This window comes from Boleophthalmus pectinirostris, unplaced genomic scaffold (genome assembly GCF_026225935.1).
Source record: "Boleophthalmus pectinirostris isolate CB_2022bp ecotype Guang Dong unplaced genomic scaffold, ASM2622593v1 HiC_scaffold_19, whole genome shotgun sequence".
NCBI classification, from domain to species: Eukaryota; Metazoa; Chordata; class Actinopteri; order Gobiiformes; family Gobiidae; genus Boleophthalmus; species Boleophthalmus pectinirostris.
Genome location: NW_026571140.1, coordinates 39,676,299 through 39,731,704, shown reverse-complemented (window position 1 = coordinate 39,731,704; position 55,406 = coordinate 39,676,299). Strand labels below are relative to the sequence as shown.

Sequence of the window (55,406 nt, the reverse complement as noted above, 5' to 3'; positions counted from 1 at the left end):
ATTGATAAAAACTAAAAATAATTTGGTGTTACTGCAGTTATTATCTGTGAGCTTAAAGGTGCACTGTGTAACTTTTCTCATATGGGATCCACCACAGATTTGTTTCTATGGAGATATTATTGCTTTGCCTAAACTCATCTATGTTATCATTTATTAACTTCAAGGTGTTTACTGCTTAATGTATTATATTTTTTATAGTGATAAAAATTCACGATTATATTTTTTATTTTTTATAGAGGTGGAGAAAAATCACGTTGTTGTGCGTGATTTTTCTCCATGTTCTTGGGCTGCTCCCTCTCCGCCAACTCACCTGTCTCAAGTAATTGATGTGCGAAATTCTCATTCTTTTATATTTTTTATAGTGGTAAAAATCCATTATTATATTTTTTATGTTTTATAGTTGTAAAAATTCATTATTATATGTTTCATTTTTTATAGACCATATAAATAAATAAATATAAACCATAGTGGTAAAAATCTGTTATTATACTTTTTTATTTTTATAGTGGGAAAAATCCATTATTATATTTTAAAAATTTTTATAGTGGGAAAAAATCAACAATAATATTTTTTTATTTTTTATAGTGGTAAGAATCCATTATTATATGTTGTATTTTTTATAGTGGTAAAAATCCACGATTATATTTTTTATTTTTTATAGTGGTAAAAATCCATAGTTATATTTTTTATTTTTTATACTGGTAATACAACGGAGTATAAGGGTCAGATAAAAAAAAAAAAAAAAAAAAACATGCTAGTGCTACGAGAATAAAGTCGTAACATTTCGACATTAAAGTCGTAATATTATGAGAATAAAGTCGAAGCCAGAAAAAGTTGTAATTTTACAGGAATAAAGTCATAATTTTACAAGAATAAAGTCATAAGTTTACAGGAATAAAGTTGTAATTTTACAAGAATAAAGTCGAAGTTAAAATAAAGTCGTAATATTATGAGAATAAAGTTATAATATTACGAGAATGAAGTCGTAATAACATTTAAAGTCACGGAAATGCCATTTCCCATTTCTGTGACTTAAACCAGGACTAAACTAGGACTAAACCGTTTTCAGTCCTGGTCTGGCCCCGGCCTCAGTCCTGGTCTGGTCCCGGTCTCAATCCTGGTCTTTCTGGTTTGGTTCCGTACCTTATTTAGTCCTGATTCAGTCCTTGTTCAGTCGAATGAACGAATGATACACGGATTCTTCTCCTTTACAAAATGCTCCAAATTCTCCATTCTCCACTCGTTCAGACTTTCCGAGCAGCCGATATTCTCATAATATTACGACTTTATTTTGATTACGACTTTATTCTCATAAAATTACGACTTTATTCTCGTAAAAATATGACTTTATTCTCATAAAATTACAACTTTTTCTGGCTTCGACTTTATTCTCATAATATTACAACTTTAATGTTGAAATGTTACGACTTTCTCGTAGCGTCAGCTTTTTTTTTTTTTTTTATCTGACCCTTATACTCCGTCATACTCCGTCGTATGGTAAAAATCCACGATTACATTTTTTATTTTATTGTTTACAGTTGTAAAAATCCATTATTATTATTTTTTTTTTATAGTGGTAAAAATCCATTATTGTATTTTCCACACCTGTAAAATATAATATGTGACCGTGGGGTGGCGCAGTTGAGTTTATTCCAGTGACCGCGCTCCCCAGCCTCAGACGAAGAAGAAGAGTGCGGAAGTGCAGCTGATCCAAACTCCAAACAGGATCCGTGTGGAAGCTCCGCTCCGCCTCGAGTCAAACACAAACAAACTGTGGCTTTGGGACGAACATCCGCGCGAAACCACGATGGGAACTAGAGACGACGAGTACGATTACCTCTTCAAAGGTACAGTGCGCTTTCAGAGTCACTTTGTAACGCAGAGTTCGCAGATTGTGTTGAAAAAAAAAAAAAAAAAAAAGGCCAGCTGCTTCTGACAGGCTAATGCTAACGGGATTTTACAAAGCCTGGGCATCTCGCTCGGGGCTGCTCCGATGCCTTGCGTCACTCGTTAATTTTTTTTTTTACTAATAACGCAGAATAATCACGATTAAACAATTACAAACCAGAAAATACAACTTACTTAATGTTAAAATAATGCTAAATAAAAGGTTTGATCCGTTTTTGTGTTATCAGATAAGCAATCGGTCAAAATTATGTCATTTTATACGCTACTTTCACTATTTTATTTAATAATTAGCTTTAAATAAACTAATCAGTAGTCGATTCCTTTTCTTAACGATTATAATTAGACGGTTCTGTAGTGTAATATTGATCTCGAATCGATTAATCTGTATTTCAAACCGCGAGACGTAATGAACCAGTGGCCCACTCGGGCGAAACGCCTGGGATTTATGTCGAGTCCCCCCCTATGCTAAGGAGATGTACCACCACCTTTGTGCTTCGGACGTGTTTACAAGGCTTTTAACAAACTGTCAGCTGTTATTATTAAAAGCATCCGACACAAGGCGATGCAGCTCGTAAATCTGAACATAAATACCAGTGTGATTAATCCAGATTTGTGACGATAAAGATGATATTTATAGTGTTTTAGGTTAGCAGTGGGGCTAGCCGGGGGTAGCTTGTTGTCATAAAGCTGGACACACCTAATGCACACTCACCGCTACGGAGCCTTTTGTTTTTTGTTATTTTTTTCTGAGCCCCTGGAGTGAAGACGACACGGACTATAAACTCATTATTAACACTATTTCAACACTAAATGATCTCATCTCACAATAGTTTAAATCTGGTAAAATTCGTATTAGATTTGGACAGAACAGTGCCAGGGATTTTTCAATATTTCTGATCATTTTTGTGTTTCTAAAATGTTGTGAGCAGGTTTTCAGAATTAGGAACTTGGACTTCCCCGGTTTGTGTTGGTTGGTATTAATAAAATTGTGGAATGAGAGCGTAATTAAAGAAAATTGTTCTGCTCTTTGCCCATTCAAGATTAACACTTGAGTCAGTATAGTCACGTTTTTTTTTTAAATTTTGGTGATTTTTAAGCAGCTTTTTTGGATTTTACCTAAACAAATAACAGTGTATGTCTCTTTTTACTGTTGGCAGGTGTCAGATTTGTTAAAATTAGGGACATCTGGGGGCATTTCTTGTATAAAACCGGGACAAATTGATGGGTTTGGATAAATTTGGTGGTACAGGGGACACAGGACTCAAAATTGCAACTAAATGTTTTAAAATCCTGTCACCAGAATGTTCAAAATTCAATAATAGAGACAAAAGGAAGCAGACATAACATACTTTGAGTGATTAACAGATGGAAATGTGAATGGTTTTATGACAATTATGAGTATTTACAAAAAATAAACAACAATTTTGAATTTCTGTGGTACAAATATTACATCAAAATTACAGTTGAGCTTCACAAATTATAATTTATGACGAAATGTGTACCATAATATATCTGTAAATTAAGTGAAAAACTATAGTGGACTCAACTTTAAAATTCTACGTCACCTGAATGTTTAAAATTCTGTAATGGAGACAAGAGGAAGTACACATAAAATACTTTCACAGACGGAAATGCAAATAGTTTTACGACATTATACCAGGCTGTAAAATTAAATTTTGACAAGGTTTTCAAAATTAAAAACTTGGACTTCCCCGGTTTGTGTTGGTTGGTATTAATAAAATTGTGCAACTAAATCTTTTAAAATCCTGTCATCAGAAGGCTTAAAATTCTCTAATAGAGTCAAAAGGAAGCAGACATAAAATACTTTCACTGATTAACAGATGGAAATGCGAATGGCTTTATGACGATTATGAGTATTTACAAAAAAATAAACAACAATTTTGAATTTCTATGGTACAAATATTATGTCAAAATGAGTCAGTATAGTCACATTTTTTTAAATTTTGGTGATTTTTAAGCAGTTTTCCTGTATTTTAAAGTAAACAAATGACAATGTATGCCTATTTTTATTGTTGGCAGGTGTCAGATTGGTCGAAAATAGGGACATGTGGGAAATTTTTTGTATAAAACCGGGACAAATCAATGGTTTTGGATAAATTTGGTGGTACAGGGGACACAGGACTCAAAACTGCAACTAGATCTTTTAAAATCCTGTCATCAAAATGTTTAAAATTCTCTAATAGAGGCAAAAGGAAGCAGACATAACATACTTTGAGTGATTAACAGGTGGAACTGCGAATGGTTTTATGATGATTATGATTATTAACAAAAAACATTTGAGCTTCACAAATTATAATTTATGACGAAATGTGTACTGTAATATATCAGTAAATTAAGTGAAAAACTATAGTGGGCTCAACTTTAAAATTCTATGTCACCTGAATGTTTAAAATTCTGTAATGGAGACAAGAGGAAGTACACATAAAATACTTTCACAGACGGAAATGCAAATAGTTTTACGACATTATGACAAACAATAAACAACAATTTAGAATTTCCTTGGTACAAGTATTAGTTAATTTGCTTCTTTGTCAACAAGGATGGAAAAATACATTTTTTTAACCTCAAAATTACATTTGAGCTTCACTAAAAAGTCTAATTTATGGTTCAATGTCTAATATATATTATGTAAATTTAGTGAGGCAAAAGGAAGCAGACATAAAATGCTTTCAGTGATTAACAAATGCAAACGGTTTTATGACATTATGACAAAAAATAAACAAAAAAAAATTTAGAATGTCCATGGTGCACATATTAGTTAATTTGCTTCTCTGTTAAGAAGAATGGAAGAATACAGTTTTCTAACCTTAAAATTGTATTTGAACTTCACAAAAAGTCTTAATTTATGGTAGGGGTGGTGCGATATCTCGATATTTTTAATATATCGAGATTTTTTAAAAACTCGATATGAATTCTGACATATCGTATATATCGAGATAATGCTTATATTCAATTTTGATTTCGCCGCTTCGCTTGTTTTTCTTCTCTGTCGTCGCCCGCGCGCCTCCGCCTCCCTGATTTTGTTCGCTCGTGTCTCATTCACTCCTCACTATCGGCGTGAACGCTGAAAGTTGCTGCCAGTGAAAAGCTTCTACCATACCAAAACCTTTCCACCATTTACAGACAAGACCATCAGCAGCACATCCTCATATTCCACCGAGTCCTGTCCTTTAGTCCAAAAGAAGTTGAACCGCAAGAGCGGCACGTGGAGTGCTCTGTTTATGCAAATTAGCCATGCGCTTTTTAAGTTTCGTTTCTGTAAAACGTAAACAAGTCTGCGCAAAGCTGCAAAAAATAAAATAAAATAAAATAATTAACACTATAATCTCAAATGGGCTGATGTGGCTCTTGAGTCATTATGCTATATATCTTGTAAAGTTTAGTAATGTAAATTCTATTTATGCAGAAGATTTGAATTAATAATCTGCTGCAGTTTCACTTGTACAAAAGTGTTTGGAAACGTTGGGTTTGATCTGCAGTGGATTGTGGGAAACCTCAGAGCTCCTCACTGCTGGATAAGAACATGGATCTGTTAAAATAAGGAACATCCTGAGCTTCTTCTGTTAAAAGAGTTCATGGTTATGATTATGGTCTGGATAACGGAGTTAATGCAAAGATGAACTTTTGTTGAGTTGTTGAGTTGTTTTATTTATGAATGAAAAGAAGGAAATATGTTTTATTTCTTTTATTTGACAGTTAAATTATTATTTATGTAATTAGGGTTTTTTGTAATCTTAAATGTTCCTATATGAATTGCTGACCTCTTACACTTTAATTTTTTTAAAAAGGACCCTGTGGAATTTGGCATATTTGTTTTTGCAGTTTTCCGTTTTAGGGGGTTATTTTTTCTTGAACATATATCGAGATATTTATCGTATATCGAGATATAGCAAAATATATTGAGATATATTTTTGATCCATATCGCCCAGCCCTAATTTATGGTGAAATGTGTAAATATAGATGTAAACTAAGTGAAAAACTGTAAGGGGCTCAACTTCAAAATTCTACGTCAACAGAATGTTTAAAATTGTGCAATGGAGGCAAAAGGAAGCAGACAGCATAAAATACTTTCACTGATTAACAGATAACAGATTAACAGATATGCAAACGGTTTTATGACATTATAACAAAAATAAACAACAATTTAGAATTTCCGTGGTACAAATATGAGTTAATTTGCTTCTCTGTTAAGAAGGATGGAAAAAATTCTTATTTCTAACCTCAGAATTATACTTGAGCTTCACAAAAAGGTCTTAATTTATGGTGAAATGTGTAAATATAGATGTAAACTTAAGTGAAAAACTGTGGTGGGCTCAACTTTAAAATCCTATGTCATCAGAATGTTTAAAATTATGTAAAGGAAGCAAAAGGAAGTAGACAAAAAATACTTACAATGATTAATGGGTGGAAATGCAAACGGTTTTACGAACATTGTAACAAAAAATAAAAATAAGGATGCAAAAAATTCAGTTTTTCTAACCTCAAAATTATATTTGAGCTTCACAAAAAAGTCTTAATTTATGGTGAAATGTGTAATATATCTGTAAATTAAGTGAAAAACTCTATTAGGCTCAACTTTTCCATAAGGATTTGTCCAGTAAAATCTAAAAAGATGCATTTTTCTTTTCTCAGAAATGCAAAGTTGCTTACGTTGAACACAACTGTAAATGTTTTTAACCTGGGATCTGATATCACTCACATGTATCCAAGTGGTTTTCATTGCCAAATTTCTTTTGTATTTTCACTTTTTGTTATATTCTCTGATGAATCCAGGTTTTCCCCATTGAAATCACTTTATGTTCCACTTCGCTTTCGCTTCCAGTTGCCTCCATTATGAAATTTAGAATGTTTCTGTTTTTTAGACAATTCTCTTTATTGAATTTTTCTATTAATACATTTAGATTATTCAATATAACACAGACTATAAAATAAAACAAGAGAATTCATCATGATCTTTTTCTTGTTTACACATTTTAAAGGGTCCCTAGACTACATTATGTTTTATGTTATTTAAAATAGTTATTAGTTTAGAGCGAATAATCTCTTAAGTATAACAAATGTACGTCTCATTTGTTTATATTTGGGGCATTGTGGCTTTCAAACCGCTGACACACAAAATCCTAATTGCTTTTGTCTGTGGGTTTCAGCTTCCTCTTGCTTACAGCACGTCGAGGTTTAGAGGTTTGTCGCTCTCAGAAGCTGTGAAGATACGTTTAATAGTTAATCGCTATGGCAACGGTCATGCCTCTTCATCATTCAGAAACCCGTGAATAGAAAAAAATCATTTTAAAGGGCCCGTACTTCACCGTTTTCTGATCTGTGTTTGAAATTAATGCTGTTTTCTCGTCACAAACAGACCCGGAGTTGTGTTTTATTTTTTGTTTCATTCACACAAACTCTGCATATTTATTCTGAGCTCGTCTCTCAGTCAGAAAACACTCCTTGTGACGTCGTGCAGACAGTCTAATAATAAATGATTACTCAAGCATGGATGACTGAATCAGAACTCCTGGCATGTTTTCTGATGAGGTAACGGCATTCCAACGTGGCTCAAAGCTCACACGAGGCAATTTGTGCGTATTATCGGATCTTTAAACCAATAAAAAGTATATATTTACAGTAAAATCGCTGGTCTGGCCTCAGTGAAGTTGCGCTCTGTTGATGCGTTTTAATGCTGTGATAAAGAAGCCCCTGTTATATTACTTACGCAGCCATCCTCCTGAAATTATGAGCTTGCCTTGAACAAACTCGCCGTGACATTGCTACAAGTTCTTATCTTTAAAAGTCCGTACTCTGGGTCAAGTGATACCTAATCTGTGTTCGGTACGGCTGGCATTTTGGTTCAAATAAAACACAAGTCCTTGGAGATTATCTGAGGGTTTTACTGCGTTTATTTAATTACAATGTTGTCTTTAGTTTGTTGGAAGTTAGGAAGTTGCAGACGTTATTTAGGAAAAGAAAAGAACTGCTCGTTTATTTTTTCCTGATACAATTCGTAGAACTTATTTCAATATATAGTTGAGTGGAAAATGTCAAAATAAAGGTACAGTTGGGTAACTTTCTGAAGGTCGGCAGGTCTCACACATGTTTCCGTGGAAATACTAAGTTAAATCCATACTTCGGAACGTTCTGCATGGATATAGATGTGTTTTGTGCCGTACTGTGGAACATTATAGTCAAAAGGAACAATATTTCTATAAAAACCCAGCCTGATTCATCAGCAGGTTTCACTTCGTGGAAACAGTCTGACCTCGCGGTGTTAGGATTCGTTCGCTTGACAGTAGGCGGGTACTTTTTTTTATTTAACCAGTCGCTGTTATTTGGTCGTGACGTATGTAATGCACCAAATCCCGTAGGAAGAAGGACAATAACGTCTTTCCCCTTGATAAAATTCACCAAACATTCTCTTTGTTCTGGCTTTAAATCCTCGATCTCGGGAATCGTTGCCAACACAGAATGTCTGTCTTTTCGCTGATTGACTGGTGCCCGAACTCGCACTTCCGGGGTTCTTGCAAACCGTCTAGTGTAGGGATGGGCATGATTAATCGATTAATCGATAATTGATCATTAAGAATTTCATCGATTACGTTAATTTTAATCGACAAACTGAATGTAGGTTGCTGTGTGTAGCGTGACAAAACAGGGGTCTGTACATGTGTCTCTGCACTCAGAAGGAGCGAGACACAAACAGTTGGTCAGTCTGCAACGTACCAAAGTGCATATGCGTATTTAACGATGATTTGTACAAGAAATTCCACACTTTCCGTTGCGTTCGGGACAAGTGAGAGTCACGCAATGTCGATGACGAGTCCCCACCTCCCTCCCCCCGTACGGTGTCCTGGTTTTGACAAACGCAAATATGTTCACACTAACCTGTATTCACCTGAGTCATGTCTTTTAATCCGACAGAAATTGAACCACATCAGCGACACAAGAGCTGTAGTTTTATCTTCGCTTAGTTTATACAAATTAGCGATGGGGTTTTAAGTTTCGTTTCTGTGAGAGATGCACAAAACTGAATTAAACAGTCGTTACGGTTTCGTCGTAAAGTTGAATTTATTTATGCAGATTAGTAGTGCAGATAGTAATAATAATGATGATCATTTTAATATAAAAACATTAATGATTAATCGATAATCGATCGTTAATTCTTCCGACGATCGATTAAGAAAATTTCATCGAATGCCCATCCCTAGTCTAGTGTATTCCGATTCCTGATCTAGTAGGTCTAATAAAAACGAGCAGGAGGAGGCCAAATAAGGTTTATGGAGATGCAAGCCCGTTCACAGTAAGTGTGAAGAATCCCTCAGTCGTCCAGGTAGAATCCACGGCGAGGAGAAAATTCAGTTTGTCGACTGGACAAAAGTTAGTTTGGTTGAGCTGCTGAAAAACTGAAGAAGCAACTTGGATGAGCTGCAAAACGTATTCAAGCAAACTAACTTTTGTCCAGTCGACAAACAGAATTTTCTCCTCACCCGTTCACAGTAAGAGTGCAAGATTTCAGAGCAACGAACACAAGAAAAATGAAAAGAACAAACAAACCATTCATTTTATTTTAGCTGTTTTTGGCTAAAAGTTACAAATTGTGGCTTTAACTTAAGTCTGTCGTGCCTAGAGACCCACGAGAACAGGACAAGATGATATCGTTTTTAATAAATAAACTTCATTTCAGTTCATAATTTTGGCTTTTAATTGTTTTATTTATTGAATTTTATAGTTTTCCGGTCATTGCAGTGTTGCTTTTTGGTTTTTCGGTTTCTCAACAGGAATTAGTCAGCCAAGTTAACCTTTTTTATCCAAGGCAAATGTAAAAATGTGAGAAAAAAAAAATCTCATGAGATAATTTTCCTCATGTGCGCTCGAGATCTTGTCTCATCTCTAACAGTGCCTCATTGTTTCTGGGTTGATTTATAGGCAAGGTTAATAGGTAATATTTAAAACATGCCTGGCTGCGTGTTTTATACATATGGGAAGTTCTGTTACTGAGATAAACAAATGTTCTACCTCATGCTGTAAATCTTTAACCTTTTGTCCCTCAGTGGTCCTGATCGGAGACTCTGGAGTGGGGAAGAGTAACCTGCTGTCTCGATTCACCAGAAATGAGTTTAACCTGGAGAGCAAGAGCACCATCGGAGTAGAGTTCGCCACACGGAGCATCCAGGTCGACGGGAAAACGGTCAAAGCACAGATCTGGGACACGGCCGGACAGGAACGCTACAGAGCCATCACCTCAGCGTAAGTACAGCTCTGTGCTCCTGCTTCTCCAGGCCAAGAGAAGACTGAATTTAAAAAGACATATTGTGTTTGCTATATACTTCATATAATTGTGTTTTTTTTTTTTTTTTAATCGATTCATTTATAAAGCGCCTTTCAAGACACTCAAACCACTTTACAGAGCAGAAGTTATTCCACACTCAGAGGTGACAATAAGTGAATCACCACGGTACTAAGAAGCCCACTGCAATCACAGCACGAGACCAACGTGACCTGACCCAGAGTCCTGCACGGGTCCATTTTTAGAGACACGCACCTGCCCAGACCGTTAATGTTCCAAACTTTACCACTCGTGCCCGGACTGACCCAGGACTGACCCAGGACTGACCCAGGACTAAGGTGCGTCCACATACCGTATTTTCCGCGCTATAAGGCGCACTGTCATTAAATGGTCTATTTTCGAACTTTTTTCACAAATAAACCGCACTGGACTTTAAAGGAAACACAACAGTTGTGATGGGTGAGTGGTTTTGTTTGTTTGTGTCGTTCACGGTGACTCTGGGCTTTGTTCAGTTGTGGCGTGTAGGGAGGGTGCTGTCTGGGACCAACGGATTGTCGGCGTGTTCGCAGTGACTCAGTTGTTCAGTTGTGTTTAGAAGCGGCACGTTGCGCTCGCTTTTTCGGTTCGTTCCTCCGTTCCGTTCCTCGTCGGCGAGTGATGAGTGTGTCTGTGGGTGTGTTTCGCCGTGCGGTCGCTGTCTGCTCCGTGTGTGTTTGCGTGTTCTGCGGGTCGTGCGGCTTTGTAGTTTACTGAAGTCGTGCTGGGACACCCGAGTGGATTCGTGTATAGGGCGCTCTGGATTGTGGGGCGTGCAGTTGTTTTTTGATGGGGTTAGAGGTTTAAGAGCGCGTCTAATAGCCCAGAAAATACGGTAGATCATCGGGTGACCACAGGCGAAAGGGCCGCCGCTGAGGTCCACGCCGCATGGAGTTAAGTGCGCCCGTCGCCCGACAACCTGCTCGGCATTCTGCTGCAACCTGCTCGGAGTTCTTTCTCTCTTAAGTCCGCGAGTACCTGACCTGGTGCAGGACTCTGACCCGACCTGGTGCAGGACTCTGACCCGACCTGCCACAGTGAGACTTGGAGAGATGCAGCGGCACTTGTTCCAGAAGCCAAATGTTACTTCTTCATCCACATGACAACCAGGTACATCTGTGCAACAAGCGCATCATCGGAGCGAGTTTTCAGAGCCGCTGGAAATATTGTAACTCCAGTGAGCCGCTATACCGCACCGCAGGAGAAATTCCTTAACCGCCACAGCTGCCCTGGGACAGACAGACTGACAAAAGCGAGGCTGCCAATCTGCACCATCAGCCCCTCTGGACCAACATCACACACACACACACACACACGCACGCACACACACGCACACACACACACACACGCGCACGCACACACACACACACACACACACACATACACACACACTACTTTCATGAATAATGACCTTTATTGACAATTTCTTCACATGTATTGGACATACGAAGGAATCGAGATTGGACCTGTCACCCCGTCTGTACATTACAATATGACATGGACCAGGAGACGGGTAGTAAACAGGAATAAACAATGGAGCATAACATTAGGACAGGGGGAGGAGAATTTAAAAAAATAGTATCATAGCCATGATTTAGACATTTTTCTAACTGAACTGTATCGATTTGATTTGAAATATATCGCATTGAATCAAAAGTGCACTGTATCGAAATTGTGTTGGCAACTTCTTAATGACACCCAGCCCTATTACACATCGTAAAGTTCATGTCATCATAAACACATAAAACTTGACAATACTTGCCTTGGCATCCTTACTCCTGAGTCCTTCACCTCCCATGATTCTTTGCCCCTGACTCTGTGGGCGCAGTTGGTTCCAGATGAGACTATTTCGGGTTGAGGCCACACCCGCTCCTTTTGTGCGGAGACACTCCCTCGGCAGCAGAGCCTGTTGGTCACGCCGTACCACCTCCACAAGCGCTGATGACACACACGGCTCCACTTAAACGAGACAAGAGCAATTAGCCGAGGGAAAATAGATTAATCCTTTAGTCGGGATGCAACAATAGTATAATGTATTCAATTGTTCACGTTACAGCGCACGTATGGCTCACTGCACTGACTCATGCCGCTACTTCTGTCCATGAATGGAGATAAAAAGGGGTGGGACGAGACTAAATTTTCACGAGACGAGACACACCACGCGATTAGAGAACGAGACAAGATGAGATTTTGACATAATTTGTAATAAAGTCTTTGTATTAAAGTAGTGCTATCCATTTCACAATTTTGGCTTCATTATTTTTGTTTATTTTGTGTAATTGTTTATTTAGCAGTCATTATACTACAGCTTTGTGGAACTACAGCTTCTCAAATTGTATAAGTCACCAGCTCTTAACTCTCTTAACTTTTTTTTTTTTTTTTAAGTCCCAGACAAAGGTAAATTCAGGGGGAAAAAAGTCTCACAAGATAATTTTTCTCACATGTGCACGATCTCGTGGCAATTTTAACTCACGAGATCTTGTCCCATCCCTAAAGATAACGCCTCTACAGGTTTGTCAGAGCCTCCCTAAGCCCTACACTTTGTCATTATTCATTCTCTCCACTGTAAAATACTATTGTAGCCATAGCTGCCCTGGGACAGACTGACAGAAGCGAGGCTGCCAATCAGTGCCATCAGCCCCCATGTTGTTTATCATGATAAAATCTGAATTGAATTTGAAATTATTTGTTTGGAGGATAAGCCCCTTGAGATGTCTCGCCATTAGGGGTGTGCAAAAATATCATTTAATGTGATGATACAGTATTGATATCGAGGGCTGCTGTTTCGATATATCACCAAGAGTATTTTTTGGTATATTTTACTAAATCATTTTGTTACAGCTACAGTTTTGTTGCTTGTTTACAGGAAGGAAACTCGTTTATGCGACACTTTTGACATATTTACTGTTATGAACTTTGCACAAGAAGTGGTTTAACAAAGACTTTTAGTATCACAGACATGATTTAGCCTTTATATTTTATTGAACTGTATTGAATGGATTTGAAATATATTGTATTGAATCGAAAATGCACTGTATCGAGATATGTATCGTATCGGCAGCTTCTTAATGATACCCAGCCCTACTCACCATCTCTTTTTCGAGGGGGTCCTCATAGTCACAACAACAGAAGACAGATGCAGTCGGGCAGACAGGAGGATACATAAATTCAAATAAACAGAGAAAAAAACAAAACAGCAAAATCAACACAACCAAACACAAACACACACCACACACACTCACTCACACAAGACTGTTAGACACAGAATAAGTCAAATTTGAACAAAAACTGTTAATATGCGACTTTTTCCTTTTTAAAATGCCTTGACAAGACTTAATCCAAAAAACTAAGACTTAAAAGTGATAGAACTGTTATTTCTTCTTGTAGTCTGCACTGAAATGGAGCAAAGGATCATGGTCTATGTAGTTCCCTCTGTGTTTTTTTTTTAGCTATTGCTGCACCATAACTCTTCATTTAAGCAAAGAGACTTGTGATTCGATATATTGTGATGGTTCACGATGTTATTGTAAGAACTTTGACGATACGATATCATGATATTTCGGTTATTGTTACATCCCTAACAAAAACTAAAACAGAGTTCCAAATATAGTCTTAAAAGTAAAGTAAAAGTAAAAAGATTAAACAGGCAATAATCGTTGGTGTACATTTGATAGAATCGTGAGAATCGCCAACAAATATAATAAAAATAATAAATTTTTATCACCAGAATGTGCAGATTAAAGCTTGATGTTCTCTTCTAAATCATAAGATTGTACTTTGTTATCAGTGAAAACAATAATAACAGTGTTTTAGATATGGAACCTATTCATATTAACATTAAAATAACACTTATTCATATCTATGACATTTTAAAACTGTCAACAACTTTAATCATTATTGTAATATAATTTGTTAATCCGAGTTATTTTGGTCATGAAAGTAGTGACGGCAAATTTCAGTATTGTCTAATGTCCACTCTGAACACAAACACACACACCACGTTCACTCTAAAGCAGGGGTGTCAAACTCATTTTGGTCCGGGGGCCGTATCCAGCCGACTTTGATCCCAAAAGGGCCGGATCAGAAAACTCATGACATATAAACCTCCAAAATAACAATAAGTTCAAATATTTGTGCAGAGAAATGCAAATCTATTACAGAAATCTTTTAATAAATGATGAACTTTTTTTTTACAAAATATTATAATATTATGAACAACCTGAAACTTTAAGAAAAATGTGATTTCAACACAATGTTTTAACATGAACTTGTATGCAAATAGGAATAAGTTAATTTTTCTTGGAAAATCCTGCACTTGGCTCCACTTTTCTCATGTTTGACATTTTGTTGATGAGGGTGTCACGGTCAACAGTCAAAACGATCGTCCTTTAAGAGCGTTTGGAAAGAGACAAGTCTTCATTTGTGCTGCTCTGGTGGGAGGGGCCACGTACAGAGACGCTGGAGACGCTGCTATGCTGAGCACCGCAGAAAATTATCAATATTTTAATAGAAAATATAATTAAAATATTTTAGTAGAAAACCAGCCAAGGGCCAGTTAAAGTCCTTGGAGGGCCGGATCCATGCTTTCCGATCCTCCTTCCCCGCTGCAGCCCCCACCCTCGGAAACTCCCTCTGCAAACACATCAGAGACTCATCCACACTCTTTATCTTCAAAAAAACTCATCTTCAAATCAGCCTTCAAATAACTGTATCCTTTTTTATCTGTTTCTTTTGTTTGTGTTTTGTCTTGAACTGTGTGAAGTGTCATGAAAAGTGCTCTACAAGTGTTACATATTTTTTTTATTATTAAAAATTCCCATTATTTGCCTGAACATCTCCTAATCTTTTATATCTACCGTCTGTTCCTTCTGTCTGCAGTTACTACCGCGGGGCAGTGGGGGCGCTGCTGGTGTACGACATTGCCAAACACTTGACGTATGAGAACGTGGAGCGGTGGCTGAAGGAGCTGAGGGACCACGCGGACTCGAACATCGTCATCATGCTGGTGGGGAACAAGAGCGACCTGCGCCACCTACGGGCAGTGCCCACAGACGAGGCCCGGGCATTCGCAGGTGAGACGCGGAGAAACTAAAGTCAATTTACTGCTTTAGTTTTTAAAGTTTGTGCTGTATAGGGTCAAAAGTCTTGAAAATCAGATATTAAAGCCAGATAGTAATTTGAGCAGGTAACTATACTAAAAAAGTAACATTCACAGGACAGAAATGACCCTTTCCTGAAGAGTTTTAGAATGATCTTGAGCTGTGTCAGAACAAGTATAAGAGCACATAGACTTGTATACGCCCATAGAACACTGAGGGATTATTGTATTAAGTCATTCTAGTGTATAAGCCACACCAGCCAAAAAATGTGTAATGAAGAAGAAAAAAACAATAGCACTTTTAGGAGGAAATTTATTTTATGAAATCAGAAACCAGGAACCGACATTTCCTGTGTAAAGTCAAGTTGTAGTAAAAACAATAGAAGAGAGAACAACAGACTGTTAACATCACATATGAACAGTTCTTCAGATAAATATAACATAAACAACAGAACAGGTTGAACAAACTCTCCATCTCACTCCAAATCACTATATCCATTCAATTCTTCATCCTCGGTGTCACTTCTGAGCAACTCGGCCTCGACCTCCGGAGGTAAACAGAGCGCCGCTTCCTCTTCTGTGTCGCTGTCGTCAGACTCAGCATCAGATCCAGTTAGAATTATTCGGGTCTTTTTGAATCCCGACAGGATGGTTTCGGTGTCACTGAAGTCCAGACTTTGTCCGTCCATCCAGTGACTTCAGGAAAGTTTCATGGTGCATCCTCCCAGTGTCACAAGTTTCTCTCACTCCAAACTTTCTTTCTGCTGCTCGATTACCGTTTTCAGCTGTAGATTTTAGGGCTGGGTATCATTCAGAAGTTCCCGATACGATACATATCTCTATACACAGGCCACGATACGATACATATACCGATACAGTGCATTTTCGATTCGATTTGATATAATTCAAATCGATTCGATACAATTCAATAAAAAATAAAGGCTAAATCATGGCTGTGACAAAAAGTCTTTGTTAAACCACTTCTTGTGCAAAGTTCATATGAAACACAAACATTTTAATCCTCAAAATGTCAAATGTGTTGCATAAATGAGTTTCCTTTCACTCCACAAGCAACAAAACTGTAGCGCTGTAACAAAATAATTTAGTAAAACACACCTAAAAATACTCTTGGTGAAATATCAATACAGTAGCCCACGATATCAATACTGTATCATCACATTAAATGATACGATATATCGATATTCCGATATTTTTGCACACCCCTAGTAGATTTCACTATTTGCAGTTTGTAATCTGCAAAATGTTATTTTCTTTTTGGGGGCATTTGTGTTCAGTCTTCTCAGTCGTCTTTATAAGTTTGTTTAAATGTTAAATTGTTCAGTGGTGCAGAAGTAACGGTGCGATCGACTGACATGATACAGACAGGACAGAGGCTCTTTCTGCAGGAGACATGCGCAGTAGAGTGAAGTGACAGTGGTACAGGAGGAACAGGAGCAGCAGATACTCACACACAAGACTAGAGCCTCTCATGGCTGGCAGAGTGAAAATTTTAATACATAAGAAGCACTGGAATATAAGGACCATCCAAACCATGAAAAAGAAGTGCGATTTATAGTAAAAAAAATACGGTACACAGATAAAAGACCACATGGGAATATAAAAGTACTATGGGCCTGAACCCTCCCTTGAAAAGCTCCTGTTAAAAGTCGGCCGTGTACCAGCAGATTTGAATGTTCCTCTAGTTTGAATACTAAATATTATCTTTTCATTCTGTATTCATTTTCATCCACATCATATTCCTTTGTTGTTACGAGTGACCTGTACCTCTTCAGGTGATTTATTTGCATTTCAAAATACTGAGAGTAAAATCAAATTAAACCCTGAGCCACATGGGAACAGAACAGCACTATTATTTAATGTCGAAAATTACATTCTATTTTCTAAACAAAGAGGGTTTTTATTATCATTGTGGTATCAGAATTGGTATTGAGTATCGAGTCTGTTCCTTAGAATTGAAATCGAGTTTGAAATGTTAGTATTGTGACAAGACTAAATGTAATAAATTGTGAACTTACAGAGGAAAAAGATGATCTCTTGAAGACAATATGACTAAAAATCTAAATTATGATCTGGTTTTAAGAAAATCCTGATATATGGATCGCCCACCCTGTACTTTTTTTTTGTTTATAGTTAACTACTAATTAACATCAACATTCTGGAGGTTCTGAGCTTTCACACGAGCCACGGCCTGTTCATATTCTGACTAATTTGCCCCTCTGCTTCATTCCCTCCTGTTCACAGCCGAGTTTGTCATTTACTGGCGTCTCGTCGGTCGTCTCTGGGACCCTCTCCGCTCCAGGATTACTCAGTTGTTTTGAATAATTTAAAAATCCGTGTGTCTGACTCAGATCTGTGACTAATGACTGTGCCGCTTTTGAACAAACAAAACCAGTGAGGCTGGGGGAGTGCAAAAATATTAAAATAGTGATATATCGTATAGTTTAATTTGATGATACATTATTGATATCATAGGCTGCTGTATTGATATATTGTATTTTTAGGTACATTTTACTGAATTATTTTGCGTAAGAGCTACAATTGTGTTGATATTTTCACAGTTTTGAGTAAAGTGGGTGTTTTTCATATTCACTTTGCACAGATTTAATGGACTTGGTAGACATTTAGTATCAAAGCCATGATTTTTTAGCCTTTGTTTTTCACTGAACTGTACTGAATCAGTTTGAAATATATCGTATCGAACCGTATTGAATAAAAAGTGCACTGTTTCAAAAAAACATATCTTATCATGGCGTGTGTGTCGAGATATGTATCGTATCTGCAATTTAATGATACCCAGCTTTGTAGTGATCTATAACTGGATTAAAAGGCAGAATTAAGTTATTTAGACTTAATTGATTTAGCATAAACTCTGTTCTTCTGAAGTGTAAGTATGGAAAAGGCCAGCAGAGGGCGCAGTGATTCCTCCTGCTCTTGCTGTTAAAATGAGGCTGTTATATATTATAAATGTGTATTGATTATTTCAGGGGAGTGTTTTTGGTCTTTAAAACTCTTAAATATTCAGGTTCTGTATGTGTCTCTGTGTGTGTGTCTATGTGTGTGTGTCTATGTGTGTGTGTCCTGGGAGTGTCTGTGTGTGTCTCTTGTTTCTTTCTGATTGTGTCTGTGTGTCTCACTCTGTGTGTGTCTCTCTGTCTGTCTGCGTGAGTGTGTCTCTGTCTTTCTATGTGTCTTGTTGTGTATGTCTCTGTGTGTCTTTCTTTGTCTGTGTGTGTCTGTCTGTCTCTCTCTGTGTATTTCTTGTCTCTGTGTCTCTCTCTCTGTGTGTATCTCTTGTGTATTTGTGTGTCTCTTGTGTCTCTGTGTGTCTCTCTCTGTGTGTCTCACTCTGTGTCTCTCTGTGTGTTCTCTGTGTCTCTTGTGTGTCTCTTGTGTCTCTGTGTGTCTCTCTCTGTGTGTCTCACTCTGTGTCTCTGTGTGTATCTCTTGTGTCTCTGTGTGTGTCTCTGTGTGTGTCTCTTGTGTCTCTGTGTGTCTCTGTGTCTCTGTGTGTGTCTGTGTGTCTCTGTGTGTGTCTCTCTGTGTGTCTCTGTGTGTCTCTTGTGTCTCTGTGTGTGTCTCTTGTGTCTCTGTGTGTGTCTCTGTGTGTATCTCTGTGTGTGTCTCTTGTGTCTCTGTGTGTGTCTCTGTGTGTGTCTCTGTGTGTGTCTGTGTGTGTGTGTCTCTGTGTGTATCTCTGTGTGTCTCTCTGTGTGTCTCTGTGTGTGTCTCTGTGTGTCTCTGTGTGTCTCTCTGTGTCTGTGTGTGTCTCTTGTGTCTCTGTGTGTCTCTCTGTGTCTGTGTGTGTGTCTGTGTGTGTCTCTGTGTGTCTCTGTGTGTGTCTCTGTGTGTCTCTGTGTGTCTCTGTGTGTGTCTCTGTGTGTGTCTCTTGTGTGCTCTGTGTGTGTCTCGTGTGTGTCTCTTGTGTCTGTGTGTGTGTCTCTGTGTGTGTCTCTGTGTGTGTATCTCTGTGTGTGTGTGTCTCTCTCTGTGTGTCTCTCTGTGTGTGTCTCTGTGTGTGTGTGTGTCTCTGTGTGTGTCTCTTTCTTTGTGTGTCTCTTGTGTCTCTGTGTCTCTCTCTGTGTGTATCTCTTGTGTCTCTGTGTGTCTCTCTGTGTGTATCTCTGTGTGTATCTCTGTGTCTCTGTGTGTGTCTCTGTGTGTCTCTGTGTGTCTCTTGTGTGTCTCTGTGTGTGTCTCTGTGTGTGTGTATCTCTGTGTTCTCTTGTGTCTCTGTGTGTCTCTGTGTCTCTGTGTGTCTCTCTGTGTGTGTGTCTCTGTGTGTCTCTGTGTGTGTCTCTGTGTGTGTCTCTGTGTGTGTCTCTGTGTGTGTGTATCTCTTGTGTGTCTCTGTGTGTATCTCTGTGTCTCTATGGTGTCTCTGTGTCTCTGTGTGTGTCTCTGTGTGTCTCTGTGTGTATCTCTTGTGTCTCTGTGTGTGTCTCTGTGTGTGTCTCTCTGTGTGTCTCTTGTGTCTCTGTGTGTATCTCTGTGTGTGTCTCTTGTGTGTGTCTCTGTGTGTCTATCTCTGTGTGTCTCTGTGTGTGTGTATCTCTTGTGTCTCTGTGTGTATCTCTGTGTCTCTCTCTCTGTGTCTCTGTGTGTCTCTCTGTGTGTGTCTGTGTGTGTCTTGTGTCTCTGTGTGTGTGTCTCTTGTGTCTCTGTGTGTCTCTGTGTGTCTCTTGTGTCTCTGTGTGTCTCTGTGTGTCTCTGTGTCTGTGTGTCTGTGTGTGTCTCTGTGTGTATCTCGTGTGTGTCTCTTGTGTGTGTCTCTGTGTGTGTCTCTGTGTCTCTTGTGTCTCTGTGTGATCTCTGTGTGTATCTCTGTGTGTATCTGTGTGTCTCTGTGTGTCTCTGTGTGTATCTCTGTGTGTATCTCTTGTGTCTCTGTGTGTCTCTGTGTGTGTCTCTGTGTCTCTTGTGTGTGTGTCTCTGTGTGTCTCTGTGTGTCTCTCTGTGTGTGTCTCTGTGTGTCTGTGTGTCTCTGTGTGTCTTGTGTGTGTATCTCTGTGTGTCTCTGTGTGTGTCTCTGTCTCTTGTGTCTCTGTGTGTGTGTCTTGTGTCTCTGTGTGTCTCTCTGTGTCTCTGTGTGTCTCTGTGTGTATCTGTGTGTGTCTCTGTGTGTCTCTTGTGTGTCTGTGTGTGTCTCTGTGTGTGTGTCTCTGTGTCTCTGTGTGTCTCTATGTGTCTCTTGTGTGTGTGTCTCTGTGTGTGTGTCTGTGTTCTGTGTGTCTCTTGTGTGTGTCTCTTGTGTCTCTGTGTGTCTCTGTGTGTCTGTGTGTCTCTGTGTGTCTCTTGTGTGTGTGTCTCTGTGTGTGTCTCTCTATGTGTGTCTCTGTGTGTCTCTGTGTGTGTGTTTGTGTGTCTCTGTGTGTCTCTGTGTCTATGTCTCTCTCGGTATGTGTGTGTTTTTCTGTGTGTATCTGTGTGTGTCTTTCTCGGTGTGTGTGTGTCTCTCTCTCTCTCTGTGTCTCTGTGTGTGTCTATCTGTGTGTGTGTCTCTGTGTGTGTGTCTGTGTATCTGTGCATCTCTGTGTGTGTCTCTGTGTGTGTGTGTCTCTGTGTGTGTGTATCTGTGCATCTCTGTGTGTGTGTCTGTGTGTGTGTGTATCTGTGGAATGCCTGTATCTGATAAGAGTCTAACATGAGTCAAACATGTGCTGCCGTTTCTTTTCCTTCAGAGAAAAACGGATTATCTTTCCTGGAGACGTCTGCGCTCGACTCCACCAACGTCGAGACGGCCTTCCAGACCATCCTCACAGGTGAACAACACTTTATTTTATTTCTCCACCGGGGAAATGAATCTGATAAGAGTCGCATGTTATCGTCTCTCACTGAAAGAGATCGGGAAACGCAGATACAAACCCAAATCCACTTTATTTCTATGGCACAGTTTACAAACAAAGCAGTTTCCAAAGTGCTGCACAGAGAACATAAAATGAAGACAGCGAAAAAGGTAAATTGCTAAAAATCTGATCATACCAGCCCTAAAACAATAAAAAACAGTCAAAATCAAATAAAAGCAAAACCATAAAAGTCATAAAATAGCAATAAATAAGTAAAATAAATGAAAGAAACAGAGGACCACGCAACTCACATGGTGTTAAAAGCCAGAACGTAAGGGCCTGTTTACATGAGAACACTTGCGGGTAAAAACAAGAAAATATTTTATTGGAAGTGCTTTTTCATTTAGACCAGGGGTGTCAAACTCATTTTGGTCCGGGGGTCGTATCCAACCTACTTTGATCTCAAAGGGGCCGGATCAGAAAACTCATGGCATATAAACCCCAAAAATAACAATAAGTTCAAATATTTGTGCAGAGAAACACAAATCTATTACAGAAATCTTTTTTAATTGATGAACTCTTTCTTTTATTATAATATAATATTATATATTATGAACAACCTGAAACTTTAAGAAAAATTCAATTTCAACACAATGTTTTAACATGAACTTGTATGCAAATAGGAATAAGTCCATTTTTCTTGGAAAATCCTGCACTCGGCTCCACTTTTCTCATGTTGGACATTTTGTTGATGAGGGTGTCACGGTCAACAGTCAAAACGATCGTCCTTTAAGAGCGTTTGGAAAGAGACAAGTCTTCATTTGTGCTGCTCTGGTGGGAGGAGCCACGTACAGAGACGCTGGAGACGCTATGAGAAGCACCGCAGAAAATTACCAATATTTTAATAGAAAATATAATTAAAATATTTTAGTAGAAAATCACCCAAGGGCCACATTAAAGGTCTTGGAGGGTCGGATCTGGCCCCCGGGCCTTATGTTTGACACCTGTGGTTTAGATGGTGTCTGTGTTTTTGGGGCTTAAAAACACAAAAATCTGAAACCGCCCTCCAGAGTGGAAAAGTTAAATACGCTCTGCCGTAGTGTTTCCGTCTACACTGCCCAAGATGCAAAACTCTGGTCAGATCGGCTCAGGTCGTGTACATGTTTACGTCAACAAACATACAGTACACAAAAACAAACATGTTGAATTATTTAAATGCGTCGGACCTTCAAGCTTTTAATAAACTTACAGGAGGCTTCCAACAAATGTCGAGAATCTGCAGAGGTATTATTAGTGAACAGAGAAGGATCTGCAATCACCTCTGTCAAATTCTGGATGCACCAGGTCGTCGCAGGTGAGTCAGACGGATCGGGACGAGACCTGGAGAAGCCAGTCGATGGTGGAACAACTTTGTGGAAGGAGGAGCTGATGAAAATGTGCGGCGTGAAAAGTTCCATATGTCCGAAAATGCCCTTGTTGCTTTAAGTACAAACATTCACAATCCAATTCCACACACTTTTGCATCCCCGTATGAACGCAGATTTCCTCCTGAAAACATTTAAACTTGGAATAAAAAGTGAAAACGCGACAGCACTTTTGCGTCTTTTGTTCACACCGTCATCAAATAAACGTAGTCTCGTCTTGAGCACCACGAGTTGGAGCTGGATCATGACGACCACTTGAATCAGATTTTTGTTACTTCCAGTTTAGAGAAAAGCACAGGCATCTTCTCCACAAATGCACCAAGATCTTTTCTTTACTTCTGCAGAGTTTTTCAATAGTCTTACTTAGACTTAGACAAACTGTTGATCCACAAGGGAAATTATTTGGACACAGAAGAAAAAGGTAATAATACATTTTAAATAAGTAGCAAAAATAGCAAGAGACTGGTGTCAAATAAAAATAAATAACAGTCCATAATTTTGCTAAAATTATGTTGTTTTGGTTCGTTTCGGTGTTTCACCTTTGGTTTCCTCACAAACCTCAGTTGGATGTAACAATAATATCGTGGAACATCACAATATATCGAATCACAAGTCTCTTTACATAAATGAAGAGTTTTGGTGCAGCAGTAGCTAAAAAACACAGGGAACTACATAGACCATGATCCTTTGCTCCATTTCAGTGCAGACTACAAGAAGAAATAACAGTTCTAAGCACTTTTAAATCTTTAAATCGTACTTCTCTTGTAGGCTCGTCAAGGCATTTTAAGAGGAAAAAGTGATGTATTCATAGTTTTGTTAGACTCCACAAAATAATATCACAGTTAGGGGTGTGCAGAAATATTGAAATATTGATATATCGTATCGTTTAATGTGATGATACAGTATCGATATCGTGGGCTGCTGTATCGATACATCACCAAGAGTTTTTTTTAAATTTTGGTATATTTTACTAAATTATTTAGTTACAGCTACAGTTTACAGACATTTTCACTTTGAGGATTTTGAGGATTAAAACGTTTGTGTTTCATATGAACTTTGCACAAGAAGTGGTTCAACAAAGACTTTTAGTATCACAGCCATGATTTAGACATTATTTTTTATTGGACCGTATCGAACTGATTTAAAATATATCGTATTGAATTATATCGAATCGTAAGCTCACTGTATTGCGATATGTATCGTATCGGCCCATTTTGAATGATATCCAGCCCTAATCACAGTAAATATCGTACGGTGAGATACATATCGAGGAAAATATCGTATCGAGAGATTTGGATATCGTTACATCTCTAACGATTGGTCCACCTGTTGCCGGGCGAATTTGAGCCTTACAGCCGGAGTATCTCAATATGGTTTCTCATAAGTCTCACAAATATTGCGAGAATCCCTCTTGCTGTGCGTAGTTACTACTGTTGTTCCGATATCTTAGTGTACTTGCCGATACCAATACCATAAGTAGACTAAGGCTTCTCAATTTTGTTTCAGTACAAGAGCAACAAAGAAAATCTACTAAAAGGCTGTCTCTAAAGAAAATCTATAGAATAAATTAGATTTTGAGAATTAAGTGAGTCAAATATATAATGTTTTTGACCGTAAGTGATGCTGATTTAAGCACTTATACTTTTCTAATTCATTACTTCTTACCGCAGACTATGGATAAAACCAACAGTGAGATCTGTAAAAAGACACTCCTCCTCGAAACACGTGAATAATGCAGAGTAAACAAAGTCCGAGTTAGTGCTGTTGCTGCTGTTTTGGGGCTGCATTTTTCCATAGCTCAGTTTTTCTTCTAAGTGAAAAGTTTAAAAAGTTAAATGAAGGTATCAAGGAGGAAACACAAATGTCTTTTCTGTCATTATCAGCAAGTTTTAAGAGTCTAAAGAGCCTCCATAGTTTACGTTTAAACTACTCTGGACGTTATAGCAGCTGCGCTCACATCTACAGGTCGTCATTGTGAAAAATACAGAGTAGAAGTGACGGGCGAACGGAGCCTCTTGAAGCATTGACACCTCAGCTGCAATATTGTCTGAAATAGTTTGACGTGTCTGAGGCCTTGGAGAAACACTGACCTCTAGTGGATAAATGTAACCATTGTCACGCAGGTGTCTCAGCATCGATGAAGTATTGTTAGTGTAAGACAAAACTTGTGTGCAGAGCGACACCGTACCTAACAACAACAACAACAACAATAATAACGATGATTTAAAATAATATGTAAAGAACATAAATAAAACATAAATAACATGCTGTAAATAAGAAAATAGGTGACCTTGTTAGGTGGAATTAGATCAAAGTGATCTCAAATAGGGATGGACATGATTAGTCGATTAATTGATAATTGATCATTAAGAATTTCATCGATTACGTTAATTTTAATTGACAAACCGAATGTAGGTTGCTGTAGTGTAGCATGACCAAACAGGGTCTGTACATGTGTCTCTCTGCACTCAGAAGGAGCGAGACACAAACAGTGGGTCAGTCTGCAACGTACCGAAGCACAAATGTGTATTTAACGATGACTTGTACAAGAAATTCCATGCTTTCCATTGCGTTCGGGACAAGTGTGAGTCCATGTGCACAGTGTATAAAGCAGCACATATGTTTCGGTGTCCAGTGGGAAAAAGTTTTACCAGGTGAGAGTTGCTCAATGTCGATGACGAGTCCCCACCTCCCTCCCCCCGTACGGTGTCCTGGTTTTGACAAACGCAAATATAGTCACACTAACCTGTATTCACCTGAGTCATGTCTTCTAATCCAACAGAAATTGACCACATCAGCGACACAAGAGCTGTAGTTTTATCTTCGCTTAGTTTATGCAAATTAGCGATGCAGTTTTAAGTTTCATTTCTGTGAGAGTTGAACAAAACTGAATTAAACACATTATAATCTCAAAAGGATTGATGTGGCTCTAGAGTCGTTACGGTTTATATGTCGTAAAGTTGAATTTATTTATGCAGATTAGTGCAGATAGTAATAATAATGATGATAATTTTAATATAAAAACGTTAATGATTAATCGATAATCAATCGTTAATTCTTCCAACGATCGATTAAGAAAATTTCATCGAATGCCCGTCCCTAATCTCAAACCATGGATCGCTTTTTTCCACTTGTAGATGCCATTGAAAATGAAACAAATGTCAAAAGTCGCCAAAATCACCACTAATGTCACACAATCCTCCTCACTACCAACATTTTTAAGAAATATTGGTGCATCTTTTATACTGTAGCAGTTTAGCGCTTGTTAAACCACGGAAGTGGTTTAACACTCTGAACACTCTGAACCAATCACAACATTCGTTGAGCCAATGAAACGCTTCGATACACTGAAGCGACTGACACGCAGAGCGAAGCAGCAGGGGGAGGGACCGACACTTAAACACTTTGGTCACGTGAGCGGCTGCTGCGAAACGAGCAATTTGTTTCAGAAAGAACGAGACGAGCTCCGGAGCTCCGTCTCATTTGCCCATCACTATCGGATCGGTGATTTGGTCTGAGCACTCTCCGATACGATACACGAAAAATGTGGCGTATCGGAGCTTCTGCTGACACCAGTATCGGTATCAGAACAACCGTAACTTTTCTGTGTCTTGTTTTTTCCAGAGATCTACCGCATCGTGTCACAGAAACAGATGTCGGAGCGTCAGGAGAGCGACATGTCTCCGAGCAACAACGTGGTGAACATCCAGGTACAGCCCACCGAGAACAAGCCAAAGATGCAGTGCTGTCAAAACATCTAGCCCCGCCGCACCCTCTCCCTTCGCCACGTGACCCCGCCCCCCTCGCCACGTGACCAAACCATCTGCCCCTCCCGCTCTCCTCTGGTCTTCTAAACCCGACCACGATCTCTCCTAAAGGCTCGTTTATACTCCGCATCCACTACGCAAACGGATCGTAGCGTCTCGAAGTTAAGCAGCTGTTGTTTTCAGCATGAATTAAACTGACCGATGTGAGCGAGAGTAGTACGCCGAAGCAAATTATGAGCTTTTGCGCCCTCTACTGGCAACCGAGAGCTTTCGAATACACAGAAAAAGACTGAATTTTATTGTCATTTTCATACATTTTAAATCGTTGTGAAGTTACAAAACGAGAAAGGCCAAGGTGTCCAAAAGTAGTCTGAAAAGTGCAGCTTCCGTGCGCCCCCTAGTGGTCATATTACGCAATTCTTGAATGTGTAAAAAGCGGCGATTTTTAACATTTATGGTTTCGAACTGACACGTCTGTTTGCGTCCAAAATGCGAGCGTAACGAGCCTTTAGCGCCCCCTAACCCTCCCCTTGAAAACAGACTGCCTGAGGGGACCACGGCCGAGTCTCTGTCCCGCGCCCCCCGGTCTCGTAGGGGTCAGAGGTCACTTGGGCGCCCCCCCCGTGTCTGTACCAGGCGATTGCAGGACAGTCCGTATTTCATTACTGTAGAGGCGCTGACTCTTAAGGTCTTAAATATGAATGTGATTTTTCTTCTCTTTTAGCCTGTATTTATCCTCCGTCTGTCTGTCCACTTTTTGATCTATTACTACTATTCAGCCGTGGGGAAAGCGAGTGGAGAGATTTGTATGTTTTTTTTTGTTTTTTTTAAGTATTAAAGATGCATTGTGTAACATTTCTGGTCAACGTCAGCCACCCACTTCTTATTTATTTCTTGTACTTACTAAATTACTGGTTTTATATTGCGCCAAAACACAGACATTTTCTTCGAATGGGCTCGCCTCTTCTCAGATCTGACCTGTAACTTGCTTGTGACACCCTTTGTCTCCATGGAGATGTTATTTCTTGCCTGAAATGTTCCACAGTATGCCATTGAACCTATATATCTTGAATTTACTCAGTTTTTGGTGTTTATACTGCACAAAAATACCAAGAAAAACAGACTTACTTACTTTGAATGGGCTTGCCTCTTCTCAGATCTGACCTGTAACTTACAGGTGACAACTTAAATCTCCATGGAGATGTTATTTTTTTGCCTGAAATGTTCCATAGTATGGCACTGAACATATATATCTTGTATTTACGCAATTGCTGTTGTTTATATTGTGCAAAAATACCATGAAAAACAGATTTATTTACTTTGAATGGGCTTGCCTCTTCTCAGATCTGACCTGTAACTTTCTGGTGAGAACTTGAGTCTCCATGGAGATGTTATTTCTTGTCTGAAATGTTCCACAGTATGGCACTGAACCTAAATATCTTGAATTTATTGAATTTCTGCTTTTATATTGCACAAAAATACCATGAAAAACAGATTTATTTACTTGGAATGGGCTCGCCTCTTCTCAGATCTGACCTGTAACTTGTTGGTGTCACCTTTTGTCTCCATGGAGATGTTATGTCTTGCCTGAAATGTTTCACAGTATGGCATTAAACCTAAATATCTTGAATTTACTCAATTACTGGTGTTTATATTGCACAAAAATACCTTGAAAAGGAGACACTCTTACTGTGATTGAGTGGGCTCACCTCTCCTTAGATCTGATCTGTAACTTCCCAGTGACACCCTTTGTCTCCATGGACATGTTACTTTGTGCCTGAAATGTTCCACAGTATGGCATTAAACATATATCTTGTATTTACTCAATAATTGGGTTTATCTTGTGCAAAAATACAGACTTACTTTGAATGGCCTAGCCTCTCCTTAGATCTGATCTGTAACTTCGCCGTACCATGGAGATGTTATTTTTTTGCCTGAAATGTCCCACAGTATGGCATTGAACCTATTTATCTTGAATTTACCCTGTTACGGGTGCTTATATTGTGCAAAATACCATTAAAAAACAGACTGACTTACTTTGAACGGGCTCGTCTCTTCTCAGATCTGACCTGTAACTTGCCGGTGCCACGTTTAGTCTCCATGGAGATTTAGGTTTAAAGTATGTGTCTGTGCGATGTGATTGGAATTGTAGTACATAAATGGTTAACTCATAGGCATAGAATATCACACAAGTATTTAGCAAATATGGGATAATAAAATTATTCTGACAAATGCATCGAACATTCCAGACAAAGATTTAACATCTCCATGGAGACGAGCACGTGGCGAGCTCTTCTTCTACAGAAATGTTACATAGTGCATCTTTATGTTTTCGTGTAATAATGCTTACAGTTATTTATTGCCAACTTCAGAGTTACAACATGGTTTAAAATGTGAATAAATAAACAAATCTAACTATGGCTATCGGGATATTTTCATTTCTGTTCATGAAAATTGTAAAAAAGAACAAAAATATGAACATTTGAGAATAATGTTTTAACTGGTTTGGTCTTTGGCCAAACTGAACTGAAAATGTTTGGAGAAATATGAGACAAGCGTTTTAAAAAGAGAGGCTGCTGTGTCTGTTGCCAAGTGAATTAAATACGTCTTTATGTTAATTTGTATTAATTATTTACTTAACATTTTGTGTAGTGTTGTAAGAGGTTTTGACATTTTAAAAGCCTCTTATTTTTTTATTTAAATATATTTACTTTTCACTGTGTTGCTTCTTACGAATAAATTCATCAGTGTCTTACCTTGCCTTACTTCTGTTTCTTAAAGCTGCACTGTGTAACTTTTTAGCCGGGGGACCGTCACCTGCTTGTTTCTACGGATACGTCGTCGCTCTGCCTGGAATGTTCCACAGTATGACTTTAAACAGCTCTACTTTACATTTATTCAATTACAGGTGGTTTTAAAGCTCAAAAATACCTAGAAAAACAAGCATTCTGACTGTGATCAGGGTCGCCTCTCCACAGATCTGACCTGTAACTTGGTCTGTTTTGGTTTCCATGAAGAAAGAAAGGTTTAATGCCATACTGTGAAGCATTCCAGACAAAAAAAAGTTACACAGTGCACCTTTTTAACTAAACTTTGTTGAAATATCTCCACTCGTTTTTTCCATCCTTAATCTGAATCTTGTTGTATTATTGTATCATATGTACTACTATGTATATGGGATTTTAACCACATGGAATCGAATTGTACGCCCTATATTCACGCTTCTTCTGTAGCCTTTTTGACCCTCTCCCCGCACCGTAGCCCGTTCTGCCACTGTGCACGATAACGAACACAAAGAAGCTTAAAGATGCACTACCTTTTGCTTTTTTTTATTAGTAAAAATACGGAATACGATGAAGTAACTTAACTTTTAATACTCATTTTGGGCGATTTTGGCAAGAAAACGATCATGAAAACACATCGTGAATTCATAAAGGTAATACTAGAGGAGTGTCTTGCCCAAGGACACAACAACAGCATGTGGAATTGGGCCGCAAACCTTCACTGTAGTTGCTGAATTCCCCTTACCATCAGTCATGGAATAAATAACACATTCATGCAGCCGAAATTAGTGTCTTGCCTAAAGATACAACAACAGTAAGTAGGAACTGAACCTCAGAACCTTCACTGTAGTTTATGAATTTCCAAACCATAACTCATTAACAATAAAAAACACATTCACACAGACAAAATTAGTGTTTTGCGCAAGAACACAACAACAGTATGCAATGAGTAGAGTGGGAATAGAACTGCAAACCTTCACTATAGTTGCTGAATTCCTGCTACCATCAGTCATGTAAGTAAATAACATTCATACAGCCAAAAACATTGGAGTGTCTTGCCCAAGAACACAACAACAACATGTGGGAATTGGACCACAAACCTTCGCTGAATTCCTGCTACCACAAATCAAGTAATAAATAACACATTCATGCAGCTTAAATTAGTGTCTTGCTCAAGAATACAACAGTATGAAGTGAGTATAGTGGGAATAGAACCGCAAACCTTCACTATAGATGCTGAATTCCCTCTACCGTCAGTCATGTAATAAATAACATAACAATAACATCCCAAATTAGTGTATTGCCCAAGAATACAATATTATGCTGTTAGTATAGTGGGAATTGAACCGTAAACCTTTACTGTAGTTGCTGAATTCCCACTACCATCAATCATACAAGTACATAACACATTCACACAGCCTAAATTAGTGTCTTGCTCAAGAACACATCAATGTACGCAGTGAGTAGAGTGGGAATTGAACCTCAAACCTTCACTATAATTGCTGAATTCCCCCATCTATCATGTAAGTAAATAACATTTATACAGCCAAAATCAGTGGAGTGTCTTGCCCAAGAACACATCATTAGTATGCAGTGAGTGTAGTGGGAATTGAACCGCAGACCTTCACTGTAACTGCTGAATGCCATGAAATAAATTCATGAAATAAACAATTCATGAAATAAACACATTCATACATTCAAACTTAGTGGAGTGTCTTGCCAGAGGACACGACAACAGTAAGTGGGAATTGAACCGCAAACCTTTATTATAGTTGCTGAATTCCCATTACCATCAATCATGTAATAAATAACACATTCATCCCGCAAAAAATTAGTGTCTTGCTCAAGAACACAACATTAGTATGCAATGAGTAGAGTGGGAATAGAACCTCAAACCTTTACTGTAGTTGCTAAATTCCTGCTACCACCAATCCTGTAACAAACAACACATTCACGCCGCAAAAATTAGTGTCTTGCCCAAGAACACAACAATATTATGCAATGAGTAGTGTGGGAATTGAACCCCAAACCTTCACTGTAGTTGCTGAATTCCCTCTGCTGTCAATCAATAACAATAAATAACACATTCATGACGCAAAAATTAGTGTCTTGCCCAAGAACACAACAACATTATGCAATGAGTAGAGAGGGAATTGAACCGCAAACCATCGCTCTAGTTCCTACAACTGTCAAAATGAAAAAAACCAAAAAAACCTAATCTGAAAATTAAATCTGATAGAAATTAAATCACAAATGTTAAAACTTTCGCAGTGGACTTTAAACGATTCTTTTATTACCCAACGATTTTGATATTTTTTGCAATAATTTCGTATAAATTTCAGAACACAGTAGCAGAAGAGGGCTTTGTACTGTTTTTAAAAACCACTCGGACGTTCCGCGTGCTCGAGTCCTGCGTTGGCGTCTGTTTTATGCTGTGAATGCAACAATGCGAAAGTGAAAGTGAAAGTAAAAGTCATATGCGCATTTTTAGCAGCTTTTTGAGCATGTTTTGAAAAGTCTGCCGCATGTTTTGTTTTTTGTTTTTTTGAAGAGAGAAAACGAGAACGCTACTATATCTTAGAACTCGCTACCTTTCTATTCAGTGCTAAGAAGGCAAAAATAAAAAAATTACGGAATTGTAAACATGTTCTCAATGAGTTGATGGACCAAGAAGTGACATCGCACTTAAAGGTTGTATGGAGGACTTTTTTTTTAGTTTCAAATTGTCGCTGAAAGTTCAAAATAGCATTATAGAGAGAAAAAATTAAATAAATAAAAGAATAAAAATCCATCAATTGTGGGCCAGATAAACATTAAGTTGTCAATCAAACTTCCGATGTTTCTAGCGTAAATAACTCGCCGGCGCGCTTCGATTACGCGATTTACGTTCACCAAGACGCCGTTTACTCGATCAACGCAGGAATTCCTAGCGGACTGTTCGAACTGTAGCTTCCTCGCAATTTGCACAAAGTTTGTCGCGATGGCGGACAAGAATCGACGTCCAGTTCGCCGCAAAAGAAAGTCGGTTTTTGAGGTCGCTGAAAGAAGAAGAAAGAAAGGAGCGAAGCCAAACTACGGTGGTTCTTGGAGATTCCTTCCAGCGATGGCGCGACTGAAGCAGACGAAGATTGGTCGCGTTGGTCGCTAAATTACATCTGGACAGGAAACTTCAACAGCGATTCTGAACGCGCGGCGGCTGCGAACAAGCATGATTTCTAGTGTAAACGGCGGATTACAGTTCGGTGCCGACTCGGCGCTCACTGCTGCTGTTGGTTTTGATTTCTGGATCTTCGTCGAAGTCTAGTCTTTCACCGCCATAACACTAGGAGGCGAGGACTGCGTTTGTTGCGTTCGTGTTTTTAGAAAATGAAGCGGGAATGTGGAGTACCGGAAATGTATGTAGAGCGAATTTAGAAAGGACCAATCGTAGCCCTTATTGTCTGCCTCGCTTCAGTGCGTAGTTAGAAAATTTGGAGGTGCATGTCGGCCTACGTAGACGCACCTCAACGGGGTTCAAGGCGATGTAGACAATTTGATACACGACCATAAATTGGGCTTAAGGAGAAGGAGGAAGGAGGCGTTTCTACTTAAGGAACTGTGGAGGAAGGTGGTGGTATCACGAATGCACAACATTTTAATTTCTTTAAAGCCCTGCACTCCTGCGGGACCAGACACATTTTGAAAGCTCATTGTGTGCGCGTTCGGGTGGGTTGACAAACTACAGTCCCACAAACTAAATATGCGTGTAAAGTAAAATATACAAATGATGAATGTAAGTCTATCATACATCATTTGTGCTGGAATATTTTATTTGGCGTTAATAAAAACATTTGACGCTGCCTAAACTTGGGGACTTGGTCTAATCTGCACGCACATTTTAGACAATTCCTTTCCGCTTCTTTGTGTTTGATAGATCTTAAGAAAGCGAATGTCCCCATCTTTCGGAATTTGCGGGCGGGAGCGGGACTGAAAATTACAATTCTTTGCTGACGGGAGTGCAGACCTCTAATTTTTCTTTCTTTGGAAAATCCTCTATACAACCTTTTAACAATTTGCGTATTTGCGTTGACGGGTATGTTTAATAGAATTTTTCAGACAAAATTGTGATTGCGATTCAATTTTCAGTTTCAATTTTAAATAAAAAATCAGTTTCTAATGCTAATTTTAAACACTTGGCATGGTCATTTTGTAAAACCTGAACTTAAGTTAAACGAGTCGCTCACAAGTGGTTCCCTTCTTTTCATATAAATATTGAACAGTTTTCAAGTTACTAAATTTTAGAATGCTTAAATGCTGCCATTCTGACATACCGCCACTCCGACATTGACGTCTAAGTGTCGGAGCGGCAGCATTTCCATTTTTTATCGAACGTCCCTGCACACCGACATTTTTTTTTTTCTTTTTTTTAAAAAACATTCCGCCATTCCGACACACAAGTTGCGGCGGCGCTTTTTTTGGGACAATATTTTTATGAACTGGAGCTCCAAACTATGAGTAGGTTATCAGAATGGCAACATAAAAAAATTTGTCGGAATGGGGCATGTCGGAATGGAGGGTTTTCGGAATGATGGAATGTCGGGGTAGGGGTCTGTCGGAGTGGCGGTATGTCGAAATAAGGATTGTAACGCCTTTTTAGACTTCTGAATCGACGAAAACTGTTTCAATTTCTACTTACCGTCTTCTTGCACTTCCTAGAACTGCATTTTAAGCTGGTTTACGACAATATTGGTCGAAATCTCTTCTCGAAATATCAATTTTAATGTCTTTTCTTAGGCTTTCGCTCACAAATTAACCACTGAAACTCGCACACAAAAACACGATTTCTGCCTTTTTTGATTTCTTTTTCCAAACCGCTCCATTACAGCTTAATAAAAACATTCCTATCCCATGTACACGCGTCGTATTCGCTCACGTAACCCTTGCACAATTTAGTCGAATCGTCTCAAAAATGCACTGATCTGTATCGTTTTTTCTAGACTGTTGCTCTACTCTGAGTCGGGAGTTATTTAACGTCGTTGCTAAAAAAGATGTAAAGCTTGAGCCATTTCGCGATAGGTTCACAGTGCCTCCGCCGTCGCAAACCTGCACTGCCCACAGCGATGCAACAGAACTCTAGAGTGGTCCAAAACCAAGAAAGTTGCTACAGCGGCCATCTTGAGACTGTAAGTTAAGCGAAATTCTAATCTCAAGTAGCCTGTAATTGGAAAAATGTTTAATACATTGGGTTTTAGAATGATGATAAATTAAGAAACAAACAAAATTTTACGTCTTTGAATGGTTTTACCGCCCTCAAAATGGCACCATATGTAACTGGAAGCTGAAATCAATGAATAGGTTTGTTTTTACATCTTGTATTGTATTGGAAATCTTCAGTTCCCTTCAGACACAATAATTAAATTTAAATAAAAATGAAAATAAGCCCTGTTTACATTTTAATATAGCAGTGGTTTCATTATTTGTCAATAAATTATATGAAGAGATCATTATTAAAAAATATATGTTATTATAATTAAATATAACTGGCTAAAACAGGAATATTGCAATTTTATTTATTTTTTTATTATTTATTTTTTGTCTTAAATGCAATTTTGGGACAATTGAAAAAGCCCCAAAACAAGATTGTCAAATTAAATAAATCAAAATGTATGGAAGACTTATGCTGCCAACTGATTATATAAACATTAACAAGAAAACTATAACGTAATAATAACAACATCTTACATTTTCTTACAAGCTTGCATTTTATTTATTTTTTTTAACATATAAAATTGTCACTTTTTTTTTTTTTTTTTTTTTTTTTTTTTTTTGGAGAGCTCTTTATAAAACATATATATCACAATTAAATACAACTGGCTAAAACAGGAATATTGCAATTTTTTTTTTTTTTCTTAAATGCGATTTTGGGACAGTGGAAAAAGCCCAAAAACAAGATTGTTAAATTGCTGCCAACTGATTAGATACAGAAAACTATAACGTAATAAAAACATCTTTTATCTTACAAGCTTGCATTTTATTTATTTTTTTAACATATAATATTGTCAGTATTTTTATTTTATTATTAGTTTTTTTAACAATCAATTGTCATGACATAATAATTTTGTTGTACTTTATTTTTCATTATTCTGAAATGTATTTTTAATCAGTTGGCCCTAATTTGGTTCCGTACATCTCCCCTATTTTTGTTTACATTTGCGCCTGTAGTCGAACCTACCATCCCAACATGGCCGTCGACGCTGACCTGTAGCGACGTTTACCACTCTAGACTTCTTCGTATCGCTCTCTACGCTCCCTCCTAGCTTTAGTCATCGTGTCCCCGCTCTCGTTCGACGCTCACAGACGCCTAAGTACACCGAGCTGCCTCAAGTCAACGCACGGCTTTTCAGTCCGAACACGTTTAGCTGTACCATAAACTCCCGTTCAAATCCGCAGAGGTGGGGTTTCTAAAATGGCGCTAGAGATACCGCACTGCAAAAATAAATAAATAAATAAAAATAAAAAGGATTTCCAGACAAATTAAAAGGACTTAAATTCAGAAATCTTAAACGTGCGCGATGTAACTTTTCTAGCCTCTCTGGAGATGTTATTGCTTTGCGTGGATTGTTCCGCAGTATGGCATTAAATTTATCCATCTTTCATGTATAGAGTGACCAGATTTTCAAAATAAAAAACTAATACATCCCCGGTTTGTGGTGGTTGGTAAAAAAAAATAATAATAAATTGTGAAACGAGTGCGTAATTAAGGAGAATTGTTTGGCACTAATGTCAGTATAGTCTAGTTTTCTTTGTGTTTTTAGTAATTTTTTAAGCAGTTTTTTTGTATTTTACTTAAACAAATGAGAGTTTATGCCTCTTTTTACTGTTGGCAGGTCACAAGTTGGTCCAAAAATAGGAACATGCATAATCTGAGAAAAAATACAAAAGAGTAGACCTGATTTAGAACTGATATATTTCTATTTAAGCCGTAGTTTAGTCCTGGTTTAGTCATAGTTTGGTCCTGATTTAGACGAAATTGGTCTGAAATAGTGACACCTGGGACATTTTTTGTATAAAACTTGGACAAATTAGTGGTTTTGTATAAATCTGCTGGGACAGGAGACACAGGGCTCAAAACTGGGACTGTCCCGGGTAAATTTGGACATCTGGTCACCGAATCCATGTATTAGATTACTGGTGTTTTTATTGCTCAAAATCAGGGTGACCAGATGTTCCTATTTACCCCGGATAGTCCCAGTTTTGAGCCCTGTGTCCCCTGTACCAGCAGATTTATCCAAAACCACAGATTTGTCCCAGTTTTATACAAGAAATGCCCCAGGTGTCTCTATTTTTGACCAATTTGATCTGAATTAGGGCTATATCAGGCCTTTCAGATCTAAACAAGGACTAAATAAGGACTAAACTAGGACTACCACATATTTCAGACTATAAGGAGCACTGGATTATAAGGCATAATATCAATAATGTTGAATTCTCTCGTCTATTTTCATACATAAGGCGCATTAAGTGAAACAAACGGACGACACTCGAGACTGATCCTTAGTCCAGGCGTCCACGATCCATCGGCAGATCGTGGCATAATTCGCCCGGCGTTGCCTCCCTGTCTTGGTGAATGTGGATTATGAATTTGAATGTGGGTGGATAATTTATTTAAGTTTGTTTTTTATTTCCTACAAGGACGACTCAAATATGCACTGAGTAATAATGTGTTTAATTCGGCTTTGCGCACATTTGTTTACGTTTTACAAAAGCGAAACTTAAAACGCTCCGACAATCCATCAAGCGGAGCGACTTCGTAGTCGTACTAAAATATTTTGACAGATTTTTTAGCGCCGTGTACCACATAAAATCAGTTTGAGGTCAGTAAGCGCAACCAGAATTAATACATAATGCGCAGTGAGAAAACGAAAGGATTTTAAGTGTGCCTTATAGTCCGAAAAATACGGTATATCAGTTCTAAATCATCGTATTTTGTCTCAGATTAAACACTGACCCACACGTGAGTCGAAAATGGACAATGCTACACACTTTTTTCACAATTTTATTTATACCTACCATCCCAACTTTGGAAAATCTGGTCACCGTACTCAAAATTCCTCAGAAAATCATGAATTATTATTATTTTTATTATGAGCGGCGTCGCCTCGCTACAGATCTGACCTGTAACTTGGCCTGTTGACAACGCCCGCTTAAGTTAAATGCCATACGGTCGGACGTTCCAGGCAGAGCAATAATGTTTCCACGGAGACGAGAAGGCGTTCGCGGACCCTCCTCCATCGGAAAAGTTACACAGTGCGACTTTATCTTGAGTTTTGGCAAGATGGTCCCATCGTGATTGGACAAAAATTCGAGAAAAAACTAAAGAAATTAAATGAAAAATAGGTCCATTGGTTCATCTAAACTTGTCAAAACTCAATTTATCGCATCAAGTGAATTAAGAAGTACTTTTAACGTACGTGAGATGTGTTTTTTTGCGGTGTACGTTGATAGTTGCGTAACATTTTTCGGTGTCTGGTGCCAATGGCGTTTCCAGAGACAGAAGGCACACCCGCTCGAGCTCTTCTCTGCTGGCCTGTCCACACGCGCTCTAAACAAAAACGGTAAATCTACTTTCGTTAAAATGACGCGAATTCAGAATATTAACACCGTAAACCTGCTCGTCTCCGCGGCGACGCTGCTTTTCTAGAGTGTTTCACCGTACGACTTTAACCTCGTCCATCTTTCACGTGTTAAATCACAAGTGTTTTTATTGCTACACTTGGAAAAAAAAAAAAAAAAACGTTGAATTCTTACCGCAAGTGGGCTCACGTCTGCACAGATCTGACCTGTAACTCGGCCTGGTGCTTGTATCCGTCGAGACCGATGGGTAATTTTAGTGCTTTATTGTGGAACATTCCGGACAAAACAGTAACAAAACTATGGAGACGAGCAGAAAAAGCTACTAGTTTTTTTCATTACTTGGTTATTTTCTTTTCCCAAGCAATAAAATCTGCCGTGTGTACAACGGAGTATAAGGCTCAGATAAAAAAAAAAAAAAAAGATGCTGGTGCTACGAGAATAAAGTCGTAGTCAAAATAAAGTCGTAATATTAGGAGAATATAGACGACTCGGAAAGTATGAATGAGTCTGAGGCTGGTGCTTGGAGAATTTGGAGCATTTTGTAAAGGAGAAGAATCCGTGTATCATTCGTTCATTCAACTGAATCAGGACTAAACCAGAACTACGACCAGGATTGAGACCAGGACCAGACCAGGACAGGACTGAAAACTGTTTAATCCTGGTTTAGTCCTGGTTTAAGTCAAAGAAACGCCATTTCCCAGGACTAAACCATTTTCAGTCCCGGTCTCAGTTCTGATCTCAGTCCCAGTTCTGGTCCTGGTCTTGGTCTGGTCCCGGTCTCGGTCCCGGTTCTGGTCTTGGTCTGGTCCGGTCGGTCCGGTCTGGTCTGGTCTGGTCCCGGTCCCAGTTCTGGTCTTGGTCTGGTCCCGGCCTCATTCCCGGCCTCATTCCCGGCCTCAGTCCCGGCCTCAGTCCCGGTCTCAATCCCGGTCTCAGTCCTGGTTTTGGTCTGGTCCCGGACCTGGTTTAGTCCAGAGGCGCAAATAATGAAGAAAATTATTGTTTTTTCGTTTTTCTTTTTTTTTTGTTTTATATTGAAAAACGAATGAAGGAATGATACACAGATTGAGTTCTTCTTCTGCCACATTTTTCACTTTGACTTTGAGTTTATTACGACTTCATTCTCATAATATTACAACTTTATTTTGACTTCGACTTTATTCCTGTAAAATTATGACTTTATTCTCGTAGTGTGAGCATCATTTTTTTTTTTTTTTTTATCTGATCCTTATACTCCGTCGTAGCCGCGGGATAAGAGTTGTCATTTAAAAGTGCAATTTTTTAAACATAACTTTGCTTAAAATACATCAGTAAAAGTCACATAATCTTCACCAACTAACTGAACGCGTAAAAACCAGACTAACATTCTGAATTCTGCTCATTTAAACTTGTAGATAAACCCTTTTGTGGTGTTTTTCGTTCCTTACTTTCCTATATTTTTTATTTTTTTCCGATCTTTTGTTTTTCGTTTACTTTCCGATTGAAATGTAACTGACTGTAATTCCCGTTTTTAAGGTGGAAGAGTGAATCTGGAGAGTTGTTTTTGTTTTTTTGGGGGGGTCAGTGAATGCTTTTGTGTTTTGTACAGATTGATGAATAATGTACAATTGTGTGTATATCTTTTAAGTTATCGGTTCATCTTAATAAAGCGCACCAGGTGTAAACCAAACGTGTGGAGTCTGGGCTTTTTTTCCCACAGAGTAAACACAGCTGCCCTGAGGCGAACGGACAGAGATGTGGCTGCCAGTCTGTGCCAAAGTACAGTACAGGCAAGGTGAGTGGAGTGTCTTGCCCAATGGCACGATGACAACAGGATTTGAACTACAAACTCAACTTTCTTATTTGTTATTATATTAAGTATGAAATAGGTTCATGTATTTTTTTCATATTCAAAATAAACCTTGAAAAGAAAAAAAAAAATGTGAATAACCTAAAACTTAAAAGCATTTTTTAAATTTAATAATAATTAAAAAAAAAGAAAAGTTAAATGGTCACAAAACTCACTCATTCAGACACATTCATACACCAGTGTACACAGACACGAGGAGCCAGGTGGGTGTAGTGTCTTGCCCAAGGACACAATGACAGAATCCATCTGTGGGAGCTGGAATCACACCACCAACCTGTGGGTCAGTGGATCTGACCACTCAACCAGTGATGTTTATGTCGAGGGCGGGATTTAAACCACCAACCTTTGGATCAGTGGACAAACACTCTACCAACTGAGCTACTGTCAAAAATGTTTTTTTTTTTAACCATCCAAATGATTATTTGTAGTATTGTAGTAAAGTATTGTGTCCTGTTTTGGCCATTTTAGAACAAAATACATACATTGAACATCACAGTTTCAAGTGCTATGTGACATCACACAAAACTGCCCAGTTTACAGTCAGGTGTTTTTAGAGACTGAAGTGTGGATGGAACAGGCGGAATCAGTGTGTCATTTGTTCATTCATTTTTCAATATAAAAACAAAAATAAGAAAACGAAAAAAAACAACTATTTTCTTCATTATTTGTCTCCAAAACCAAAATGAAAAAACAGATAACGATTTGTTTTTTCAGTTTTCGATTTTGTGTTTAAATGAAAAATGGAAAAAACAGATGGGGCGATAGTAGCTCAGTTGGTAGAGCATTTGCCCACTGATCTAAAGGTTGGTGGTTTGATTCCAGCTCTCGACATAAACATCACAGGTTGAGTGGTCAGATCCACTGACCCACAGGTTGGTGGTGTGATTCCAGCTCCCACCTGTGTCCTTGGGCAAGACACTTAACCCAGCTTGCCCACAGTGTCTGTGTACACTGGTGTGTGAATGGGTGAATGGGTGAGTGGTTCCTTGTTGTAAAGTGCTTTGAGCCTTGAAGGTGGAAAAGCACTATAGAAAAATGTGACCATTTACCATTACCATAACGACCGTTTCCTGTTTACGTGACTGCGATGCCAAACCTTTGCACCAGGGACCAGAGCGGACTGAGCTTTGACTCCTCCGCAGGGTCTGTGCCCCAGCTTCAAGTTCCGGCCCTGCCGTGGGCTCTGAACCTCCGGTCTGGTCCCTGTCTCAGTCCTGCTCTGGTCCCGGTCTGGTCCTGGTCTGGTCCCAGACCTGGATCAGTCCTGGTTCAGTCCGTATGCAGTGCAAAAGTCCAGCATTGCAGTCACGTAAACGGGAAAAGGTCATTATCCGTTTTTTCCATTCTTCATTTAAACACAAAATCGAAAACTGAAAAAACGAATCATTATCCGTTTTTTTTTCATTTTGGTTTTGGAGACAAATAATGAAGAAAACTGTTGTTTTGTTCGTTTTCTTATTTTTGGTTTTATATTGAAAAACAAATGAATGAATGACACATGGATTAGGTGATCTTCAACATTCCTTTAAGTAGTTTCCCACATGATTTAGGAATTATACATATGAGTTTATGTGCACAAATAAAAGTAAAATGGTTTATGTTCTATAGCAGACATATCAAACTCAGGCCCGAGGGCCAAATTTGACCCACAATATATAATTACATTTAGCCTGCAAGATCATTTAAAATCTGTATTAGAGCTGCCCGCCAGCTACAGATGGACGATAGAGACATTATTTATTTAAAATTTTATTATTTTATGTTATGTTTGTTCTGGATTCAATGTTTAAGCAAAACTATTATTAAACATTTATTTTTATAAGAAAAGGTTTGGCCCATGACTTGGTTCCAGTTTTTAATTTTGTTCTATAAGCAGCTGTTCTCCATCTGAAGCAGCTCTTGCTCTTATATAGACTTGATTTTTGATAAGTTCAGCTGCCTGTGGGAGGAGATTATTAAATGTTTAGTCTCAGTTTAAAGTTGTATCTGATAATGCCACATGAACACACAACAGGGCCCAGTCAAGCAGAAGTAAACAACAAGGCCAAAAATTCAAGTTAATGCATCTGATATAAAAATGTATTGAACAGATACATATGTGCTCTAGTTTATGAAACTGTTGACCTTTTTTCTGTACCATTTTTGGGTCTAAAGTCACATACGTTTTAAACAGACCATGTATGAAACATGGAACAAAAATTATTTCACAAATTTCAAAGACCTGAAAATCATGTAAATAAATGGATGTATTTCATCATATCTTGTGTTATTCCATCTTTGAACTGTTGATGAAGGGACATGATTTTTCAGAAAAAAATTTATTTAAAATGATAAAAATTTGCTTGGAAGGACTGACATATTTTATAGAAATAGTTTCTTTCATTTTGAAGTAATATTAAAGTATTCAGAAGAAAAAAAAGTTGACAAATGATGTAAAATCCTGCACCTTCTACTTGTTTGCACAATTTTCCCTCCGTTACCATGAACTTTCTTAATAAAAAATCTCATTACTCAAAAAGTAAGAGGTTTTTCAACCTAATCTTGTACCATATGGTAGAAAACTATATGAAGCAAATATTCAAACCAGTTTGTTAAGGATATGTAAGTGAGAACCAAGAGTTATCACTGTTTGGATTTATTGCCCAAAAAGTGCTGCATATTTCATTCCCTCTGTTACCCTACCGTTACCGACATGAGTTTTTAAATTTTTTTGTCAAACAACTTGAAAGAATATCACAGGTTTAACTTGACCCTGTTGGAGTGTAACTCTTTCCTACATTCTGATACTTTACTTATTTCAATAGTTCCTCTAGTTTCTGAATAAGAGACATTTGAATGTAAAAAATCTCCCCGTGTTTCCCTCCGTTACCACTTGACCGAACCCAACAGCTCAATAAAAACATGAATATTCAGTTTAACCTGTTTTTTTTAATCCTTTATTTCTTTCAAAGCCTGAGACAAAATTATTCAACAAGCGTCACTTTTACATGAGCTGAAATCAAAATGAAAAAGTAACAAAACACCGTAAATAAATAAATAAATATAAATAAAACCAGTGAGTAAAACGTGATTGTCTTCATGTCCCGTTATTACTGAGGACTCTTTAAAAAAAATACAAAAACATCCCAACACTTTTCCATCAGCGTTTGAGAATTTAAATAAAAAATACAATAAATAATTCTACACCACACATTAAAAACCAAAGCATGAATCTACTCCTGACTACGTACTACCCGACTAACTAACTCCTACGCATGCAGTAACCTGATATAAAGCAAAAACACAGTAACATTAGTGGTATTTATGTACACTGACTACATACAAAAGAATATAGAGTGTATCAGATATTGTTCGATGTAAACCAGAAATACAAAAACTGCAGATATTTACAAATGCTGCGCGTGAGGCTGATGCTGTTTTAGTGAAATTATAAGTTAAGGATAAAAGCATGAAGGTTTTCTAAATGTTTTAAGCAACAATTCATAAAAAAACACACTTAATTTCATTGGTAGATTGAAAAAAATGGGACAAAAGGTGATTTTTTTTTGAGTAATTTTTGAAGTTTCTGAATCAACATCAGCGACGACAGCCTCTGGACCCGGATTCCCTCGAAAAATAAATCTCCGAATCTCAACGGGACTTGATTTAAAGGTGCATTGTGTAACTTTTCTGGTGGAGGGTTCGTGAAAAAGAGGTGGGGACTTGCAAATTGCGACTTGGACTTGAGTCAAACTTGAGTCATTGTTTTTAGGACTTGAGACTTGACAAAATGGACTAAGACTTGGGACTCGACTTGAAGATTGAATTTGAAGGTCAGTGACTTGGGACTTGACTCGGACTTGAGGTCAAAGACTTGAGAAAACTTGATGCTACTCCTAAAAAAAAAATGTTTTTAGACAATACTTTTCACTTCACAGTTGATAAATGTGGCGCTGAATTTTACAGGAACAAACTGGAACATGTCGCTTCCACTTCTGTTTTGTACTTTCATGAAACTGAAGTACTGTGATACTCAAAAGTACTACAGTAACATGCAGTACAATACAGTAAAACGGAGGGAACTACAAAGAACATGATCCTTCCATTTCAGTGCAGACTACATGATAAAATTATTGTTATTAAGCACTTTTAAATCTGAATTCTTTCTATTCTGACCGTAATAATTTGCACTTTTGACAAGACATTTAAAAAGGAAAAATTTGTATTTCTACAACTCTTAAATAGTCAAGTACAATTTAGTTTAAAATTCAAATAAATTGCAAAAAATCTAAGCTGTATTTGGTACTTTTTTGGTTTAAAGACTTGAAATGACTTGAAGCTCAAAGCAGACGACTTGGACTTGACTTGGACTTATGGGCCAGTGACTTGAGACTCGACTTGGACTTGTCTGTATTTGACTTGGGACTTGACTTGGACTTGAGGCCTGTGACTTGAGAAAACTTGATGCTTCTCCTACAAATATATATGTTTTTAGAAAGTGCTTTTCTCTATACAGTTGATAAATGTGGTGCTGAATTTTACAGGAACAAACTGGAACATGTCCCTCCCACTTCTGTTTGGTACTTTGGATGAAACTGAAGTACTGTGATACTCAAATGTACTACAGTAATATACAGTACAATAATGCAGTAGAACAGAGGGGAACTACATAGAACATGATCCTTCTATTTCAGTGCAGACTACATGACAAAATTACTGTTATTAAGCATTTTTAAGTTTGAATTCTTTCTGTTCTGACCGTAATAATTCACACTTTTGTCTTGTCAAAGAACAAAAATTGTACTTTTACTATATAAATACTCATATACCTTGACTATTTAAGTACAATTTAGTTTAAATGTCATATAAATCTAAGTTTTTTGGTTTAAAGACTTGAAATGACTTGAAGCTCAAAACAGACGACTTGGACTTGACTTGGACTTATGGGCCAGTGACTCGAGACTCGACTTGGACTTGCCTGTTTTTGACTTGGGACTTGACTCGGACTTGAGCCCTGTGTGAATTTTACAGGAACAAATTGAAACATGTCCCTCCCACTTCTGTTTGTTACTGAAGTACTGTGAGATTTTACCCTCAAATGTACTACAGTAATATACAATATTATATACAGTATATATAATTATTATATACAGTGTATATAATACAGTAAAACAGAGGAAACTACATAGAACATGATCCTTCTATTTCAGTGCAGACTTCATGAAAAATCAATGTTATTAAGCACTTTTAAATGTTAATTCTTTCTTTTCTGACCATAATAATTCGCACTTTTGACAAGACATTTAAAAAGGAAAAATTTGTATTTCTACAGCTCTTATATAGTCATGGTATATGAGTATTTATATAAGTACAATTTACTTTAAAATTCATATAAATTGCAAAAATATAAGCTATATTTGGTACTGTTTTGGTTTAAAAACTTGAAATAACTTGAAGCTCAAAGCAGACGACTTGGACTTGATTTGGACTTATGGGCCAGTGACTCAAGACTCGACTTGGACTTGCCTGTATTTGACTTGACTCGGACTTGAGGTCAAAAACTTGAGACTCGAGGCAAAACCACGACTTGGTCTCACCTCTGGTCAGATGGTTTGACTGGAATGTTTTGCAGTAATTAACAGACAGTATCACAGTATTAAACCTTTGTATCTATCAAATAATTTCACTTATGGATCAATAAAGTTTGTCTGTGTCTATGTCTATCTCCATGGAGACCAAACCGGACCAAGTTACAGGTCAGATCTGTGGAGAGGCGACCCCGCTCACAGTCAGAATCCCTGGTTTTCTTGGTATTTTTGAGCTATAAAACCATATGTAATGGAATAAAGGTAAAGTAAAGCTGTGGAACATTCCAGGCAAAGCAATGACATCTCCATAGCAACAAGCAGGTAACAGACCCTCCACCAGAAAAGTTACACAATGCTGCTTTAAATTGGCTCTATGCACAACAGGTGAAAGTCACTGACAACGTGACAACTTTACAAATGCGAGGACACTTCAGTTAAAACATAAAATCTGTCATAACAAAATGTAATGTGTTTTTTCTGCATATGTTGTTGTGTATTTATAGCAAATAATAATGTGTATAATTTATAGTAAATAAATGATTATTTGTATTTCTGTGTATTATTTATGCCTCATTCTGTTAAATTTTGGTAGTCAATAAATCCGAGTCAGTTCTCCCGACGTCTGTTGTTCAATTGCAACAGTTGGGGAAAATGTGGATGCAGAGAAAGTTTATTTTGTTTGCTAATATTTATTTTTGTTCGCTTATGAATACTGTAAATAAGCCATATCAGCTACTACTACTCCAACAGCGACGGCGCATGGTGTAAGTATCATTTGTTGGGAGTGTGCCAATATTACCTCATTTCTGTTTTTTTTTTTTGTTTTTTTTCCAGAATTAGGCTGTTTCCACATTTCCTTTATCATCCATTTGCACTAGAATTTATCCCCATTTCTCCCAGTTTGGTCGTCAATTACACCCAACCTATTCTCCAGCAGCAGTTGACTACAGATGTAATGTAAAGGTCACGGTGCAAAGGATTCGAGGTTGAAATGACGCTGAATCGTTCGTTTAAATGCGATATGAAAATAATAAAAATGACTTGACTTAGAGTTTAATTTTGAGAAAAATCTTATAAGGGAACATAGGGCTGATCCCATTTTGTTCATTCAAGTATCATGTAAACTAGGTCAGGGGTTCTTAACCTTTTCAATCTTGGGGGTCGACTTTTTTCTGAACAGAGTAACCTGTGGCCCTATCTCGTATTAAATGCATTATATTGCACTGATTGTGGGGCCCCCAAGGAGGTGGTCCCGGCCCTATGATTGAGAATCACTGTCCTAGGCCATCACATAACTTAAAATTTGTGTTGGTGTAACGGTAATGTTAGCAGAAATGTCTGTTGATGCAATTGTAATGTTATGGAGGCAATGTTTTTATTTTATTACTGTGTGTGCTGCCATTTTTGCTGTGACGTAAATCCAACCGACTCTAGTTTGTGTTTTGGAACCCTTTCTTGAACCTTTTCTCGAGGCGGAGGTCAGTTTTCAACAAGCCCTGAGCGCCTTTACACTTTTATTAGACTCCAAAATCTGCTTTAGCATTAACACCGACACAGTTTGCTCTTCATTTATAAAGTGTTTAACTTGTTGTCAGTGACTTCCACTCACAGCTTCCTGTTCTTTGCCCGAAGTGACAGGATTTAATGATTTTAGAGCAACTCTGTCAAAACCTCAGTGGACAAGGACACCTCCAGTTCATAGTTTACATTTCTCTGCGTTTAGCTCCGGCCTCGCCCAACTATTACAGAATTTGTCCTTCTTTAACATTATCAGCTCCCTTGGTCGACTCAAAGCGGTCGCTGTGCTCTTCTCGTTTTATCTCGGTCTGCTCGTCTCCTTTTGAGTTCCTAATTAAACCTCCTTAAAGGGATAGTTCGGGTTTTTTGACATGAATCTGTATCTGTAGCGCGCAGTGATACGAACGGAGAGAAAATAGTGCCAAGCGATTATGAGGTCTGACTTTTTGGAGGACGATGGTTTTGTGACGCGAACGTATCGCTCTTTTGAACACATAACGTTTTGAGAAGAAAAACGCTTTAGTTTAATGTCCCCCAGGCCAACTTGCCGGACTACTTTCGTCGGACGCTTCCGGGGGTAAGTCAGTGTGGACGCCATACAGATTTATGTCAGAAAACCCGAACTATCCCTTTAAGTTCACCGCGTCCTGGACTGATGTAAATAAACGCCTTTGTACAACTCTAGGACTCGTAACTCGTCAGGACAACACTTATTTTCACAAACACTCGGATTACAAAACAGCGAAAATGTCTGAGCCGAGTACGGTTGTGCACTGAGCCGATGAAGATTAAATAAAAATAAATAAATGTGTGTTATTAGAGGAGACTTGGTTTGGGTCAGTTTTTGTTTCACTGAGTTGAAAAATAAATTACAAAATGTATTCCAGATTGCGTTTTGTCTGGTACAGAAGAGGGCGCTTGAATTACGAGTCAGTCTGTCTCCCCCTGCTGGTGAAAAACGGGTAATGCAGCATGTTGAAATGACGATTTAGCAGCACAGCGAAAAGCAACGTGACATCAATAGATAAATGCAATAATGAGGTTAATTTATGAACACGCACAGGATTACTCAAACATGTACGAATGAAACAAAAACACAACCCGGGTTTGACAAAAAAAAAAGTTAATTTAGCATAATATGAGCGAAAGGGAGTAACTAAAGGACCCTCTTTTTTGTTTTGGCTTCATCAAACCAGGAGTCTGTGGTTCTCAGCAGCTTTTTTTTTTTTTTTTTTACCCCCGTTTGTGCTGTTAGGATTCTAGTATTTGTAAAACCGGTTACAAAACTAAGCTTTTAAATAACATATTAACATGAAGTGACAGAAAGGTGAAAAACACAGCGAGAAAAACGTGATTTCTGAAAAACAGACGAGCTCTTTCAACACTTCAAATGAGTATCTCCATGAGTAAAAACGACTTGAATTCAGAATACGACATGTTTTATAAGCTTCAGTTTTGTTTTTGATGCTCTCGTGAGTCCTCCCTCTCTTTGCTCTCTGCGCTAAGTCACTCCCCCTTCAGAGTGACTTTGAGTTACAATCTAAACTACTGGTTTGTGAAGTTGTTTTGCATTATTTTTTATCATTTTTGGATATTTATGAAGAATTGTCGTGTGGTTTGTGGGCGGAGCCTTGGACAGGGTTCCAATAGGGCTTGGGAGAGATTGCTAAATTACTCAAACACGCAGGTGTAGTGGGCATGGTACATGGGGGTTTTCTGTCCGCCCACTTCTCCTGATGTGAGATGTAAAAAAATAACAAATATAAAATAGGCTCATGAAATCTGCAGTACTGTCCGATAGTGATTCGAACCAAGGCTGAACTAGGACCAAAGCAGGACTAAAACAGGTCTAAACCAGGTCTAAACCAGAACTTAACCAAGACTGAGTGTGGGGTGACCGCGGGAGAAAGGACCGGCGCAGAGCTTCGTGCCCCACAGCCGTCTCCCCGATCGTACTTTGCGAACACCCTACAGGCTCTACAGGCTCGGGGTTCTCTCTCTCGCTTTTAAGTCTAAGATTAGTCCTGGTTTAGTCCTGGTTTAGACCTGGTTTAGTCCTGATTTAGGCCTGGTTTAGTCCTGGTTTAGGCCTGGTTTAGTCCTGTTTTAGTCCTGGTTTAGTCCTGGTTTAGACCTGGTTTAGACCTGGTTTAGTCCTGGTTTAAACCTGGTTTAGTCCTGGTTTAGAGCTGGTTTAGTCCTGGTTTAAACCTGGTTTAGTCCTGGTTTTGTCCTGGTTTAGTTCTCCTGGTTTAGAGCTGTTTTAGTCCTGTTTCAGTCCTGTTTTAGTCCTGGTTTAGACCTGGTTCAGTCCTGATTTAGTCCTGGTTTAGACCTGGTTTAGTCCTGGTTTAAAGCTAGTTTAGTCCTGTTTTAGTTCTGGTTCAGTCCTGGTTTAGTCCTGGTTTAGACCTGGTATAGTCCTGGTTTAATCCTGGTTCAGTCCTGATTTAGTCCTGGTTTAGACCTGGTTTAGTTCTGGTTCAGTCCTGGTTCAGTCCTGGTTTAGTCCTGGTTTAATCCTGGTATAGTTCTGGTTCAGTCCTGGTTCAGTCCTGGTTTAATCCTGGTTCAGTCCTGGTTTAGTCCTGGTTTAGTCCTGGTTTAATCCTGGTTCAGTCCTGGTTTAGTCCTGGTTTAGTCCTGGTTTAATCCTGGTTCAGTCCTGGTTCAGTCCTGGTTTTAGTCCTGGTTTAGTCCTGGTATAGTTCTGGTTCAGTCCTGGTTCAGTCCTGGTTTAGTCCTGGTTTAATCCTGGTTCAGTCCTGGTTCAGTCCTGGTTTAGTGGTTTAGTTCTGGTTCTGGTTCAGTCCTGGTTTAGTCTGGTTAATCCTGGTTCAGTCCTGGTTCAGTCCTGGTTTAGTCCTGGTTTAATCCTGGTATAGTCCTGGTTTAGTCCTGGTTCAGTCCTGGTTTAGTCCTGGTTTAATCCTGGTTCAGTCCTGGTTCAGTCCTGGTTTAGTCCTGGTTTAATCCTGGTATAGTTCTGGTTCAGTCCTGGTTCAGTCCTGGTTTAATCCTGGTTCAGTCCTGGTTTAGTCCTGGTTTAGTCCTGGTTTAATCCTGGTTCAGTCCTGGTTTAGTCCTGGTTTAATCCTGGTTTAGTTCCTGGTTCAGTCCTGGTTCAGTCCTGGTTTAGTCCTGGTTTAATCCTGGTTCAGTCCTGGTTCAGTCCTGGTTTAGTCCTGGTTTAATCCTGGTTCAGTCCTGGTTTAGTCCTGGTTTAGTCCTGGTTTAATCCTGGTTCAGTCCTGGTTTAGTCCTGGTTTAATCCTGGTTCAGTCCTGGTTCAGTCCTGGTTTAGTCCTGGTTTAATCCTGGTTAGTCCTGGTTAGTTCTGGTTCAGTCCTGGTTCAGTCCTGGTTTAATCCTGGTTAGTCTGGTTTAGTCCTGGTTCAGTCCTGGTTTAGTTCCTGGTTAATCCTGGTTCAGTCCTGGTTCAGTCCTGGTTTAGTCCTGGTTTCAGTCCTGGTTCAGTCCTGGTTTAGTCCTGGTTCAGTCCTGGTTTAGTCCTGGTTTAGTCCTGGTTCAGTCCTGGTTTAGTCCTGGTTCAGTCCTGGTTTAGTCCTGGTTCATGTGTTGTAGTCTGTGGTTTATGTTCTGTAGGTGATTCTGAACAGCGTTAATATTAATAACATCGATGACGTCACGAATCTCGTACCTGCACTTAAAAAAATCCCCACTCCACCACTGCAAACATGTATGAAGCCTGGACATATGAAAACCCCTTACGACAAACTCCAAAAATACTCCCTCTTTAAAATAAAAACTCTTATTTTAAACCACCAAGCTAAAAAAAACAAACGTTGTACCATTTCTAACTTTCTAATCGCATAAAACTGTAATAACAAAGTCCCAACATCACAAACCAACTTGATATTCTGAATTCAAATCATTTTACCAACAATTTTTAACAGTGAAACACCAAATTAATATTTTAAAATTACAAAAAATAACATAGAATTCTTTTAGCTTTCCAATACATTCCTTTACCTGTGTTTAAAATATTCTTAAATTATTCACAGTTTTCAAAATATTCGGAGCCAAAGTCCATTCTTTTTCTCTTTCTTTTACACATCCCTGAATAGTCCGTTTTGTTTTGTTTAGTTCAAAGCTCCTTGAATCGTGATAATGTCCTTTATATTGTCCTCGTGGATTTACATAAAGAGGGGCACAGTCTGTGGTTCTGTGTTTGTGCTACACTGATCAGATCCTGGTTTCTTCTGTACATTGCATCTCCGAGGGGCTTAAAACTCACTGCAAAAAAAAGTCAATAGCTGCTTTACTTTAATTCAGAATATTAAGAGAATATTTTAAAAGCGTTTGTATATTTGTAAGGGTAAAGTTTGTGTTCGCACGACTTCACGACGTTCAAGAATCTCTTTAGTTTAATCTGAGCTGGAGCCGGGTCTGGATTCTCAGGCGGAGTTTGCGGTGTAAATGTCAGATTATAAATTTGTTGGTTTACGGTTCATATCTTTGTCATTCGTGGGCCTATACACACAAAACAAGAACTGGCACAAAGTTCAATATCTTCTCTGTCAGTATAAATAAACAAACATTTGTGGAGCCGATCAAATAATAAACAATATGAACTAAATTTGGATATTTTGTTCAAAAACAGTGAATCTCCCACAGAGTGACATAGGCCAATGCCTCCATCTAAAAGTGTGACTTAATCCAATTCTAGAAAGTGAAGTGTTATCCTACTATTGTCCTACAATCAAGATGGCAAGTTTGTGCAGTCATTAGCTGCACTTTAGAAGTTGTAGGAATCAGAATCAGCAGAAGAGCTGTTTCAGCAAGGAACGAGAAATCCAGCGAACTGTTTTGTCCTTTTTCAAATGTTGCGCATGTGTGAAACCACCCCCCCCTCCCCTACAGCTCCTACGTAGAAACACCTCCTCCCTCCTCCTCCTTACGCCAGAAACAGGTTTGTTTACAGCCGCTGCACATGACTTGTAAACAACTAACTACAGTGTTGGTTAGGCAAGACGGAGAAGTGAGAAGCGGGGGTGCGGACGAGAAGAGCGAAGCAGGGTGAGCGAGAGGAGAGGAGAGCGTTTCGCGCGGAGAGTGCCGGAGAAGTGAGGAGCAGGAGGGAAGAGCAGGATCGGGCAGCGGGGAGAGGAGCAGGAAAGGGGAGCAGAGAAGGTTGCGCGGAGATTCCGTGCGAATGAACTAGCTACAACACGCAGCAGCAAGCGGACTCTTTCTTTGCCTTGAAAATTACGTTTTCAGACATAGGATATCGCTTTCGTGTCCTGAAAAACGTTTGTCTAACTCTTGGAAATAAAGTACGTTTTCATAATAAGCAGAAGTTTCCTGTCCAGGAGTAATTTGTGGACCAGTGCGTCAGTCTTTAGACCCTGCGTCTGCTTCAGTCGCGCCATCGCTGGAATGAATCTTCAAGAATCACCTTAGTTTGGCTTCGCTGCTTTTCCCCTTGTCTTCTTCTTTCAGCGACCTCAAAAACGGACTTTCTTTTGCGGCGAACTGCTCCTGGATTCTTGTCGCCATTTCAACAAACTTTGTGTGAACTGCGAGGAAGATATAGGTCAAAAAAAGCCGCTAAGAACTGTTGCGTTGGTGGAGTAAACAGCGTCTGTGCGTCTTGCGTCTGTGGACTGCGTGACAGTCGTACGTAAACCACATAACGGCAGCGGCGCAGGCAAGTCAGTTACTATAGAAACGTAGGGAGATTTGATTGACAGCCTGTCAGCTCACAGATAACGAGGCAGTGTCGTTATCTATTGGCAAATGTTTAGCCCCACCACGTCCAGAGTTGATTAATTTTTATTCTCTTTTTTTTGGTCATCATAATTACAAGGCTACTGCATCTGTATAATCTATCATTGACAATTTGAAACAAAAAAAAATCCTCCATACAACCTTTAAATTAAAAAAAGTACCCGCCTACCATCGAGTAAATGAATCCTAACGCTGCAAGGTCATGAACCAGGCTAATAGACCACTGCGTGTGATTTAACCCAATTCTAGAAAGTCCCTTTAAAACAATCTGACCATAAAGAACTGACTAAACTGGAGCTACAACACGTGAGAATTTTTGTCACTCACTCTCACAATTTTTGTTGAAAATCAAACTCCTAAACAGGATCATGGGCGCTCGTATCGATCACAGGCTCCTGAAAAGATGTTGTTTAAATGCTTTTAGTATTTTTTCAGATGATCTTTAAGCTAATTGGGCTGTGTTTGCTAATGTGTGCACTGTGTAACCATGGTAACTGTTGAATATTACCCCATAGACATACATTCAGTACTCCCCAACGTGATGTCGAAGTATCAATAACTTCGGGATCAGACTAGTAACATAAACAAATCGTAACTGTAAAGTTGGTAAAGTATTCAGGTCATTTAAAGTAAAGTAGATATTGTTTTTTGCAGTGCAGTGAAGCAGGGAGGAGGTGGGGCTGTAGTTGGTTGTGGGTGAGATTCCCAGTGTCTTGCTGCGGGGCCCTAGAGCAGGGAGGAGGTGGGGCTGCCCTGCGGGGGGGTGTGGGAGCAGTGGGCAGGACTGGGCCGCACTGGGAGAACGTCGTAGTGGCTCGGGATGTGGCTGTTCCTGGGCAGGTCGTACAGGTTCTGGGGGTAAGAGGAGACCGCCTGGATCACACTGATGGTCGGCTCTGGAAGAAAAAACATCAACATTTAATACAGATCTCATCTCAGTCTAAGGGTGTTTTCACACCGACAGTATTTGTTGCACCAAACGGTCCATTCAAACCAAAAGTGGTTAGTTCGGTTCGTTTGCGTTGGTGTGAAAGCGTCAATCGGACTCGGACCCGAACCAAATCAAGCGGACCAAGACCGCAAAAAAGAGGTGGTCTCGGTTCGCTTGAATTCGCACCAAATGACCAACTTTGGTGCGGTTCCTCTGGTGTGAACGCGAACCCGGGTCCAAGCCATAGACAGTTTGGACAAACAGACTATTCCAAATGCATCATGGGAGGGACACGCGTCTCCTCTGCCTGAAGTGACGCTGTACGACTCCAGCGCAGTAACAGATTGTTGTCCAGACGCAGACGCGATTCATTTTCAAATCATTTTACCAACAATGGCCAATACAGAGAATGTAACACACGAAGATCAGAGCAAGTATCAGTGTGCGAACGTGTGGCTCCAGAGTGAGTCAAAATTGGGGGTGCGTACCCCTGTTCAGGACCTACACGCACAGAGACGACCCGGTGTCCCCCGTGATCACGCAGCAACCAACATTTGTTATTTTAGGCTTTAATTAACCAAATAATTTCATGGCAATAGGCAATAGCCCATTCAATTGATACAACTTAAAAAAGTCCCTGTTTTTAGCCTAGTGTGAGAAATACAGTCGGACTAGATCCAAACCAGAGTCCTGAACCAGCGGGGGCAGGTCCAGTTCAGTCCGGGCTCAGAGGAGCTGGAGCGGGGAGCCTCGACCTGAGGAAGCTCTTTCCCCGGGAAGAACCAAATGCACCAAGGACGGACGCTCAGAACAACATATAACAAACCAAACTGGACTCACGCTTCTGTCCGGATGCTGCACCACCTCAGAACCAGCCGCGGTTCTTGAGCGCGGGGGACAGGAGCAGCAGCGCATTCTCGCTTTCCCGCACAGTACCAGCGCGCAGACGACAGAATGTACCCGCTCGGACCCAGTCATTGCGCACTGGTCTTGCTCGCCACCCTTTGGAACCAGCACATGGAGGACAGAGCCTCCGGACCATCTGACCAACGCGCTTGTAACAGACCAAGGACCAGACCCCAGCCCCGTCCTGAGGAGCTGTTGGCTGCTGCTGTTACCCGAACTCTGGGCTGATGCGGTGAGTTTGTACAAAGTTCTACATGTTGCTGTTTTATAAGTTCATGGTGATAATTTGAGATGAGGACGGCCCGTGGTGTTAACAGGATCATCGTGTTGATAACTGGAGTATCGCTGTTTTACCGGGGAAACAGAGACACGTGAATCGAACCAGTTTTGGTTCGTTTGCCGGTGTGAACGCGGACCACACTGGAGTGTATTTGCTACATAATAACAATTTTATTGCCTGGTGCGAACCAAATAATCGAACTAGCGGTGTGAAAACGACCTGAGTGTTACTGTCACAGGCTCGTGGGTGGAGGAGCTGGTGTTGGTGTAAAGAAAGAAGAGCAGAGGTGAAAACACACAGCCCTGTGGAGCCCATCACCTCTGGATCTCCTCAGGTCTGTGTACTTTCCCCACTGCTTTTCTTCCTTAAAAAAATACATTACTGTCTAACATTTTAACCTTGTATCTTGTTTTTATATTTTTCATTTTCCTGATTTAGTGGAAGGTGACCTTTGAACTTACGGACCAATAAATTATAAAAAAAAATAAAAATAAAGTAGCAAGAAATTTGACTACAATAATTATTTTATTTTTTTAAATATACATTTTTTGTTGTATTTTTACTCTGAAAAATGTGTGCCTTTACTCTAAGTTGACTTGCATCTCCACAAACCTGACCTGACTTGTAGGAGGTCCTGCTTGTGTCCGTGGAAATGTTGTTCCTTTGGCGCCACCTAGTCTCTCCACTCAGTTTTATTTCTTTCCAGTGACTAGGTCAGGAATCAGAATACACTAGACGGTTTACAAAAACAACAGAAGTGCAAGTCCGGGCTCCAGCCAATCAGTGAAGAGCCTTATATTCTGTGTTGGCAACGATTCCCGAGATCGAGGATTTAAAGCCGGAACAAAGAGAATGTTTGGTGAATTTTATCAAG

At 39.0% G+C, this 55,406-nt stretch overlaps 2 protein-coding genes across 2 annotated transcripts in view; one reads left to right on the top strand and one right to left on the bottom strand.

Moving 5' to 3' along the window:
• Window positions 1–1,693: 1,693 nt before the first annotated feature.
• LOC110162156 (ras-related protein Rab-11A) lies at window positions 1,694–33,029 on the top strand. Its single transcript, XM_020927013.2, has 5 exons — window positions 1,694–1,847; window positions 9,970–10,165; window positions 15,120–15,313; window positions 21,039–21,119; window positions 26,192–33,029. Exons 1-5 carry the CDS (start codon window positions 1,808–1,810, stop codon window positions 26,326–26,328), a joined length of 648 nt encoding a protein of 215 aa, XP_020782672.1. The 5' UTR covers window positions 1,694–1,807; the 3' UTR covers window positions 26,329–33,029.
• A 20,112-nt stretch (window positions 33,030–53,141) lies between these two features.
• Window positions 53,142–55,406, bottom strand: part of LOC110162155 (multiple epidermal growth factor-like domains protein 11) — a 265,012-nt gene continuing 262,747 nt past the window's right edge. Inside the window, exon 25 of the mRNA XM_055154873.1 lies at window positions 53,142–53,311. Coding sequence (XP_055010848.1) covers window positions 53,142–53,311 — 170 coding nt within the window. The remainder of the gene's footprint in view (window positions 53,312–55,406) is intronic.

Bases quoted from the DNA above. Each gene is read 5' to 3' on its own strand.
- LOC110162156 (XM_020927013.2), top strand. From the start codon at position 1,808: ATGGGAACTAGAGACGACGAGTACGATTACCTCTTCAAAG. The intron at 1,848-9,969 runs GTACAGTGCGCT...TTTGTCCCTCAG, and splicing joins GTACGATTACCTCTTCAAAG to TGGTCCTGATCGGAGACTCT. The intron at 15,314-21,038 runs GTGAGACGCGGA...CTTTTCCTTCAG, and splicing joins CGAGGCCCGGGCATTCGCAG to AGAAAAACGGATTATCTTTC.